This window comes from Triticum aestivum, chromosome 4A, assembly GCF_018294505.1.
Source record: "Triticum aestivum cultivar Chinese Spring chromosome 4A, IWGSC CS RefSeq v2.1, whole genome shotgun sequence".
NCBI lineage: Eukaryota > Viridiplantae > Streptophyta > Magnoliopsida > Poales > Poaceae > Triticum > Triticum aestivum.
The window spans coordinates 378,284,519-378,356,607 of record NC_057803.1 but is presented as its reverse complement, the minus strand read 5'-3'; positions in this window follow the sequence as shown (position 1 = coordinate 378,356,607).

Genomic DNA, 72,089 nt, shown 5'->3' with positions numbered 1-72,089 from the left:
TCGGCTTTTCTTTGCGAACACCGAACAGAGCATCAAGGGCTACTGTCTATGCGGTAATATTTTTCCTATATTTTAAACACTTACCTCAAAGCCTGTTAGACGGCTGGCACAGGCTTCAGTCAATCCGCTCTTGGCGGACTGAACCTTCTGGACCACCGCACTCATAATAGTACGGTGCTCCTCGTCGATGGAAGCGATGCGAAGCGCTCCCAGCAGATTGTCCGGCGCCTCTGGATGGACAGAGGTCACCGGCATAGGCGTCTTGCCCCTCTTGGAAGCAGGCCGCCTGCCCGAGTCCGGAACCACTGGAGGTTCCGGCACGGTGTTCGGTTAAGGGCCAAACTCGGAGCCCTCAGGGGCCTTGTTCCCTCTTCTCCCGGAGTCTGGAAGGTCGCCTTGAGGCGCCTCAGGGACTGTCTCCCCTCGACCCGGTGCCTCTTGAGACAATACATCGGCGTCATCCACAGGGCAAGGGGAGGTGGCGGTCGGAAGTGGATTGCTATCCATATCCGATGAGCCCAGGGAGCCATCCGACGATACATCGATACGGGCTTGTGGCGGTCTGCATAACCATATTCGCCGTTAGGGGAAACAGTGCGACAAAGGAATGCTATGAGTTACTCTGGTATCCGAATACTTACGACTTTGACAGGGGCTTGGCCCTGAGCAGCCACTCGTCTTCGCCTTCGGCGGCGGTGGTGGAACTGTCCAGAAGGAGAGTCCTTCCCTTCTTGGACCCTTCGGCCTCCCCAGTTGGGGCCGCCTTCCTTTTCTTGTCTTCCCCAACTGAAGGGGGAGCATCTTCTTCTTCCTCCTTGTCTTCGGGGGAGGAGTGTGTCGCAGAGTTATTGGACGATGAGTCTGATGACGCCTGGCATCAGGAACTCTTTCGGGTACCCTTGGCCTTCTTGGTCTTCTCTGGCACTTTGTAAGGAGCCGGAGTCAGCATCTTCGTCAGGAGAGCGTCTGCTGGGCCTTCGGGCAAAGGAGCCGAACAGTCGATCTGTCCGGCCGTCTCCTGCCAGTCCTGTCAAAGATATGGGAGCTTAGATCCTGCATAGAGTCAAACTATGAAAAACAAGTATCCTGTGAGAGGTAAAACAGCTTACCGCGCTGGCTTGGCGCTTCGTGCAGAATCCGCGATCCTCGATAGTGGGAGGGGGAACCTCGGCACCGTTGAATATCACCTTCCAGGCATCCTCGTGAGTTGTATCGAAGAGCCTGTTCAGAGTTCGGTGATGGGCCGGGTTGAACTCCCACAAGTTGAAAGCCCGTTGTTGGCACGGGAGGATCCAGCGGATGAGCATGACCTGGACTACGTTGACGAGTTTGAGCTTCTTGTTCACCATGTTTTGAATACATCTTTGGAGTTCGGTCAGCTCTCCCAAACTACCCCAGGACAGGCCCTTCTCTTGCCAGGAGGTGAGCCGAGTGGGGATGCCAGATCAGAACTTGGGGGCCGCTGCCCATTTAGGGTCATGCGGCTCGGTGATGTAGAACCACCCCGATTGCCACCCCTTTACGGTCTCCACGAAGGAGCCCTCGAGCCATGTGACGTTGGGCATCTTGCCCACCATGGCGCCTCCGCACTCTGCCTGGCGGTTGCTCACTACCTTCGGCTTGACATTGAAGGTCTTCAGCCATAAACCGAAATGGGGCTTGATGCGGAGAAGGCCTCGCACACGATGATAAATGTCGAGATGTTGAGGATGAAGTTCGGGGCTAGATCGTGGAAATCCAGGCCATAGTAGAACATGAGCCACCGAACAAATGGGTGGAGAGGGAATCCCAGTCCGCGGAGGAAATGGGTAAGGAACACTACCCTCTCATGGGGCCTGGGGGTGGGGATGAGCTGCCCCTCATCTGGGAGTTGGTGTGCGATGTCGTCGGGCAGGTATCTGGCTCTCCTCAGCTTCTTGATGTGTCCCTTCGTGACGGAGGAGACCATCCACCAGCCTCCCGCTCTGGACATGGTTGGAGAACATTGAGGTGGGAAGTGCGAACTTGGGCGCTGGAGCTCGAGTGCGCAAAAATGGATGAGCAAAGCAGGAAGAAGGCGTGGATGAAAAGGTGAATCCTTATCCCTTTATATGGGTGGACGAAACTATGCGTCCCCACTAGCCTGGTAAAACTCGCTTATCCCCCAAGCGCTGTAATCAATGGCGTGGTTGGGTTACCCACGCCCGTATTGATGAGAATCCCGTAATAAGGGGGACACGATCTCTGCTTTGACAAGACGTGTCAAAAAACTGCCTCGCGTTATGTGCAGGGCTAGTTAAAGGAAATGGTTCGAATAATCACCGGGCCATGGCATAATGTCGTGTTGCCAAAACAAGTCAGCAAATTGGATTTGTGGAAATATTATTCTCTCTACGGTGGTATGTGGAACTTATTTTGCAGGGTCGGACACTATCCTTGTATTCAAATTCTTCCGTGGTGTATTTGGAGGAGGAACCCGCCTTGCAATGCCGAAGACAATGCTGCGCGCGGACTCATCGTCATTGAAGCCTGGTTCAGGGGCTACTGAGGGAGTCCTGGATTAGGGGGTCTCCGGACAGCCGGACTATATCCTTTAGCCGGACTGTTGGACTATGAAGATACAAGATTGAAGACTTCGTCTCGTGTCTGGATGGGACTCTCTTTGGCGTGGAAGGCAAGCTAGGCAATACGGATATGTACATCTCCTCCTTTGTAACCAACCTTGTGTAACCCTAGCCCCCTCCGGTGTCTATATAAACCGGAGGGTTTTAGTCCGTAGGACAACATACAATCATACAATAGGCTAGCTTCTTTGGTTTAGCCTCTCTGATCTCGTGGTAGATCTACTCTTGTACTACCCATATCATCAATATTAATCAAGCAGGACGTAGGGTTTTACCTCCATCAAGAGGGCCCGAACCTGGGTAAAACATCGTGTTCCCTGCCTCCTGTTACCATCCGCCTTAGACGCACAGTTCGGGACCACCTACCCAAGATCCGCCGGTTTTGACACCGACAAAGATTGCTCACCGACTCCCGACAAATGGGAAAATCGTCCCTACCCCCGAGCCCCATGAGAAGGTTGTGTTTCTCACACACTTCGTCCGTGAGCTGGGATTCCCTCTTCATCCATTTGTCCATGGATTGATGTTTTACTATGGGTTGGACTTCCACGATCTGGCCCCCAACTTTATCCTCAATATCTCCGCATTCCTAGTTGTGTGTGAAGCCTTTCTCCGCATCCCACCTCACTTTGGCCTATGGCTGAAGACTTTTAATGTAAAGCCAAAGGTGGTGCGCGGCCAACAGACCGAGTGCGGAGGTTTCCTGGTGGGCAAGATGCCCAATACCACCTGGCTCGAAGGCTCCTTTGTAGAGAAGGTGAAGGGATGTCAATCGGGGTGGTTCTATATCAGCGAGCTGCGCGACGCCAACTCGGCGGCGGCTCCCAAATTTTGATCTGGAGTCCCGATGCGGCTTACCTCCTGGCAAGAGAAGGGCCTGGCCTAGGGATCTTTGGAAGAGATCACGGGGCTCCAAACGTGCCTCCAGAATATGAGAACCTGGAAGATCAAGCTCGTTGATGTGATCCAGGTCGTGCTGGTACGCCGGATCCTTCCATGTCAGTGCCGGACCGGTTATTTGTGGGAGTTCGATTCGGCCGAGCACCAGATGCTGCTAAGGATTTTCGGCACTATGCACGAAGATATCTGGAAGGTTCTCTTCAAGGGCAGCGAGACGCCGCCACCCTTGACCAAAGATCGCGGGCTCAACTTTAAGCGTCAGGCCAATTTGGTAAGACATCAAGGTATAGTCTTTAAGGACACACTTCGAGGAAGGATACTAAGCCTTCTTATCAATTTATTTTTCAGGCCTGGGTCGACCTAGCGGGACGGATTAATAGTCTGGCTTCGCTGCCCGAAGACGAAGAAACCCCACTCCATACGGAGATGCTATTTCCGGTGCCTTACGATGTGCCGAAGAAGAAGGTCAAAATCATGGCCAAGGGGACCAAGAGTGGGCTTCGCCGAAGGATCACCTTGGTCATCTCATCTGACGATGAGACAGCCCCTCAGCCGCCAACGATGATGACGAGGACGGAGGCGACTCCCCTCCTACAGGAGGAAGGGAGAAAAGGGAGGCCTCCACGAGTTTCGAGGTGGAGGCGCCCAAGAGGGGGAGAGGCTCCCTCATGGATAACTCCGCGTGGGATGTTGATAGCAGTCCAGAGCGACCTCGCCGAGCCTCAGGCCGCCTCATGAGTACCAGAATCAAGAACATCTGGCCTTCTCTGTTTGTAATATTGATACATCTTAAACCTTGTCATTGCAGTCCGGCACGCGATGGCTCCACGCGATCCTCGATAGAGGATTCGCTGGACTTGAAGGAGATGGCTAGCATGTCTCCGCCACCTGCTCATTCCATCTCACCCAAGGGTGATGACGAGGTGGTGTCCAAAAAGACTTTCCCTGGCCGGGGGGAGATTCCGGAGACCATCGGGGTGACGTCCCAGGATGACTCTTCGGCCGCCGGACATACGGGGGAAAAAGTCCCCACGGGGAGTGGTGACAGGGCCCGAGTTCCCTTCGGGCCTCAGCCGGATACCATTCCAGAGATCTACATGGCTCCGGGGTCCAGCGAACGACATTCCCCTCAAGGAGGGAATGTGCCTGTTCCACCGGTGACCTCTATCCAACCAGAGGCGCCGGATAATCTGCTCGAGGCGCTACGAGGAACCTCTATCGTGGATGAGCATCCTGTCCTTATGGACACGATAATAGAGAAGGTTCAGTTTGTCAAAAGGGGACTGACCGAAGCCTACACCAGCCTTCTAACGGGCTTTAAGGTAAGTAATGTGATTGTAGGAAAAATATCACCGTATAGACAGTAGCCCATGATGCTCTATTTGGTGTTCGGGAGGAAAAGCCAAACAGAGGATCGAGAATAAATATCGCATGAGTCTAACATGAGTTGTCTATGCGAATAAGCAGGTATCGCCGCATGCTGCACTGCTCATGCTGCGGAATTTTCTAGACTGAATTGAAAACTGGAGCGGGCCGAGGAGGAGCTCGGCTTCATGAAGAAGCAGCTGGAAGATAGCCAAGGTATGCAGTAACCTGTGGGTACATTTCGAAAAAATGAGTAGTCTAGCCGGACTAAAGTGTCATAAACTTTATTAGTGGCCACGACCGAGGTGGCGTCCCTTAAGAAGGCGCTAGCCGAGGCCGAGAACAAAGCGGCCAAGGAACACGCCTCGCGCGAGGAGCACGAGGCCCGGGTTGGCGAGGCGCAGAAACATCTCCAGGGTGCGATAGAGAGGTTTGAGTCCTTGGAGCACAATTGTATGGTGCAAGAGTCCGAATTGGCGAAGGCCCGCCAGAGCATGCAGGGTGCACAAGCCGAAGCCTAGAGCGCCCTCCAGGAAATTCAGGCGGTCAAGAAGATTACGGTGGGTAAATCTTTCACCATGCATAGCAAGTGTGTAGAAGAAACGTTCCTTGTACTTATCCTGAATAGGGGCATTTATAGATCTGCCGCACCATGTGTCAAATGTTGCCGAGCATCACAGAGCCGAAGAAGGGATGTCTACGGAGAAGCTATTCTGGTCCCAAGATCTGGGATCCGAACATACGGTGCCCTTCAGCGACCAGCCAAAGCAGTTGGTCGAGCTGCATAGGTTGGCAGAGCTAGCCATGAAGGACCTGATAGTCCGACTGTGGCCTACCGATCATATACCTAGAAGCTAATTTGGGCTTGTGCAGCGGCTTGTGAGTGCCTGTCCGTGGCTCGAAGCCGTGAAGCGGTCGGTCTGTATTAAAGGTGCGCGTATGGCCTTTGCCCGCGTTAAGACGCATTGGGCGAAGCTGGATGCCAAGAAGCTAATGACCAAGGGGCCGCCAGAGGGCAAGGAGCATCGTCGGCCCGAGAAATATTTTGATGGTGTCCTTGAGGGGTCCCGCCTTGTGGCAGAGCAATGTTTGAAGGATATCATATTCCCATGAGAACATGTGTATTATCTTGCCCTGTAATTTGGAACAATGGTGTTATGTAGTATAATGCTTATGATTTAAATTTACCTCATGTGCGGCCGTTTATTAACTCTAAGGGTTGACCAGTCGTCGGCTTCTGCCCCCATGTAGATAGTACGGGGTGTTCGGGATAAATCTAAACACTCTTTACTCCATATTCTGGTCCTTAAAGGAGGTGTTTAGCGCAACGAACAAGGCAATCAGACTATGCGGCCTTTACCACCCTCACTTAGCCATAGGAGTTTGACAATTAAGAAAGTTGGCGAAGCCCCTGGTATTTGGAAGACTGAACTAGGGGCGCTATGCACGCCTAATCGGGGGAACCGATTCTTTGCAAGAAGCAGAAAAGAATCCCTAACGATTTGGAACCTCTCAAACAGCTGACCGGCTCTCGCCGCACCATGACAGTCAGTTTTCGGCTTTCTCTACTGAGGTGCTCGTCCGGAAGAACTGGTACACAATCGTAGTAGTTCTCTCTTTACTACCCTAGCCGATATAGTTGAACATAAGGTAGCAAGCACAGGAGCTAGGCAACCCAACTATTGACCAAAGACATGATTCCGAGCCAATGCTTATAATTCTATAAGTTTGGGGTGCCGAACTATACTACAAAAGTGTTCGGACTTTTTATTGCCATAGTGTTGGGTGTGATGAAGCCCCTGGCATAGTAATACATACCATGGTGTATGTGTGAAGTGAGTAATTAATACCGAGGTGAGTAAATGGAAAAATGAAATAATAAGCTGAGGCTACCGTGTATTCAACATTGTGATGTAACTGGTATGTCAAGGCATACTTTGTACGAGTAATGCGATAAGCATGTAGGGCTATTTAACATGTCGCAACCAAGGGCGAGCTACGTGTGGGTATGAAAAGAAAGTATGGCATTCGTTTAGTAGAGACCACCTGGGGATTCCCTTGTAAGCCAGAGCTCCTTGCCTCCTTGGTGTGTTCTACAAGCGGGTTGTCCGCATAGACCTCCAGAAGAGAAGAAAAAGTAAAAGCGTGCGAACCCCAGGGTCGGTCAAGCCATATAGTGGATCGCGAGCGAGTTATGCCTCCATAAATTCCCATGAGGTTTTGAGTGCGTAGTTTATGTACTCGCGATATTAGTGCCATTGCCTCATCGAGGTTGGTACGGAGGTCAAATTGCTAATTCGGCTCTTGACAAGCCGAGTTGTCTTGTTGCAGTGTGGTCCGGACCCTCTTGATGATGTCCAGGGGCTCGGAAGCCGGATTATAATGTTGCTTGAGAAGGTCGCTTTGTACTTCTGCTGCTAGGGCGGCAGTGAGCTCCTCTATACGGAGGGAGCGTTCCGCATTTCCATTTACTGTAATGATGCCATGTGGCCGGGCATCTTGAGCTTGAGATAAGCATAATGTGGCACCGCATTGAATCTAGCGAATGCGGTTCGTCCGAGCAGGGCATGATAGCCGCTGTGAAATGGGACGATATCGAAGATTAGTTCTTCGCTTCGGAAGTTATCTGGGGAACCGAATACTACCTCCAGTGTTATCGAGCCTGTACAATGGGCCTCTACGCCTGGTATGACTCCTTTAAAGGTAGTCTTCATGGGCTTGACCCGTGAGCGGTCGATGCTCATTTTATGTACTGTATCCTGACAGAGCAGGTTGAGGCTGCTACCACCGTCAATTAGGACTCGTGTCAGGTGAAATCCATCCATGATTGGGTGGAGGACCAGTGTGGCTGAACCGCCGTGGCAAATGCTGGTTGGATGATCTCGGCGGTCAAAGATGATCGGAAATGGTGAGCACAGATTGAATTTCAGGGTGACTGGCTCTAACGTATAGGCGTCCCTAAGTGCGCGCTTGCGCTCCCTTTTGGGGATGTGTATAGCGTATATTATGTTCACCGTTTTGACTTGAGGGGAAAATTTATTTTGCTCCCGAGTGTTTGGCTGCCGGGGCTCCTCGTCATCGTCCTTGCTATGTGATTCTCCTTCCTTGTTTCTGCTATTGACCTTGCTGGCTTGTTTAAAGACCCAACAATCTTTGTTAGTATGGTTGGCCGGTTTGTCTGGGGTGCCATGTTTCTGGCAAGGATGATCGAGTATGCGGTCCAAGCTAGATGGTCCTCCGCTACTCCTTTTATAGGGCTTCTTTCGCTGGCCAGACTTGGAGCCACTGAATCCAGCATGAACTGTAGTGTCATCGGCATTATCGCCATTGCTTCAGCGTTTGTGTCTGTTGCACCGGAGCTTGCCGGTGCTGTTTTTGGCCTCGGAGGGGCATGTGTCGTTGGCTGTGTTTGTACTGCGAGCCAACCAACTATCCTCTCCCGCGCAAAAGTGGGTCATAAGTGTCGTGAGGGCTGCCATGGATCTCGGCTTTTCCTGGCCGAGGTGGCGGCAAGCCATTCGTCCCGGATGCTATGCTTAAAGGCCGCTAGGGGTTCAATGTCCGAACAGTCGACGATCTGGTTTTTTTGGTTAGGAACCTAGTCCAGAATTTTCTGGCTGATTCTCCCGATTGTTGAACTATGTGGCTTAAGTCATTGGCATCGGGTGGCCGGCCATATATACCCTGGATGTTGTCGAGGAAGGCCTCTTCCAAGTCCTCCCAGCTGCCGATGGAGTTCTCAGGAAGACTATTTAGCTAGTGTCGAGCTGGTCCTTTGAGCTTTAATGGGAGGTATTTGATGGCATGGAGGTCATCTCCTTGGGCCATGTGTATGTGAAGAATAAAATCTTCTATCCACACTACGGGGTCGGTTGTTCCGTCGTATGATTCAATATTGACAAGCTTCAACCCCTTGGGGAATTCATGATTCAGCACCTCATCTGTGAAGTGGAGAGGGTGTGCGGCGTCTCTATAGTGGGTCGTGTCACAGCGTATCTCCGACCATGTCCGTCTGTGGTTATCGGCCCGGGTGTGATTAAGTTTGTCACGTTCGAATAGGTAGCTCTCGTCCCAAGTATGGAAACGTCCCCGCGATCCGTATATAGATCTTGTGTGTCCTGCTCTACTGTCCAGGGTCTATCGGAAGTCGTACATATGACTCCAGACTCTTCCGTCCCTATTTTGGCGGGCTGGTGGGGCGTTCTGCTGTTCGGCCTGAGTTGCCGCTTTATCCCGACCGCAGGGTGGCCGTTCGGCCGCTCTGTCCCGACTACGTGGTGGTCGGTCCGCATTATGCGAGGGAGATATGTGCTCCGGCGCCTCCTCATCAAATTGAGGTAGCAGTCTGCGTTTCGGGTAGCTCTTGGCTGGACGATTGAGGCCGTATTCCTCGGCTGTCGGGACATCAATCCATCTGTCGACGAGGTGGTCTTGTTCCGCTTAAAGCTGTTGATGTTTCTTTTTTAGGCTCCTTGAAGTGGCTATGAGCTGAAGCTTAAAGCACTCCTGCTCGAGAGGATCCTCAGGCACGCTGAAGTCTTCGTTGCCAAGGCTTGTGTCCTCCAAGGAGGGTGGACGGTAACTATCATCCTCCGAGTCATCTTCTATGGCCTGTTCGTCAGGGTTGTCTTGCCTGCTGTCATGTTCCTATTCGGATGTAGCCCTGGCAGGGTCTTCATTGTTTTCGGCGTCACCTGGAGTACTATTTTCTCTGGTGCCAGTGTTGCTGTACTTTGAGCGGCGGGGCTTGGGGCGGCGTTTGGGCTGCCGGCGCTTGGACTGTGTCTCGGAGGTTTTATTCGCATCTGGTTCTTCTTTCTCGTCGCCAGATCCTTTAGGTGTATCAACCATGAACTCATCGTACAAAGAGGTAGCCGCCCAACGTCTAGTGAATGGCGGGTCTTTGCCTTGCTCCTTATCGGCTTCGTCGTCCATACTGTCGATGTCTTCGGAGCCATAGTCAAGCACGTCGGTTAAGTCATCGACGGTGGCTATGAAGTGGGTGGCGGGTGGGAAGCAAAATTGCTCGTCATCCGTCTCTAGCTCGAACCGGACATAGTTCGGCTGTGAGTCCTTCTCCAAGGACAAATTCTTTAAAGATTTTAGCACGTCACCCAAAGGCGAGTGCTGGAAAGCGTCAGCGGCGCTGAACTCAAAGATCGATAACCGATCTAGCTCGGTGTCCGCGGGCGTACACGGTCTGGAACTTATAGCCGAAGACGAGTCAGAAATTCTGTTAAAGCGAATATTGCAGGGTGTTGAGTCCATGTGCGGCTCCAATGCCGCGGCCTCCAATGGCTCGATCTGCTTCGGCTCTAAGGTCGTAGCAGCCGCAGGAACCATCTCCTCGGTGTGATCCGATGACAGATTTAAGTCACGTTCATCGGGATGAGGGGGAGCGATCGCCACGGGCTCAAATCCCTCGAAGATCAAGTCTCGACGGATATCCGCGACGTAGTTCAAGCTTCTGAATCCGGCCTAATGGCCAGGGGCATAGCTGTCGATCTGCTCCAGTTGGCGAAGCGAGTTGGCCCGCAGTACGAAGCCGCCAAATACGAAGATCTATTCGGGGAGGAAGGTTCCTCCTTGGACAGCGTCATTATTGACGATTGAAGGGGCCATCGAACCTTTTTTCAATGGCACAGTGGAAATCTCAATGAAAGCACCAATGTCGGTGTCAAAACCGGCGGATCTCGGGTAGGGGGTCCCGAACTATGCGTCTAGGATCGATGGTAACAGGAGACGGGGGACACGATGTTTACCCAGGTTCGGGCCCTCTCTATTTAGGTAATACCCTACTTCCTGCTTGATTGATCTTGATGAATATCAGTAATACAAGAGTTGATCTACCACGAGATCGTAATGGCTAAACCCTAGAAGCCTTGCCTATGTGAATATGGTAATGAGTATATGTGGTGTCCTTTCCGGACAATCCCCTTCGGTTTATATAGACACTAAGGGGATCTAGGGTTTACATGGAGTCGGTTATATAAGAAGGAATCTTCGGTCGCCAAGCTTACCTCCCACGCCAAGTAGAGTCCAATCCAGACACGGTGCAGTCTTTGGCCTTCATGTCTTCACAGCCCATCAGTCCGGCCCATGGATTGCAGGCCGGACGCCCGAGGACCCCTTAGTCCATCCTCATCTCTTTTACGCAGTCCACTCTCCCACACCCCGTTGTAATCCCTACTTGAACATGGTGCTTTATGCCAGATATTATGATCCAATTATGTGTGCCATCCTATGATGTTTTGAGTAGATATCCTTTCTCTTTGGGTTGATTGATGATCTAGATTGGTATCAATTGTATGTTTTACTTTGGTGTTGTCCTATAGTGCCCTCCGGGTCGCACAAGCGAGAGGGATTCTTGTTGTAGGGTGTTGCAATATGTCCATGGTTTGCTTATTGTCTGCGTTGCATGAGTGCCTGAAACATAAACAGGGATAAGCAGGACATGGCGTATGGGAATAAAGAGGACTTGATACTTTAATGCTATGGTTGGGTTTTACCTTAATGATCTTTAGTAGTTGCGGATGCTTGCTAGAGTTCCAATTATAAGTGCATATGATCCAAGAAGATAAAGTATGTTAGCATATGCCTCTCCCTCATATGAAATTGCAATAGTGATTACCGGTCTTGTTAACAATTGCCTAGGACAATTCCACACACCGATCCACCATTCTTCCACACTCGTTATTTATAATATTTAGTAATATCATAGCACCTACTTCCATATTTTTGCTCTCCGTTATCATGCAAAGTTATCCTCTTCATACCCACAATGTAGTTTTATTTCTCGTTTCTAGTTGGAAGCAAATGTTCGGTGTACGTAGAGTCGTATCAGTGGCAGATAGGACTTGAGAGAATATTGATCTTACCTTTAGCTCCTTATGGGTTCGACAATCCATACTTATCACTTCCACCTTTGGGAATTGCTATGATGATTCCCTGCACTTGGGGATTATCAGAGCTCGATCACTTAGGTTTATCAACGCTTCAGAGATGTACCCGGGCACAGGTGTCGTCCCAATAGCCCCCGCTCATGGTACATTCAAGAAGAGGGCTGCTAGCGCATGGGGCCCCAAGGGGTGGTGCGATGCGGCACCACCCCTCATGGGACATTCAGGAGGTGTGATGCGGCACCAAGCTCGATGTTTATGCTAGAAGAGTAAACTCACAAAAATGGAGATGAGTTTAGTAAATGCTCAAATGGCAAGGTAGCTGCAGGGTTTGACCCTAAAATAACCGAAGGATAATCCAGCCCGAGGGGAGCCTGCAATTGAACAAACCAAAAAGTCACCTGGCAACGATGCGACTGCTGAAGTCTGCGAAGCGCATCTTGAATGTCTGCCCCTCCGGGGCCGGCAGGCTCCTGAGGCCCTGGAGGCTCACGAGGAGTCAGGGCCTCATGAGACGCCAGCCGGGGACACCCCAGCTTCGGCCGACGCACAACGGCTACAATAGGTCCTGGCAGCTACCTCAGTTTAGGCCCAGGACATTAACGCACACCCCCAACTCGCCACCCGCATCAGAAGCGGCAGCTGAGTCGACGGGCAATGCGGGGTAATGCTCGCCGCGCATGGCCAGAGCCTCCCACAACTTGTGGATCTCTTGGGCGATGAACTCCTGTGCTCCTGGCGCTTGGCACCGTGCTCCTTTCTTGCAGGGGCGCGCATCTAAGCATGCCTCCAAGTAGTGCCCGAGAACCTCCCTCGTCACGCTAGTCAGGTCAGACGCTCTCCAGGTGGATTCCCGCAAGCCTGCCCAGAGAGAGGTGCTAGACGTGCCTTCCTATGGAGGAGGTAGCCAAGCCCCGGCAGCAAGCATGGCGGTGGTGGTGTCGCCAACCGATGCCTTCTCCGCCTCAGGACGACTCTTGGGGAGGAGCTGCTTCTTCTTCGTGGGGGCAGTTTCAGGATCCGCCATAGTGTTCTCGCCAATAGAATTTTCAGCCGTAGTGGCCCTGTAGGCATGCTCAAGGGAGCATACTTCATCCTTTTCATGGTAGGTGATAGTGATGATGTCACTGCACCCTCGCATCTTGAGGACATTGTAGCCATGGTGGGTTGCCGCCATGAACTTCGCGAGACTGGGGTACCCCATGATGGTGTTGTACGAGAGGCCAATGTGGGCCACATCGAAGTTGATGAGCTTGGTGTGGTATTTGTCACGAGTGTCAAAGGTAACAGGGAGGCGCAGTTGCCCCAGAGGGGTGGTGGAGCCATTGGTCACCCCCAAAAAGGGCCTGGTGGGCATCAGCTGGTCATAGAGCACTTGAAGCGTCTCGAAGGTTGTGATGGAGATCACGTTAAGGCCGGCACCCCTGTCAATGAGGTCTTGGTAATGAAGACGTTGCTGATAGTGGGAGTGCACAACATGGGGAGTGCACCGGCAGTGGCTGAGCACATTAGGTGGTCCTTGGAGTCGAAGGTGATATCATATTGTGACCACTTGAGGGGCCGCACAACCTCAAGCCTTAGGAGTGCAGCATTCACCTTCATAGATTACTCGGGCAGGTTCTTGAGCCAAGAGCGCGTGCCATCCTTGGGGGGCATGGGAAACCTGTTCCCCATGATCTTGTCATCGCCGTTCGCCTCCTCAATGCTTAGCACGTAAAGCTAGAGGAACTCCCTGGGGTGGGGAAGCCGTCGAAGCACAGAGGTAGTTCTAGCTTGACTTGGCTGGCCAAACAACTTGGGGCGGCTCGCGAGTGAAGGCCCGGTAGCTAGCGGCACTCATGGGTGCGCCCCGCTGTGGGACAGTGTGGTCTTGGCGCCATGCAACCGCGACTTCTTGGGCGACCAGATCCAGGTGTTGGCGCTGCCGTTCGAGGGATGCCCGTGCATCAAGCGGCGCGCGGTGCATGATTTGGCAGCTAGCCTCATCCCGGGACAGTGCACGCACTGCGCTCGGTTGGGCGCATGACCGCGCGCCATTGCGGGGTTCGTCGTCGTCACCACATAGAGGAGGCGGCGGAGGCGTGCCATTCGCCATGTCGCTAGCTTGAGACAGCGGACGACAGAGTGTGTGGAATGCACTAGGGCCTCGCCCGTAGTGTTGACAAGCTCAGTGATGCGACCAAGCTAGGCATCATAGTCCTCATTGGTTGGGCGGTGGCGCAGCAGCTCATGTGCCATGAGTAGTGCATCCTGCGCGTTCGCCGGCCCACAATGAGTGTGAGAGGATGAAGCCGTGGCCGGGGTGAGGGAAGGCACAGTGGTGCGTGATACGTCTCCAACGTATCTATAATTTTTTTATTGTTCCATGCTATTATATTATCCATCTAGGATATCTTATTTGCATTTATATGCTATTTTATATGATTTTTGGGACTAACCTATTAACCTAGAGCCCAATGCCAGTTTCTGTTTTTTCCATGTTTTTGAGTATCGTAGAAAAGGAATATCCATGGGAGTCCAATTGACCCAAAAATTTACGGAGAACATTTTTGGACCAGAAGAAGCCCACGGAGCATCGGAGATGGACCAGAAGAGTCACGAGGCCACCACGAGGGTGAGGGTGCGGACTACCCCCCTGGGCGCACCCCCTGCCTCGTGGCCACCTCATGGACCCCCCTTACTTGTTCCCGATGCCAACGCCTCTTATATATCCCCAAACTTTCAGAAAATAACCTAGATCAGGAGATCCGCCGCCGCAAGCCTCTGCAGCCACCAAAAACCAATCGGGACCCTGTTCTGGCACCCTGCCGGAGGGGGATCCCTCACCGGTGGCCATCTTCATCATCCCGGCGCTCTCCATGATGAGGAGGCAGTAGTTCACCCCTCGGGGCTGAGGGTATGTTCTAGTATAGTTGGATCTTATGATGTTTCTCCCTAATGATCTTGATGTATCGCGAGCTTTGCTATTATAGTTGGATCTTATGATGTTTCTCCCCCTCTACTCTCTTGTAATGGATTGAGTTTTCCTTTTGAAGTTATGTTATTGGATTGAGAATTTAAGGATTTGAGAACACTTGATGTATGTCTTGCATGTGCTTATCTATGGTGACAATGGGATATTCACGTGATCCACTTGATGTATGTTTTGGTGATCAACTTGCGAGTTTCGTGACCTTGTGAACTTATGCATTGGGGTTGGCACATGTTTTCGTCTTGACTCTCCGGTAGGAACTTTGGGGCACTCTTTGAAGTTCTTTGTGTTGGTTGAATATATGAATCTGAGATTGTGTGATGCATATCGTATATTCATACCCACGAATACTTCAGGTGACATTGCAGTATCTAGGTGACATTAGGGTTTTGATTGATTTGCGTCTTAAGATGTTATTCTAGTACGAACTCTAGGATAGATTGAACAGAAAGAAGAGCTTCGTGTTATTTTACTACGGACTCTTGAATAGTTATCAGAAAGGATAACTTTGAGGTGGTTTCGTACCCTACAATAATCTCTTCGTTTGTTCTCTGCTATTAGTGACTTTGGAGTGACTCTTTGTTGCATGTTGAGGGACAGTTATATGATCCAATTATGTTATTATTGTTGAGAGAACTTGCACTAGTGAAAGTATGAACCCTAGGCCTTGTTTCAATGCATTGCAATACCGATTTCGCTCACTTTATCATTAGTTACCTTGCTGTTTTTAAATTTCAGATTACAAAAACCTATATCTACCAATCATATTGCACTTGTATCACCATCTCTTTGCCGAACTAGTGCACCTATACAATTTACCATTGTATTGGGTGTGTTGTGGACACAAGAGACTCTTTGTTATTTGGTTGCAGGGTTGTTTGAGAGGGACCATCTTCATCCTACACCCCCCACGTATTGATAAACCTTAGGTCATCTGCTTGAGGGAAATTTGCTATTGTCCTACAAACCACTACACTTGGAGGCTCAACAACGTCTACAAGAAGAAGGTTGTGTGGTAGACATTAGTGCGGCTGTCGGGTTGCCCAGAAGGGTGCATGGAGGAATCCTACTGGTCGTGAGCAGCGGGGTCGGTGGCGGCGTTGGCAGCGGGCGAAGTAGAGTGGCGACGGTCGGCATGACCCGCAGGCTTCGTCTGGGCGAGACGAGCCACCCGGTGCTTGGCGCGAACACGGTGAGCGTCGACCATGTTGATGGTGGAGCAGGACTCAGAGTGGAGTGGAGGAGCTTCGACACACCCCTGCCTGGTGGGCCAAATTTCGGGATCGGGGATCCACGGACCCATGAAAGGTTTGGAATCTGGGGTGTGCTCGAAGACCCACGCCAAACTCTGGTTAACTGCCCACTTCCTCACAATGAAGCTCCAGCATGCTTGAGCGGAAAGGAAGACCAACAACAAACACAACAATTTAACCAGGTTCGGGCCAACTTGCGGTGTAAAACCCTACTCCTGCTTTGTGGTGGATTGCCTCACAAGGGAGGATGAATATGAGTGTGTCCAAGGATGATGAGCTGCATCGAGAGGCTCGGTTGGCTCGAGGGATCTCAAGGATTCGACTCAGTCTGGATCCCATTTTCTCCCCTCTCTATGGTGGAGACTAGTCTACACTTATGCTAGCCTTGGTCCTCTTCCCCCGAAAGCTCTAGGTGGGAAGGGTTTCCACAATGGCCAATGTTGAATGGGGACAAGAGTACATCCTATCCTGACTAAAAGTGGTCTTTGCCTACCAAAACTTACTCACATGATGCGGTGGTGGGCTCCGTGACGACCTCCGTCCTGGCAAGCCCGTTGTCTTCGTCTTCTTGCAAAAAAGTGGAAACCTTTGGGATTGCTTCGGGAACCCACGTGGTGTCCTTGCCTCCTTAGCACAAAATAGGAAAGCATCATTATCCACTAACGCTAGCATGGCTCCTAGCACCGCTCCTCATGGCTCGCGTCACCCATGTGCAGTGTGGGGCGGGCTTGGCGAGCCTAGAGATATCCGCCACGCGAGGGGCGTCGGGAGGCCGCCCTACGTGAGGCCCTCGGGAGCTCTTGACGACCTGATACGTCTCCAACGTATCTATAATTTATGAAGTATTCATGTTGTTTTATTATCATTCTTGGATGTCATACAATCATTTTATAGCAACTTTATATCATTTTTGGGACTAACCTATTGACCCATTGCCCAGTGTTAGTTGCTGTTTTTCGCTTCTTTTTTTACATTGCAGGCAATCAATATCAAACAATGTCCAAACACCATGAAAAGTTTTGTCGATTTTTCATGGACCAGAAGACCACCAGTGAGCCAGAGCAGCACCTGGGGTGTGCCCCGAGGGGGGCACAACTCACCAGGGCACGCTTGGAGGCCCAGGCGCTCCCAGGTGGGTTGCGCCCATCTCGGTGGCCTCCTGCACCCCCTCTTCGCCCTATAAATTCCCAAATATTCCAAAAACCCTACGGGTTAACCTAGATCAGACGTTTTGCCGCCACAAGGCTATCTGTAGCCACCGAAAACCAATCTAGACCCCGTTCCAGCACCCTGCTGGTGGGGGGATCATCTCCGGTGGCCATCTTCATCATCCCGGCGGCCACCACACTGAGGAGGGAGTAGTCCACCCTCGGGGCTGAGGGTTTATACCAGCAGCTATGTGTTTAATCTCTCTCTCTCTCTCTAGTGTTCTTGAGATGTCACGGTCTTGATGTATCATGGACTTTGTTAATATAGTCGGATCATATGGTGTTTTCCCCTCTCCATCTTGTTGTGAATTGAGTATTCCCTTTGAGAATTCGTTTTATCAGATTGAATACTTTTATGGATTTGAGAACACTTGATATATGTCTTGCATATGAATACTCTTGGTGACAATGGGGTATCATATTGATTCACTTGATATATGTTTTGGCACTCAACTTGCAGATCCCCAAGGTGACATTGGGGTAATCTACGCATAGGGGTTGATGCGCGTTCTTGTCTTCGTTTCTTCATTAGAAATCTTGGGGCACTCTTTGAGATTCTTTATGTTGGATTGAATATTATGAATCTGAATTTGCTTTGGTGTTATTTTAGTACAAACTCTTGGTTAGATCAATTGGAAAGAATAGCTTAGTGTTATTTGAGTACAAACTCTAGGATAGATTGATCGGAAAGAATATCTTTGAGGTGGTTTTGTACCCTACAAACAATTTTGTCTTATGTTCTCTACTAGATAGGAACTTTGGACCGATTCTTCATCGCACATTGAGGGATGGTTATATGATCCAATTATATTAGCATTGTTGAGAGAATGCACTAGCAAAAGTACGGACCCTAGGCCTCATTTTCAAGCATTGCAATACCGTTTTTTGTGCCCGTTTACTATTTACTATCTTGCTATTTTTATTTACTCAGATTATAAAAATATGTTTCTACCATCAATATTACACTTCTATCACCATCTCTTCGCCAAACTAGTGCACCTACACAATTTTCCATTGTATTGGGTGTGTTGGGGACACAAGAGACTTTTTATTATCTGGTTGCAGGGTTGTTTGAGAGAGACCATCTTCGTCCTACGCCTCCCACGGATTGATAAACATTAGGTCACCCACTCTAGGGAAAATTGCTACTATCCTACAAAACTCTGTGCTTGGAGGCCCAACACGTGTGTACAAGAATAAATTTGTGTAGTAGACATCATGACCCTTGCTGATGCTCGCCTCACGAGCCAGGGGCCCTCGTGAGGGTCTTACTCATGAAGCCTTGAAGTTGGACCATGCCAGGCCTTCTACTGGTGGCACATGATGGGCCGCAGGAAGACGGGCCTGGGTACCCACATTTCCAAAGGCCCCGCATTCTCCTCTATCTTCAGACCCGCCCTAGGCGACGATATGAATGTTGATTTTGATGTCGCAGGGTTCGCTAAGGACGCCGTTGATGAGGCCGACAAGATTGCTGCTATCGAGGCCGCTAAAGTTGCACAAGAAGAGGCTGCCAAGAAAACTGCATAGGAGGCCGGTAATGAATCCACATAGGGCACTGACAGCATTCCTGTTGTAGGAGCGATTGGCCTAACACATCCATGAGCGCTTCAATTGCTGGCAAAGTCATTGCCAAGGACAAACCTTCTACATCCGAAGATCCTCCAGCAAGCAGACACCTCAAAGTCGGCGACAACCTATACGTGAGCATCCTAGGTACGACAAGCATTGGGGTGCCAAATGAAGGAGAGATCCTTGATGAAGGTATTATCGCTACTGTTAGGCTCAAAATTGTTGATGAACCACACGCCAGCAGCAACGAGATGAAAGAAGAACTACTGCTCCAGGCCATGAGCAGCAACTTTCGACAGCTCCAGGCACTTTTCCGCATCTGAATAGAGAGCTTTGATTCCAGGGAAGTGGTCATAGGTGTAGAAGAAATCATTTTTCAGAAGCATGTCGAGAAAACGCTAATCTAGTATGTTGAACATGTTCAAGAAGTGACCAACTACCCCGGGACTAGCTGACCAAGGACTAGGAAAAGTTTGTGCTGGAGAAGTCTCACACTAGGATTGCACAAGAGGAGTCCAAGCAGAGGATGGCAGCATTGAATAAGCGCAAGATTGGTCTTGATGCCCATGAAGAGGACTGTATGTGCATCTAGTGCCACCCCTAGTTGGTTTTGGAGTATTGACGACAAACCTGGTTGAGGGACTAATGTGTTTGTGAGAATTGCAGGATAACACAGGTAGAAGTCCCTCATTGATTCGGTTTTCCTACTAGAGATGACCCCTAAAAATGAATGAAGACATTGAAGTCAAAGGTGGTATGTGAAGACATTCACATTGAAGACTATGACAAGAGAAGACATCGCATGAAGACTATGGAGCGTGAAGACTTAGTTGTTTCGTTGTTCTTTTTCTTCTTTGTTGAGTCATACGAACCACCGTACTGTTAAGTGGGGTCCAAGTGAACCAGTCAGAATGACTGAAGTGATGCTTAACCAAATCCTATGTCTTTGAGTGAAGACTATGAGAGCAAATCTTGTCCAGAGTTGGATAAGTCAGCTTTGCTCGTAGCCCAAGTAAAGTTGCCGTGTGTGTTTGAAATCTGACTGTTGGAACACGTGTCAGTTCCTTAGTGACCAAGGGTCATTTCGGACAAATCAGGTCGGGTTGCCTAGTGGCTATAAATAGCCCACCCCCTACAATCATAAACGGTTGGCTACTCAGAGTTAGTGCACGGCTTTTATCGTTTGAGAGCAACCCACCTCGAAGCCTTTGAGAGAGAATTCCTTGCGAAGATAAAGCCCTAAACACCCAGAGCCAAAGAGTGTTAGGCATCACTTAAGTCTTCCTGTCTGTGTGATCTGAAGACTTATTACACTTGAGGACTGTGAATCCTCCAGCCGGTTAGGCGTCGCGTTCTGAGCATCCAAGAGTCTTTGTGGATCGCTGGTGAACGAAGTCTGTGAAGGTTTGGAAGTCTACCTTGAAGACTTACCAAAGTGATTGGGCGAGGACTAGGTGTCCTTAGCTCAAGGGGAATAAGGTGAAGACGAGGTCTTCTGAGTTGAATCTCAGCCTCCCTAAACAGACGTATAGTTGTCACAACAACTTGAACTGGTCCAACAAATCATTGTCTTCAACGAGTCACTGGTTTCATCCTTCCCTTCCCTTTACTTACTATTGGTCCTTGTGAAGTCATTGTATGATTGCTTTATCTTTTGTCTTCACTGAGTGACTGTTTGTTCTGATTGGCTTCACAATATCTTCCTACCTGATCTTTACTGCCTAGCTGCTATTAGTCATTGTGCTTTCACTCCATTGAATACTTGACTATGGTTTGCCTAGTGTAGTCTACCTTTCGCTGCATGGTAATAGGTTTATTTCTATCGTTTGCCTTCGAAACTTCCATGTTTTGAAGACTTTCATAAAAATCACCTATTCACCCCCCTCTAGTCGATCACTAGCACTTTCAATTGGTATCAGAGAAAGGTACTCCCTTGTTCTGTGTGATTCGGTTTAACCACCTGGAGTTTTAGCTATGTCGACTGCAGGGATAATTAATGTCTCCGCTGCGTGCCCCTTCTTCGATGGAACTGAATATCGCTACTGGAAGAATAAGATGCGCATGCATCTTGAAGCCATTGATGTCGACTTATCGTATGTCGTCAAGAATGGCGTTCCCAAGGCTGGTGAAGGTGTCACCGCTTCTGATGTCAAGAAGTTCGTTCAACTGGACTCCACTGCCAAGAACATCATCTGTGGTCATCTGACCAAAGGACAATATGGCCGCATGGGTGCTTTGGAAACATCTAAGCTAGTCTGGGACTGGCTCTCCAAGGTCAACGAAGTCGTCAAGACACTCCTGAGATCACTTGGCAGCTCGTTTGACACCCTATCCCTGATGATTCAAGAACGTCCTGACTTCAAGGCACTCGATCCGTCTGACATACTTGAGAGGCTCAACACACACGAGTTTTAGCTTTCTAAGAAAAGAGACATCTACGGTCCCAACTATGGGCGAACTCGTGCCTTCAAGGCAAAAGCTATCTCCTCATCTGAAGAAGAATCTGACAGCAGTTTTGATGATCCTGAAGACATTGGAAAGGAGCTTTCTATGCTTGTGAAGAAGTTCCAAAAATTCACCAAGAAGAAAGGCTTCAGAAAGTCTTCACGATCAAGCTCAAGGAATGATGAAGCTTCTGCTCATGACTACAAGAAGAGAACATGCCACAAGTGCAAGAAACCTGGCCACTACATCTCTGAGTGTCCACAGTGGGACAATGAGAACAAGAAGAAGAAGAGCAAGGAGTACGACTCTGACGACAAGAAGAAGAAGAAATACTCAAAGTCTTCTTCCAAGCCTTCCTCAAAGTCTTCATCACATAAGAAGAGCTCATCTAGCAAGGCACGTGCGTTTGTTGGCAAGGAAATGGATTCAGAGGAGGAGTCCTCTTCTGAGGAGGCGGAGGTGGAGTCTGAGGAGGAGTCCGATTCTGGCGTTGCGAGTCTAGCTACAGCATACGTTGCCAAGTCCATCTTGAACACTGAAGACAATGACTTCATCACCGACACCGATGCAAATGACAAGGACTACTCTGCTCCTACCTACTGCTTCATGGCACGCAGTGCCAAGGTAAACACACGCACTACTCACTATCAAACATCTAGTGAAGATGACTCTGATTGTGGTTCCAAACCCAGCTACAAAACACTTGCTAAAATTGCAACTGAACAACAGAAAGCTATGGAACATATTCAAAAACTGTTAGACAAAAGCGATGACATGTTAGACGCTGAAATGACTCGATCTCAGTCCTTGATTGAACACATAAAAAATCATCATGTTAAGTATGAGGAACTTGAAAGTCATCATGAAACGCTCTCAACAACTCATGAAAAGCTTTCCTATGATTATCTTCAAAGGAAACAAGATCTTGAGAAATTGAGAGCAGCTCATGAAGATCTTCAAAAGGAAAACGAGTCACTTCGCGCCAAATAGATCAGTTCCGCTCAGGAAGGATTTGAACCACCATGTCTTAAATGTATTGAGCGTGACAACGCTACTTCTGTTGCTGGTTGTTCTACTGCTGCTACTATTGCAATATCTTCAACTGCGGATGTGCCAACTAACCCCTCTGCTGAGGATGGCACTGCTATTGCTGATGAGAATGCTAGGTTGAAGACATTGCTTGAAACAGGGATGTTCAAAAGTCTCAAAGGGCATCAGACACTATGTGATGTCCTCAAAAGGCAGATCCTGAACCGAAACCCTAGGAAAGAGGGTGTTGGGTTCGAAAGGAAAATGAATGCTGATGGCTCTTACTGGAAACCTGAGCAGTACCCCAAAACCACATGGGTTGCTGGAAAGGGACCTTCAGTGAATCCATCCACCCTATCTGGCTTCACTTGTGCTAATCCCATTGTTATTGATGAATCCTTTGATGCAAACTATAAACTATTTAAGAATCAGAATGGTGAAGTGTTTGCCAGGTATATTGGTACTAACTGCAGGAATGGGCCGCCTATGAAGAAGGTCTGGGTGCCAAAAAGGTGTTTGGAGAATCTTCCTGTGAATGTCATCATGACACCACAAGTGAAGAAGACAAACCCCAGACCACAGGCTTCATATGGTCCAAAGGCTTCATACAGACAAAGGACTCACCAGACTCGCACTAACGCAAATGTTTTGCAGGGAAACCTTACTCAGGCCTATGAATATGAGCGTGTTTCATCAAACCGCCATGTTCATAAGACCAAAAACTATTCTGCTTATTCTTATGAGTACTATTATTCACCTTCCAGACTTTTTGCAAGGGCTCCAAAGCCAAAGTTCTTAGATGATGCACTTAGACTCATTGCTTCGAAGCCACCCTTGAAGATGTGGGTGGCTAAGAAAGCTTAACTCTCTTTTGCAGGGAAAGGTCTCTGGCCGAAAACCAAAATCATCTGAAGCTATTGCTGGGGACCTTAAACATCTTGCAGGGCGCAAGATCAAATGCCCAAATGGTCTTATTATGTATTTTGTTCCTGAGTCGCTTGCTACTTGCCCTATCAGTCCTAACCTCGATCTAAGCTTTCATAATCCACTTGCCCATCAAATGTTTTTGCTTCACAATTCTCTTCATGAAGCCTATCCCCCTAACTGCACTATAGGGTACGACACCAGCTGCTTCAGAATGGATTATTGATAGTGGGTGTACTAATCACATGACTAGCAAGCGAAGCCTTCTTATGGACTCAACCTTACGTCCATTTGACAAAAGTCACATCACATTTGCTGACACTGGTAAAAGTAAGGTATTGGGTCTAGGTAGAGTTGCAATCTCAAAGGATCAACACATGGATAAAGTCATGCTTGTTGAATCCCTTGGTTTCAACTTAATGTCTGTCTCAATGCTTTGCGATTTAAACATGATTGTGATGTTTGGAAAATATCGTTGCCTTGTTCTAATGGAATCTGACAAGTATCTAGTGTTTGAAGGGTATCCGAAAGATGATTTGTACATGGTAGATTTCTCAGCAGGACCACAACTTGCCGTATGTCTTCTAGCAAAAGCTTCAAAATGCTGGCTCTGGCATCGGAGGCTAGGGCATGCTGGCATGAGGAACTTGCACAGTCTTGCAAGAAAGAAGCATGTCATAGGCATCGAGGGCGTCAAGTTCAAGAAGGATCACTTATGCGGTGCCTGTGAAGCAGGAAAGATGACGAGGGCCAAGCATCCCTCGAAGACAATCATGACAACGACTCAACCCTTCGAACTGCTCCACATGGACCTTTTCGGTCTCACTCATTACTCAACTCTTACTACTACTGCTTGTCTCTATGGCTTTGTCATTGTTGATGATTATTCAAGATATACTTGGGTGCATATAATCCTATACAAGACTGAAGTGCAGGATGTCTTCAGACGCTTCGCCAATCGAGCAATGAACAACTATGGCGTCAAGATAAAGCACATTAGAAGTGACAATGGCACTAAATTAAAGAACACTGGCCTAGATATGTATCTTGATACTTTGGGCATCACACATGAATTCTCATCTCCGTACACGCCACAGCAGAATGGCGTCATCAAACGCAAGAACAGAACACTTATTGAGATGGCCCGGACGATGCTTGATGAATACAAGACTCCAAGAAAATTCTGGCCTGAAGCCATAGATACTGCATGCCATATCATCAACCATGTTTATCTTCACAAGCTTCTGAACAAGACATCCTATGAGCTCCTTACCGGCAAGAAGCCGAATGTCAGTTACTTCAGAGTATTTGGTGCCAGGTGCTGGATCAAGGATCCACATCACACTTCAAAATTTGCACCAAATGCACATGAAGGTTTTATGCTTGGATATGGAAAGGATTCGCACTCCTACAGAGTCTTCAACCTCTTTCACTATAAAGTGGTTGAAATTGTGGATGTGCGGTTCGATGAGCCTAACGGCTCGCAAAGAGAGCACCTGCCAAATGTGCTAGATGAAGTTCCATCCAGTGAATCAATCAAACTTATGGGAACTGGAGAAATCATACCATCTGAAGCTCAGCCTGAAGAGGAACTTATCATCTCCGCACCTGATCAACCTGAAGACAATGCTCAGCCTGAAGAAATCCTTCTAACAATGACAATGATCAGCAAGAACAAAATCTTCGTCTTGTACATCCTCGTGTTGCAAATGAAGTACAGATTGAGAGAATAATTGATAGCATCTATGCACCAGGTCCACTCACTCATTCAAGGGCAACACAGCTAGCAAATTTCTATGGGCACTTCACATTTGTCTCAATATCTGAACCCAAGAAAGTTGATGAAGTCTTCATGGAACCTAAATGGATTCAAGCTATGCAAGAAGAGCTTCAACAGTTTGAGCTGAATAATGTATGGGAACTGGTTAAGCGTCCTGATCCTCGCAAGCACAATATAATAGGCACCAAATGGATATACCGCAACAAGCAAGATGAGCATGGTCAAGTTGTCAGAAACAAAGCTCGTCTCATTGCTCAAGGATACACTCAAGTTGAAGGAATTGACTTCGATGAGACATTTGCTCCTGTGGCTAGACTTGAAGCCATACGCATAGTGTTGGCCTATGCAAATCATCATAACATTCTTCTGCATCAAATGGATGTGAAGAGCGCTTTTCTCAATGGCAAGATTGATGAAGAAGTGTATGTTGCACAACCGCCTGGCTTTGAAGATCCAAAACATCCTGACATGGTGTACAAGCTCAACAAGGCACTGTATGGCCTCAAACAAGCCCCTAGGGCTTGGTATCACACACTCAAAGGCTTCCGGACGAGCAAAGGCCTCAAACTTGGTTCCCTTGACCCCACTCTCTTCACGAAGACATATGATGGTGAACTATTTGTGTGCCAAATATATGTGGATGACATTATCTTCGGCTGCACCAATCAGAAATACACTCATGAGTTTGGATGTATGATGCAAGAGCAATATCAGATGTCCATGATGGGTGAGCTGAAGTTCTTCCTTGGTCTTCAAATACGTCAGCAACGCAACGACATCTTTATATCTCAAGAGAAATACCTCAAAGATTGCCTGAAGAAATTTCGAATGCAAGACTGCAAAGGCTTCACAATGCCAATGCCAGCCAAACATCATCTGGGTCCCGACGACAATGGTAAAGAGTTCGATCAAAAGGTATATCGCTCCATGATTGGTTCCTTGCTTTATTTATGTGCATTTAGGCCAGATATCATGCTTATTGTTTGCATGTGTGCCCGGTTCCAAGCGGCACCAAAGGAATCGCATCACTTAGCTGTGAAGCGAATTCTCAGATATTTGGCTCACACCCCAACACTAGGATTATGGTATCCAAAGGGCGCAGAGTTTGATCGAGTTGGATTCTCGAATGCTGATTATGCTGGTGACAAGGTGGATCGCAAGTCTACATCATGCACATGTCATTTTCTGGGACGATCACCTGTATGTTGGTCTTCAAAGAAGCAGAACTATGTATCTCTCTCCACTGCTGAATCTGAATACATTGCTGCTGGATCTTGCTGCGCTCAGCTTCTCTGGATGAAGCAAACACTCAAAGACTATGGAATTCATCTGAAGCAAGTGCCACTCTACTGCGACAATGAAAGTGCCATCAAGATTGCCAACAACCCAGTTCAACACTCGAAGACAAAGCACATTGAAATTCGTCATCACTTTCTCAGAGATCATGTTGTGAAGGAAGACATTGATCATACACGTCAACACTGAAGGGCAATTGGCAGATATCTTCACCAAGCCCTTGGATGAGAAGAGGTTTTGCAAGTTACGGTGTGAGCAAAATATCTTGGAATCCTCAAATGTCATGTGATCAGACACACATCCTAACACGTATGCATGTTGATGACTTAGATGTGCAACACATGAAGTAAAGTATATCTTCAATCAATGAAGACTTACATTCTGAGTGTGAATACATTAACGTGGAATTTGACTTCGGAGCACCACAATAATTGTGCGCCATGTCTGGGTCTAATACTTCCTATACGGTGGGTAACGCCACCACCAAATTCTTCTGTTTGAAGTGTTTTACCCACGGCATTACATTTGCTATGTCTTCACATTTGGTTTGTCTTCAATTTCAACTTGTCTTCATGATTATCTTCACTATGTTGACTTCATTGTCTTCTGATATATACATACTAGTGTTTTGTCCTCTGCAGCATTCACTTATAGCTACGTATTCCTTGTTGAATCTTTTAAACTAAGTGAATGTGATCGGACCCTAATCTCTCTATGCTTTCGATCTCAAACTCTATCTGTCCAAATCATATGCATTCTATTGAAACTGTCGAATGTCTTCTTTGCGTCGTTGTCAGCAGAAGATACAGAGACAAACATTAAGTCTGTTTTCAATGCTAATTCCTTCACCTGAAACCCGGAGAAGTGGGAACGACCACCCGACAATCCAGGCGTGCGTGGGAACGTGGAACAACCTCCGATATATTGCATGATAGCCACGTGTCCTTCAGATGTGAATCGCCAGGGGCACCTGTGTAATAACACTATGCCATCCCTATCCCTATAAATACACGCCTCACCACAGTCATTATCCCTTCTTCCACTCTCGTACAAACCCTAGCGCCACTGCTAGCCCTCGACGACGCTGGCGATGAAGCGCTTAGCTGCCGCGACCTCACCGACGCCGTCTTCACGCCGGCCGCGGACATCGTCTTCTCCGCCGTCGCCGTAGGTGTCCTCCGTCGCCAAGTTAGGGCACGGACGATCGAACTACTCGGCCTCCTCTCCCACTCCGTCTAGTAGTTCTTCGTGTGGTAAATAAAACTTCCTTTTTACGGCCTCTTTGATCCTGCAGATTCATCACTTTCTACCACAAGCTGAATCTAATCTTGTTGGGCCCTTCTACAACCTGTAAGGTCTCATCACTCATATCATGGTTCAAGGGACAGCCATGGATGAGCCTGCAGATGACGTTGAATCTGATGAAGCGCCTGCACCACCAAAGCCAAAGAAACTGAAAAATCCTAAAGCTTCAAATCCTGCTCCTGCACCAAAGGTCCTACAGGCGAAGCCTCTGGCCACTGCACCTCCTGAACACAGTGTGCAGTCTGAAGATATGTCACGCATCTCCAAGCCCTCCAGAGTGAAGATGCCCTTGCAACCCACTAACCAAGAACTGACTACTGCTGCTATTCTGCGCAATGACGCCATTGATCTGTCCAGCGATGAAGATCTTGCAGATGACGCTCTTGAGCAACTGACTAAGAGCAAGGAAGAAGCAGAAATCTTCAATGATTTGCCTCTCTTTGATGTGGCAATCATCCACAACTTCATTGATGAGTGGTTTGAAACCCCCAATCTCAGCTTTGACGATCTGCAACTTCCAATTGGCCTCAGCGTCTCTTTCACTAGCGCCATTTCTTCTGAGCTAGCTCTAGCTCAGCGCATCGTTGAACTAAAGCAAAAGATCGACTATGAGAAAGCTTAGTTCAAGTAGCACATGGCAAAGCTCAGCGTGCAAGATGTCAAGAACTTCAAGATTATGCTGCACGAGCTCAAGGAAGCCTTTCTCAAGAAACGCGAAGAAGCTAAAGGTTCTCATGAGCGCATGAAGAGTTTGGCTGACAAGTGCGTGCAAGCCTACAATGGAGCTGAAAAGCGCAAGTCTCTTGGGCATCCTGGCATCGATCCCAGGATTGCTGCAGAGAAGAAGAAGAAGCCAGCTGTGGCCGAACCAGAAGCAACCAGGCAGGAAGCACATCCCATTGTCTTCCTAGCCAGTATGACAGGCTCGAAGCCTAAGGTCCCCACAGTGGCTTCAAAATTAAAGAAGACAGGGGCTGCCGAGGCTGAAGCCAGAAAGAGGAAACATCCTGAAGCTTCTGATGTCGCTCTCTCCAAGAAGAAGCACAAACCCAAGAAAGATCGGGCTGCTCCCACAGAGCCCCTTATTGTTGCGCCCATCTCGGTTTCTCATCCTGCCTCTTCGCATCAAGAACGACGGATGGTAATTCATGAGCCTGCTTCCACAGAGGCTCCTAAAGCTGGAGACATTCCAGTAGTTGACCTCACTGCTGCTGAAGACATTGGTCACCATGCCAATGTTGAAGATGATGAAGTCCTTCCTCAGATCGTGCACCAATTGGTATCATCGCCTGTACTTACGCACATCAAACTCATCAGCATTGGTCGTCCTCTGACGCCAACTGCTCAAGATGCATCGTGGGCTGATCACCCACAGAGACAAGACACTCCAAGCTCTCCCCAACCACAAGCTACCCCATCAGTGCAAGATGCTGATGACTTTGAGGCCCAGCACACTCCATCTCCACAAGCGCCGCCAGCATTACACAGGCTTCGCAAAGGACCAAGGCCCCAAGTCACTCCCACAATGCACATATCTGAATCTGAAGCCAAAATGGCTGAAGATATTCCGGCTGCATCAGCCGATGAAGAAGAAGATGAAGAAGAAGACCCAAGAGTTACAAGAGTTGCTACACCCCCATCTCACCAAGATGTTGTTCTCGAGGAGAACGTGACCGACCCTCCAGCTTCTGAAGTGGAGGTCAACAACCCTGAGGCGGCCACCAATATTGCCGCTGACGCCAATGACGTTGTCATGGCTGAAGCCAGTATGGCGCCAGAAGCCAATGTGGCACCAGAAGTCAATGCAGCACCTGAAGTCCAAGCACCTGAAGCACATGTGGCCCCTGAAGCCCATGAAAACAATGCCAATGCCCCGGTTCCCCCTCCAAGACCTCACACAATGGAGCTGGCATTTGATCGTGGTCAGCCAGTTATGGTTCGCTGGCCCATTCTGACCCCTCCGCCTGCTGCTGGTCCACAATTTGAGTACCATGTTGAGCACAGGCCTCAAGTCCAAAAGCCCAAGCCAAGACTTCCACAATTCCCAGGCACTGCCACTTCACCTGGGGTCTTCAATGCGAATGGCTTCGTGGCACATAATACCTTCTTCAACAGCTCCAAGAACCCTTATACTAGACCACACATTTCCTCAGATCGGTTCTGGAGCTATCAGTAGCGCAGCTACTATTCCTGTATCCTATACAATCAAGGGCACATATTTCCACATATGCGCCTCGACTCTGAAGCTATAGATGGACTGCCCTGCCTTGAAGAAGCATGTGATTGTTTCAGAGATGCTGGTCTGTTGTAGTTCGTCACTGACAAGGAGCACTGGAACGAAGAATTGCTGCTTCAATTCTATGCCACTCTTCATATTCGAGGCTACAACAGGGATCCGAAGACTTGGGTCCTTGAGTGGATGACAGGCAATGTCCATCATGAAGCTAAAGCTCTTGATATCATTGAGCTAACAGGCCTGCACACTCCTAGTGAATACTATGAACCAGGTTGTCAACAACATCAAAATGCCTTGGAAAGCATCTTTCAGAAGTCAGAACCCAACATGAGTCAAATATTGAGCATGATGAAGCCTCTGCCTCACGATGTTGAATACCCATCTGGGTTCTTTGTTGAAGACCTAGAGTACCTGCCTCACACCATTTACCACATCATCAAGACTCTATGGCCTGTCAAAGGACACTCATCTACAGCGAAGCTTGAAGGAGAAATGAAGACTTTTGTTTTCTATATCTTCAATGGCATCAGCTTCAATGCTCAAGACTTCTTCATCAGGCAGTTGGCTGCGTCTGGCTCCGACATCTTTGGGTTGAAATTCTATGCTCCATGGGTCATGCGTCTGATCAAGCGTCACTCAGCCTTCAACTATCAGCCGTCTGCGCGCAATCATCTTATATTCTTGCCCGAGGTTGATCCGTCAGTTGAAGCCATTTACCTAGAGCCTGCAAAGGATCCCATTTATCTTCACAATGCTGATCACCAAAGCTTCACCCAGCCCATTGAAGGAATTCCAGCAGTGTCTTGTGTTTATCCCCTTGCTGGAAACACACGTGTCCGTCGTGCTCAAACTGATGCCACTGGTAGAACCAGTGCGCAAAGGCCTCGATGACGATCTCGTGTACTAAATGACTGAGAGCTTCTAGTCACGCTGCATCAGAAACATGACAAACATTACGACTGGCTTAAGCGTCAGATGCAAAGCCTCTTGGTAGATGTTAACCGCATTCACAATCTTGCCACCAAGAATGCCTTTGTCACTCATGAAACCTATCGGAGGTCATGGAAGAGTTTGACCCTACTCAGTGCTGAAGCTGATCTCCATGATGATGGCTTCACCGAATGCTTCAAGTTTGACTCAACTCCTCCCAGAAATGCTCTCTTGTGTCGGACTCCCTCACTTGAAGACTCTGAATACTTGTCCTCAGCTGCAACCGTAAATGCCAGAGTCATCGATGACCAAGATGATGCAACTTCACCTCCTCCAACTTCAGCGCGTGTCGACACTGCACCAAATTCCTCTGCACCACCGGATCTCAACGACGACCCTGCTGCCTCGCCTGCACCTCATGGGAACGAGTAGGCGCTCTATGTCTTCAAACCTTTTTGGTCCTCACTGACAAAAGGGGGAGAAGCATATGGGTTGATAGTCTTCAAGCGGGTCCATATGGGTGGTTAATTTACTTTTTGCTACTTTTGCCAAGTGCTTACAACTCTCATTTTTGATACATTTGGTTCTTTGAGTTGTAACACTTAAACTCGATGGTCGTCTGCTACTTATTTGCTATTCTGTGATGCGATGATAAATTCAGCATGTGCGATGATAAATTCCGCACTTAGATCATTTTGCAGACGTCCATTTGTCATTATGCATGTCATTATCTTCGTTACATCATATCTTGCATAATGACTTGTCATCATAAGTTGAAGAGGATCTCCACAAGTACAACCTGCCATGTGCATTTGCATTCCAAAAGCAAATTACTTATATGCACATCTTGAGGGGGAGCCCTTGCAACTTATGAAAACAATACCCTATCCTTTACAATTTCACATATTTTATTCCCCGTTGAAAACTTCAACCAGTTTGTCATCAATCACCAAAAAGGGGGAGATTGTAAGTGCATCTAGTGCCACCCCTAGTTGGATTTGGAGTATTGACGACAAACCTGTTTGAGGGACTAATGTGTTTGTGAGAATTGCAGGATAACATAGGTAGAAGTCCCTCATTGATTCATTTTCCTACCAGAGATGACCCCTAAAAATGAATGAAGACATTGAAGTCAAAGGTGGTATGTGAAGACATTCACATTGAAGACTATGACAAGAGAAGACATCGCATGAAGACTATGGAGCGCGAAGACTTAGTTGTTTCGTCATTCTTTTTCTTCTTTGTTGAGTCATAGGAACCACCGTACTGTTAAGTGGGGTCCAAGTGAACCAGTCAGAATGACTGAAGTGATGCTTACCCAAATCCTATGTCTTTGAGTGAAGACTATGAGAGCAAATCTTGTCCAGAGTTGGATAAGTTAGCTTTGCTTGTAGCCCAAGTAAAGTTGCCGTGTGTGTTTGAAATCTGACCGTTGGAACACGTGTCAGTTCCTTAGTGACCAAGGGTCATTTCAGACAAATCAGGTCGGGTTGCCTAGTGTCTATAAATAGCCTACCCCCTACAATCATAAACGGTTGGCTACTCAGAGTTAGTGCACGGCTTTTGTCGTTTGAGAGCAACCCACCTCAAAGCCTTTGAGAGAGAATTCCTTGTGAGGATAAAGCCCTAAACACCCAGAGCCAAAGAGTGTTAGGCATCACTTAAGTCTTCCTGTCTGTGTGATCTGAAGACTTATTACACTTGAGGACTGTGAATCCTCCAGCCGGTTAGGCGTCGCGTTCTGAGCATCCAAGAGTCTTTGTGGATCGCCGGTGAACGAAGTCTGTGAAGGTTTGGAAGTCTACCTTGAAGACTTACCAGAGTGATTGGGCGAGGACTGGGTGTCCTTAGCTCAAGGGGAATAATGTGAAGACGAGGTCTTCTGAGTTGAATCTCAGCCTCCCTAACCAGACGTACAGTTGTCACAGCAACTGGAACTGGTCCAACAAATCATTGTCTTCAACGAGTCACTGGTTTCATCCTTCCCTTCCCTTTACTTACTGTTGGTCGTTGTGAAGTCATTGTATGATTGCTTTATCTTTTGTCTTGACTGAGTGACTGCTTGTTCTGATTGGCTTCACAATATCTTCCTACCTGATCTTTACTGCCTAGCTTCTATTAGTCATTGTGCTTTCACTCCATTGAATACTTGACTATGGTTTGCCTAGTGTAGTCTACCTTCTGCTGCATGGTAATAGGTTTATTTCTATCGTTTGTCTTCAAAACTTCCATGTTTTGAAGACTTCCATAAAAATCGCCTATTCACCCCACCTCTAGTCGATCACTAGCACTTTTAAGGACCTTGCCGCAAACGAGGAAGCACTTGCGCCAAGTAGATGCCCTCGTGAAAGGACTTAGGTGCATGGCCATGGATACGGTTATTAGCTTAAAGGGGTTGAGCGGGATGACAAATAAGAGTTTACCCAGGTTCAGCCCCTCACCAACGAGGTAAAACCCTACTTCCTGCTTTGTGTTGAATGGATTGAGTATCGATTAAAAGGGAGGGTAATTTCTTAACCTAGCTCTCGATTGATTGCAACTTGAGTTTACCCACTGAAGGGTCTCGCCTTTAAATGGAGAAGTCGGATCATATAACGTGACCGACCTGGTTTCTAAGTCGCCTTGCCTTGCTAGGCAAGGCGCCATCGGGCGGCTCACACCTCCAGATTATGACACCATCTTCCAGTTCTTAGGCCCTGAACAAGCCCGCCTTGTAAGCAGCCTCCAGTCTTCCTATCTTATCTTCTTGGGCCTATTTAAGCTTTCATTTATGAATTGCCAACAGTGTAACCCAAACCCTCCTAGGCGGGTCACACCAAGGGGTTATATCCCCAACATTAGGACCTAGATTGATTTGAACTTGTTGATGTCAATCTTTATCCTCCGGTTGGTGAGTTGAAACACCCTCGATGCGGCTATATCTCCCACGTGTCGAAGCACGACTTAGAGGCATAACCGCATTGAAAGCAATGTCGCAAGTGAGGTAATCTTCACACAACCCATGTAATACATAAGGGAAAAGAGATACATAGATGGCTTACAATCGCCACTTCACACAATTACATGAATAAAGCATTACAACATCCAGATACAATCAAGGTCCGACTACGAAACCAAAATAAAAGAAGACTACCCCAAATGCTACACAGATCCCCGATCGACCCCAACTAGGCTCCACTACTGATCAACTAGAACGAAACAACACAAAGGACAAGATCTTCATCGAGCTCCTCCTTGAGCTTGGTTGCATCATCTGCACGATATCATCGGCACCTGCAAACTGGTTTCGGAAGTATCTGTGAGTCACGGGGACTCAGCAATCTCGCACCCTCGCGATCAAGACTATTTAAGCTTACGGGTAAGTTAAAGGTATGAGGTGGAGCTGCAGCAAGCGACTAGCATATTTGGTGGCTTACAACGCAAATGAGAGCGAGAAGAGAAGGCAAAAGCACGGTCGAACAACTATGATCAAGAAGTGATCCTAGAACAACCTATGACAAACATAACTCCAACACCGTGTTCACTTCCCGGACTCCGCCGAGAAGAGACCATCACGGTTACACACGCGGTTGATGCATTTTAATTAAGGTCAACTTCAGGTTTTCTACAACCGGACATTAACAAATTCCCATCTGTCCATAACCAGGGGCACGACTTTCAAAAGTTCAAATCCCTGCAGGGGTGTCCCAACTTAGCCCATCACAATCTCTCATGGTCAACGAAGGATATTCCTTCTCCCAAGACAATCCGATCAGGCTCGGCATCCAGTTTACAAGACATCCTCGACAATGGTAAAACAAGTCCAGCAACACCGCCCGAATGTGCCGACAAATCCCGATAGGAGCTGCACATATCTCATTCTCAGAACACACTCAGATGAGCCAGACGTCGGGTAGGCCAGCCCAAAGTTGCCCCTGGTAGCTCCGGACATCGATCAGTTGGACCAACACTTAGAGAAGCACTGGCCCGGGGGGGTTTAAATAAAGATGACCCTTGAGTCTGCAGAACCCAAGGGAAAGAAAAAAGGCTAGGTGGCGAATGGTAAAACCAATGTTGGGCATTGCTGGAGGAGTTTTATTCAAGGCGAACTGTCAAGGGGTTCCCATTATAACCCAACCGCGTAAGGAACGCAAAATCCGGGAACATAACACCGATATGACGGAAACTAGGGCGGCAAGAGTGGAACAAAACACCAGGCATAAGGCCGAGCCGTCCACCCTTTACCAAGTATATAGATGCATTAATTAAATAAGAGATATTGTGATATCCCAACAAGTAAACATGTTCCAACAAGGAACAACATCTCCATGTTCCAACAAGGAACAAACTTCAATCTTCACCTGCAACTAACAATGCTATAAGAGGGGCTGAGCAAAGCGGTAACATAGCCAAACAACAGTTTGCTAGGACAAGGTGGGTTAGAGGCTTGGCTCAACAACATGGGAGGCATGATAAGCAAGTGGTAGGTATCGCAGCATAGGCATAGCAAAAGAGCGAGCATCTAGCAAGCAAAGATAAAAGTGATTTCGAGGGTATGGTCATCTTGCCTGAAATCCCGCAAGGAAGAAGAACGAGTTCATGAAGAAGACAAATGTACGTAGTCGAAGGGGTCCTCAAAAACGCGACATTATCAGAACCTACCCGAAGAAGCAACATCGGAAAGAAGCACACAACATAGTAAACAACCAACACATGAACATGGTATGATATGCGGGATGTGGTATGCGATGCATATGCATGATTTGCAAAGGAATGATTGGACCTGGCCTCAACATGGAAATTCAAGAGTGCCACTGGAAAGGTGAGGTGATTTCGGTTGAAATCGATATAAAGATCGCCGGAATCGGATGCACGGTTTGGAAATGGCATGCAAAACAAATATGGCACCGGACTGCGATAATCAGCAAGTAGCCCTCTAAATACATCAAGATAAATATTCTATAGCACACAAACATGGCAAAAAAATAAATGGCAGGGATCCACTCATGATGCTTGACAAAAGATGAACACTGAGCTAAGGCTAATTCATCCATTAACAGGTTCAAACAAGCATGGCAAAAGTGCAAATGATAACAGGCTACAGACTTAGTGAAATTAACACAAGTCTGGAATTTAACATCAGGAAGCACACTTTAGAGCATGAAAAATACATGCTACAGGAAAATATCATGGCAAAGCAAGGCCTGGAATGAAGATACTCTAAGCACTTAACAAAAGTCCCTTAGTGACCTTGAGCCAAAAGGGATCAGAAAATACAATTGCAAGCATGTGAACATAGCAAAAACATAAACAGATTCAAACTTGGTGAAAAACTAGAGCATGCAAATCAGTTAAGGAGTAGGCATGTTTACGAGCTCGATGCACTCACTACAGAGCATGGCATGAAAAACTAAGCATACACCCATCAAGAAGACATGGCATAAAAGCGAGACATGGCAAGAACAACATCATAGCATGCACGGATCAATAGCAACAAGCCCGGCAAAATCGCTAAACATGTCAACAATCTGCCAGGATCATCTTATAGCAAAAGTAGAGCTCGATTGACTCAAGCTAGGGTGCTCCATAAATGCAAACAAAGACATGGATGGATAGAGCACCACAATATCAACAAAACATCCTTACTTATCATCCTTAAAAGAGGCACGGATCACTAGGAAACAACATGAACATATGGCATAACAACAAAATCAGGACAAGGACTATGAAATTTTAAGTCAATGAAATCAGCATTACCGATTACGCTACTTTGCAAGCTTGTGCTAGTCACCACAAAGATCAAAAAATACATGTAATACACCCCTGTAAAGATGGCATGGCATTTAACAAAACACATGTAGAGCTCAGGATCATAGCATGCACACATCAAACATGGCAAAAATGACAAAATGCCATTTGCTCAAACAGATCTGACAAATTCCTCACATAGCCCTCTTCCAACAGCATTTCGGGCATCAAGATGAGCTCAAATGAAAATGATGCAATGAGATTAAATGATGTACTTGTCGAGACGAACATTTTGATACACTACACGCACAAATCGGAGCAACGGATGCGGAGTTATGACATGATGAAAAGAGGCATATGAATCTGAAAATTTCAGGACTTAGACGAAATTTTAGCGAGCATCAAATAGTAAAACGGCGCACAGGCGGGATAGAGCGGGCGCTCACCATGGGCTTTGGCCCAGAAGGACGGTGAGGCAGGCCGAGGTGGGCCGGCCGGTGCGGGGCCTGGAAGGCCGGGCCCATGCGAGAAATCAACGGGGTGCTCGTCCAGATCGAGCTCCTCCCGATCCGGAGCGGGAGCGATGGCTCCGGCGAGATCCGAGCACGCCGGCGTGGATCCGGCGGTGGTCGAGGTTGGCCGAACCGGGGCGCGCGAAGCAGCGAGCTGGTGGCGGGCGACTCGTGCTCCGGTGAGGTTTGCAGGCGGCGGCGAAGGCGAATCGGCGGCGGCGCTGCGGTTCAGTGACGAACGGCGACGAGCGCGGCGACGAGGAGAGGCAGGCGGGGCGCGGAAGGGCGCTCGGGCGGTGGTGCCGCATTCGGGCCCGGGCGGGTCGGATCTGGGTGCCACGGGCCCGCGCGATGGAGGGAGCGACGGTGGCGACGTGGCCGTCTGTGGTTGGCTGCGGCGGGCGGCGCTGCTGACGTGGCGACGTCTGATTCGTCGGAGTGAGGTGGAGGGCGCGGTGGACATGTCCGGCGGCGCGGGACGAGATGTCCGACGGCGCACGGTGGAGGAGGTTAGGGTTTCATCTGTGCGAATTTCAGAGGGGATCACATATTTATAGGTAGAGGGAGCTAGGAGAGTCCAAATGAGGTGCGGTTTTCGGCCACGCGATCATGATCGAATGCTCTAGATGATAGAAGAGGTTTAGGTGGGTTTTGGGCCAAATTGGAAGGGTGTTGGGCTGCAACATTCACGAGGCCTTTTCGGTCCCTCGGTTAACCGTTAGAGTATCAAACGAAGTCCAAATGGTATGAAACTTGACAAACGGTCTACCTGTAGTAAAACAAGGCCGCATGACAAGTCTCGGTCCAATCCGAAAATGTTTAACACCCGCACATGAAAAGAGATAGAAAGGGACACCGGGTGACATAGGAGCGCCGGATTGCAAAACGGACAACGGGGAAAATGCTCGGATGCATGAGACGAACATGTATGCAAATGAAATGCACATGATGACATGATATGCAATGCATGACACGCAAGCAATGACAACGCAACAACAGCGAATAACTGGAAGACACTTGGCACATCGTTCTCGGGGCATTACAACACTCCACCACGACGAGAGGATCTCATCCCGAGATCTAGAATGGCACCGGAGGGAAAACGGACGTGAAAGAGAAGAGGTAAAACTAAGTTGCTTCTTTCACCAATGTGTGAAACCAAAGAACCTTGAAAAAGTTAAGTCATTTTGAGAAAAGAAAACAATGAAGATGAATGAAGTTGAAAAACACTCCGTTAGAAAAGAGGAAACAAGGAACAACAACTTCGGGGAGCACCCCGATTGAAAAGAGATGCAAGACTTGATAAGATGAAAAAGAACTTGAGAAAAAGGAACAACACTCTGGATAAATCGGATAAGCAAGGGAAAGAATATGAACTTTGATAACGAGATGATGGTTGAAGAAAGCAATATCACAATGCCTCCGGAACAGAAGTGAGAATGGAATGGAATGAACGACAAGAAACAAGATCCTGAGGGAGCATGCTTACAACAAATGGTAGAACGGAGTTGTTGGAAAGAATATGCTTGATATGGTCTTATGGAATACATCTCAAATTATGAGGTGACAACCTACCACTCATGGAAAAAGAATTGGATTGATAAGACAAGGAGACGAGAAACTTATTTCACCGGGAGGATAAACAAAGAACTTGGGTCATTTATGAGCACCATAATAGTAACAAACCTTAGGGAAGGCTTTAGGTGAAATATATCCCAAGACAATTCCAACGAAGAGGTTGATGGATTTAATATATCTCATTCTTAACAACATGTGAATCATGAAACATGAACTCAAATTATCAAGAATGACATAATACCACCTCCAATGATAAGGAAGGGAGAATTGCACTCCGGATTGCAAGATGAAGAAACTTAAGCTCCTTAGAAAAGAAAGTAGATGAACACTTCGAAAAGGAATTACTCCTTGATGAACCATCATGTAGAACCTTCATGAAGAACTCCGGTGAACAAAGGAATGTTCAAACGAAAAGAAAGATGAAGAGTAAGGTTGAAGCCTTGCAAAGATTAGATGAAGCTTTGCGATGAGATAAAGAGAAAACTTGGAACTCCAGAAAAGAAAGATGAACAAATGGAAACACGAATTTGATGAGCCTCCAGAATAGGGAATTGAATTCACTCAATGAAACAAGAATAAGAAATGCATTATGCTTATCCTTCACCAATTTAATTGATGACAAACAATGGATTTAGCACACTACTTATTCTCGTGGAAATGATTAAGATAGATATAGAGTCAACTTGGAAAGGCCTTCAACGAACCACCGGTAGGATTGGAACAATGAATGAATTGATATGATCACCATGGAAGAGAATGTAGAACGAACCACCGTAAGAATTTGAAATGGAGGTAGAAAAGCACAATTCACCGAGAAGAATTAGAAGATGAGACGAAGATACTTGAGTGAATTTAGATCCATGAGAACGAAGAGATCACAAGCTGATTAGAGAAAAAACTTGAATGGTGCACCGGTAAGATTGGAGAATGATAACTGACAGCTGAGAATGGATAAACCTGAATTTATGGACTCCGGATAACCAACTGATAAGACTCTTGAATTGCTCCGGATAGGTGAAAAGAATTCTCACAATCCAAAAACAACTATGAGAGGATGGCGGCAAGCTAGCATCACGAACCTTGAAAAGAATGGAGCAAGATTTAAGAGAAACCCTTCTTCGGTCTTCAAAATCTGAAAATTACGACGAGAAACACCACCATGAATTATTTAGACACTCCGGAATGAAGAATGGAAAGGTTGAGCCAATATTGAAAAGAATTTGAAAGATCTTGGAGAAATACATATGACTGATGATGAATCATTCTTACGTCAAGCTTTAGAAGATTTGAGAATAACTCCGGGAGAATAAGAAGAGTCAGGTAAGATCCTGGGAAAAGACCTGTGGGTTAGGGCCCACTCAAAAGAAACACCGTTGAAATGATTTAAAAGAGAGGTTGCACCGGTTGAATTAAATGACTTGAATGAGATAACATCCTCGAAAGAGCTTGAACGAATGCAGAGTGGAAACACGAATCTTCGAGATATCTTCAGCACTCTGGAATAATAAATAGCGAGAAGTGGAATGATAAACAGGTGCACCGGCATGAGAAAGCATTGAAACGAGGAAAAAGGTATGATCAACAAAACTTGACTTGAATCCACCGGAGAAGAAAAAGAACGAAGAACGATGAACTTGAAGCTCCCTTTGAATCTTTCTGAGAATCACCGGATAAGAGCATTGACGGAAAAAAAATGGAGAGACTTCACATGAATCAAAGGATACTTGATTAAGAAATCTGACTCCTTGAAGAAAAAGGGTGGGTGGGTGGGAAAAACAAAGACAACTTGGGATGGATGAAACGAACAACATTGAGAAAGCTGAGATTGAATCTTGCGGATGTTAAAAAGTGAACGGATCCGCTTGAAGAGAAAACACACCGGTTGAACAGGATTTACATGACAATCTCGATTATCAAGAAGGATTAGTATTCACATAGGAATATGAGAACACCACTAAGACAAGGGATGGAATCAACATTTGACTTTGAAGCAACTCGAATAGCACAACTCAAAACAAAACAAAGGATTTGCTTGCAGAATAAGCCGGAACAAACATATGATAGAGATTTCGTCCGAAGTTTTTGTGGTGGGGCCTACACGGGCTCGATCATACAGCACCATCATGTACAAGGCAGTGCACATGACATACGAAGCGTCCCCGAGTCGGCATAGCCAAGGACTCTTTAAGACACAATGAGACCACTTTAAACCAACCGTGAATAGGCGGACCACTAGACGTCGAACCCCAAATTCATATCATACATCTGTCAGCAAGATATCCTAAGATCTACTTGAATTCCCACTTATAAACTCCCAAAATTTTCCGGTTATGCAATCAGGTGTTGGGGATATAGGGGAAGCATAATATCTCACCCAAAACTAACAAATCCTACATCCAGCTGTATCCATCCTTCAACACATAACCAAGAAACCTTTGGAAATCGTTTACCTCAACCTTCGAGAAGCATCCGTTATACAAGTTATGGCAGTACTCTCGAACTCCCGCCCCAGTACTGGGTGGCGTCAAGGTTATCTCACCAAAAACTGCATAAAAGAGATTTTCGATGTCGGCGAAACTAAACTCAGGTATTCCAGAACTGCAACGATAAAATTGTGACGAAAACACCTCGGAGCTCAACTCCCCGGGACACTGCCACAACCCCTAAATGTCAGGAGGCACCAAGAAGAATGTTCTCGTCACAAAACCATCGAAATGATTCGAAGATACCCGCGTGATCCTAATTTTTTTTAGTGAAATTTGAGAAGAGAAGAGTCAAAACTCTACGTCAGGATGCCTCACCAGAGCAATGAAGGGACTGGGGAGTAAAAAGAATTTCTAAATCTCCGATATATATAATCCTAAATGACTCAAAACATTTTTCTAGACTCAATAACGCCAGCGATTCGATCAAGCAGAGGGCTCCTAAGGTCGGGGAAGGCTCTGATACCAACTTGAAACACCCACGATGCGGCTATATCTCCCACGTGTCAAAGCACGACTTAGAGGCATAACCGCATTGAAAGCAATGTCGCAAGTGAGGTAATCTTCACACAACCCATGTAATACATAAGGGAAAATAGATACATAGTTGGATTACAATCGCCACTTCACACAATTACATGAATAAAGCATTACAACATCTAGATACAATCAAGGTCTCACTACGAAACCAAAATAAAAGAAGACTACCCCAAATGCTACATAGATCCCCGATCGACCCCAACAGGGCTCCACTACTGATCAACTAGAACGAAACAACACAAAGGACAAGATCTTCATCGAGCTCCTCCTTGAGCTTGGTTGCATCATCTGCATGATATCGTCGGCACCTGCAAACTGGTTTTGGAAGTATCTGTGAGTCACGGGGACTCAGCAATCTCGCACCCTCGCGATCAAGACTATTTAAGCTTACGGGTAAGGTAAAGGTATGAGGTGGAGCTGCAGCAAGCGACTAGCATATTTGGTGGCTAACAACGCAAATGAGAGCGAGAAGAGAAGGCAAAAGCACGGTCGAACAACTATGATCAAGAAGTGATCCTAGAAAAACCTACGTCAAACATAACTCCAACACCGTGTTCACTTCCCGGACTCCGCCGAGAAGAGACCATCATGGTTACACACGCGGTTGATGCATTTTAATTAAGGTCAACTTCAGGTTTTCTACAACCGGACATTAACAAATTCCCATCTACCCATAGCCAGGGGCACGTCTTTCGAAAGTTCAAATCCCTGCAGGGGTGTCCCAACTTAGCCCATCACAAGCTCTCACGATCAATGAAGGATATTCCTTCTCCCAAGACAATCCGATCAGGCTCGACATCAAGTTTACAAGACATCCTCGACAATGGTAAAACAAGTCCAGCAACACCGCCCGAATGTGCCGACAAATCTTGATAGGAGCTGCACATATCTCGTTCTCAAGGCACACTCAGATGAGCCCGATGTCGGGTAGGCCAGCCCAGAGTTGCCCTTGGTAGCTCCGGACATCGATCAATGGGACCAACACTTAAAGAAGCACTAGACCGGGGGGTGTTTAAATAAAGATGACCATTGATTCTGCAGAACCCAAGGGAAAGAAAAAAGGCTAGGTGGCGAATGGTAAAACCAATGTTGGGCATTGCTGGAGGAGTTTTATTCAAGGCGAACTGTCAAGGGGTTCCCATTATAACCCAACCACGTAAGGAACGCAAAATCCTGGAACATAACACCGATATGTTGGAAACTAGGGTGGCAAGAGTGGAACAAAACACCAAGCATAAGGCCAAGCCTTCCACCCTTTACCAAGTATATAGATGCATTTATTAAATAAGGGATATTGTGATATCCCAACAAGTAAACATGTTCCAACAAGGAACGACATCTTCATGTTCCAACAAGGAACAAACTTCAATCTTCACCTGCAACTAACAACGCTATAAGAGGGGCTAAGCAAAGCGGTAACATAGCCAAATAACAGTTTGCTAGGACAAGGTGGGTTAGAGGCTTGGCTCAACAACATGGGAGGCATGATAAGCAAGTGGTAGGTATCGCAGCATAGGCATAGCAAAAGAGCGAGCATCTAGCAAGCAAAGATAAAAGTGATTTCGAGGGTATGGTCATCTTGCCTGAAATCCCGCAAGGAAGAAGAACGAGTCCATGAAGAAGACAAACGGACATAGTTGAATGGGTCCTCACAAACGCGACGTTATTGGAACCAACCCGAAGAAGCAGCACCGGAAAGAAGCACACAACATAGTAAACAACCAACACATGAACATGGTATGATATGCGGGATGCGGTATGCGATGCATATGCATGATTTGCAAAGGAATGATTGGACCTGGCCTCAACATGGAAATCCAAGAGTGCCACTGGAAAGGTGAGGTGATTTAGGTTGAAATCGATATAAAGATTGCCGGAATCGGATGCACGGTTTGGAAATGGCATGCAAAACAAATATGGCACCGGTCTGCGATAATCAGCAAGTAGCCCTCTAAATGCATCAAGATAAATATTCTACAGCACTCAAACATGGCAACAAAATACATGGAACGGATCCACTCATGATGCTTGACAAAATATGAACACTGAGCTACGGCTAATTCATCCATTACCAGGTTCAAGCAAGCATGGCAAAAGAGCAAATGGTAACAGGTTACAGACTTAGTGAAATTAACACAAGTCTGGTATTTAACCTGAGGAAGCACACTTTAGAGCATGAAAACTACATGCTACTGGAAAATATCATGGAAAATCAAGGCATGGCATGAAGCTACTCTAAGCACTTAACAAAAGTCCCTTAGTGACCTTGAGCCAAAAGGGATCATAAAATACAATTGCAAGCATGTGAACATAGCAAAAACATAAACAAATTCAGACTTAGTGAAAAACTACAGCATGCAAATCAGTTAACGAGTAGGCATGTTTACGAGCCTGATGCACTCACTACAGAGCATGGCATGACAAATTAAGCATACACCCATCAAGAAGACATGTCATATAAGCTAGACATGGCAAGAAGAACATCATAGCATGCACGGATGAATAGCAACAAGCCCGGCAAGATTGCTAAACATGTCAATAATCTGCCAGGATCATCTTATAGCAAAAGTAGAGCTCGATTGACTCAAGCTAGGGTGCTCCATAAATGCAAACAAAGACATGGATGGATAGATCACCACAATATCATCAAAACATCCTTACTGATCATCCTCAAAAGAGGCACGGGTCACTAGGAAACAACATGAACATATGGCATAACAACAAAATCAGGAGAAGGACTGTGAAATTTTATGTCCTTGAAATCAGCATTACCAATTACGCTACTTTGCAAGCTTGTGCTAGTCACCACAAAGATCAAAAAAATACATGGCATACCCCCCTGTAAAGATGGCATGGCATTTAACAAAACACATGTAGAGCTCAGGATCATAGCATGCACACATTAAACATGGCAAAAATGACAAAATGCCATTTGCTCAAAAAGCTGACAAATTCCTCACATAGCCCTCTTCCAATAGCATTTCTGGCATCAAGATGAGCTCAAATGAAAATGATGCAATGAGATGAAATGATGTACTTGTCGAGGCGAACATTTTGATATGCTACACGCACAAATCGGAGCAACGGATGCGGAGTTATGACATGATGAAAAGAGGCATATGAATGTGAAAATTTCAAGACTTAGACGAAATTTTAGCGAGCGTCAAATAGTAAAATGGCGCACAAGTGGGATATAGCGGGCGCTCACCATGGGCTTCGGCCCAGAAGGACGGTGAGTCAGGCAGAGGTGGGTCGGCCGGTGCTGGGCCTGGGAGGCCGGGCCCATGCGAGAAATCAACGGGGCGCTCGTCCAGATCGAGCTCCTCCTGATCCGGAGCAGGAGTGATGGCTCCGGCGAGATGCGAGCACGCCGGCGCGGATCCGGCGGTGGTCGAGGTTGGCCGAGCTGGGCGGCGAGCTGCTGCTGCCAGAGGTTGAAGGGCGGCGAGGTCCGGTGGTGCAGGCGACGGGGCACGGCGCACGGGGCGCGCGAAGCAGGGAGCTGGCGGCGGGCGGCTCGTGCTCCGGCGAGGTTTGCAGGCGGCGGCGGAGGCGAATCGACGGCGGCGCTGCGGTTCGGTGATGAACGGCAACGAGGAGAGGCAGGCGGGGCGCGGAAGGGCGCTCGGGCGGCGTTGCTGCGGTTTGGGCCCGGGCGTGCCGGATCTGGGCGCCACGGGCCCGCGCGGTGGAGGGAGCGACGGTGGCGACGTGGCCGGCTGTGGTTGGCTGCGGCGGGCGGTGCTGCTGACGTTGCGACGTCTGATTCGTCGGAGTGAGGTGGAGGGCACGGTGGACATGTCCGGCGGCGAGGGACGAGATGTCCGGCGGCGCGCGGAGGAGGAGGTTAGGGTTTCATCTGCGCGAATTTCGGAGGGGATCACATATTTATAGGTAGAGGGAGCTAAGAGAGTCCAAATGAGGTGCGCTTTTTGGCCACGTGATCATGATCGAACGCTATAGATGATAGAAAAGGTTTAGGTGGTTTTTGGGCCAAATTGGAAGGGTGTTGGGCTGCAACACGCACGAGGCCTTTTCGGTCCCTTGGTTAAACGTTAGAGTATCAAACGAAGTCCAAATGGTACGAAACTTGACAGACGGTCTACCGGTAGTAAACCAACGCCGGATGACAAGTCTCGGTCCAATCCGAAGATGTTTAACACCCGCACATGAAAAGAGGTAGAAAGGGACACCGGGTGACATAGGAGCGCCGGATTGCAAAACGGACAACGGGGAAAATGCTCGGATGCATGAGACGAACATGTATGCCAATGAAATGCACATGATGACTTGATATGCAATGCATGACACGCAAGCAATGACAACGCAACAATAGCGAATAACTGGAAGACACCTGGCACATCGGTCTCGGGGCGTTACATGAGTCTTCTTGAATTCTTCTTCAACTTAATCTTGAGCATATCTTCATGACCCTCCATAAGAAAAGATGATGTCATATTATTAAATTAAAAAGAACCTTCATGAGTTCACAACGTATCCTTGCATTAACCAGCCATTCAGAAAATCGAGGCACCTCTTTTGGTGAGATAATTATCACACCTCCTCGATCTCCGTGCACGCAATTTCACTGTTTCACCTTTTCCTTATAAATATGGACATGGGGCCTGCCAGTTTACTTTTTACCCCCATCTCCTCCTCTTCTTATACTTACTCACGCTGTTGCCATGACCGGAGCTCCGCCGCCCCAGCTGAGCTTCTCCAACAACTCCATCCAGGCCGCTGCATCAACCTGTTGGAAACAAAATACTGTGGCGTTCATTTGCTCTTCATCAGCACCGTCACGTACCCTTGTTTCCCCTTTCTTCGATCCACATTAGGGCATTCAAGTTCATAGAGTTCTTCATCGTTCGTTCAAGTTCATTCTAGTGTATCCGTCCCCTGTCTGGAAGTCCTATTTCAATCCGAAAACAAAGTAGGACTAGAGCGATAGCAGTTTTAACCCTCATTTCGCATCTTTGATAGATCTCCATGTTCCTTAGAATGAATATGTAGTCTGCTAGTTGTTCTACTGTAGCCTATTAGGTTTAGCATTTTGTCAGATTGAGGGTTCCACAGACCCTTGAGAGGGTCGAACACTGGGGTGCGTGCGAAGAACTCGTCCTCCCCCGTCGGCCTACCCACCGATCCCACGGCCTAGCTCGACGAACCGAATGGACAAGTGACATAGCAGTTTACCCTGATTCGGGCCACCTTTCGGTGTAAAACCCTACTTATGCTTTGTGGTAGATTGGCCTCGAGGGGCTTTGGATGTACTAGTACAATGGTCGAACAGCCTTAGGAGGTGATGTGTTCTTATGCTCGATGAGCTGGTGAGCTTGTCGGAGTGGAGTGGATCTGATCCTCCACTCTCTCCCCCCCTCTCTTTTTTCCTCTCTCTAGTGGCGGCTAAGTCCTATTTATAGTGGCCTTGGTCCTCTTACCAAATGAAAGGCGGGAAAGGATCCCACAACGGCCAAATTCAAAGGGAGACAACTAGTATGTGCTATCCTGACAAAAGTATTCTTCGCCTGCATAAGCTCCTGGTCGTGACGCCGCGGTGGGCTCCGCGATGACCTCCGTCCTGCCGTCTTGGCGGTCTTGGTCTTGTTGCACTTGAATGGAAACCTTTAGCTGATCCCTCAGGAGTCCGCGCCTGCGCTTGCCTCTTTAGCACAAAAGAGGGAACTGGTAAACTGCGCCCGCTGGTGCCCGCCTGGCCTTGGTGGTCATGGCTCACGTCATACGAACCTCACAAGGTGCATCTTGCATTAATATCTCCACTCCTCGGGAGCCAGCCTAGGGAGACCATCCCCCAGTAAGGGCTTGGTGTTGTCCGCCTCGCGAGGCTTGGCCCGTCGCGAGGGTCTAGAGTTGTCGATGTTGAAGCTGGGCCATACCGGGCCGTCGATGGGGCAACGTCATGGGCCGTAGGCAGGAAATTCTGGTCACCCCCTTCCCAGAACACCGACAGTAGCCGCCAGGCCCAAGTTGCGCTCGAACTTGGCTTCGAGGCGAGGCCAAAGTGCAAGTGCGGAGCGCCACGGGCTGTAACCACCTGCGGCATTAGTCGACGCGTGGCGATTGATGGGATGAGGGCGCCTCCGCTTCCCCACGCCGTCTCAACAACCGTTCGACTTGACGAGACTCCCCTGCATGCAGAGAAAACCATCATTGTGTGGGATCATGGAGGCTGGGGGCTGGCCTCCCTCGGCTATGAATGAAGAGAGGGGCGGAGCCCCCTTTGCTCATCTCCATCTTCTCGTCGGCTTCTTCTTCCTCCTCCTGTCTGCCTCGCGCCTCACTGTAGTACTCATGGCGCCGGCGAGGAAGTTCTCCGCCGCCGAGACGGGGAAGGTCCCCAAGGAGGGATCTGGCTCGCCACCTCCCAAGAGAGGGCGAGGCTGCCCCCACAAGCACGTCGTGACTCCTACGGTGGCTCCTTGGGGGCGCAGGCACACCTTGGTCGGTCGTGGTGGCGTTTCTTCTCCTGGCGGGAGCCGCCAAGGGTGACGCAGCCCCTACGACGAGGAGAGGCGTGGCATGGTTGCCCGGCCTCCTCGGTGTGCTTCCACTCGGCCGAGGTGCTCCCAGAGTTCGTCGTGTGGTCGGACAGGCCAGCCAGCACCTGGCTCACACACCCCTGCTTCTTCGCGGGTGAGTTGCCGGGCGAAGGGCCTGACGGCCTCTGGCTGCAGGCTGATGGATGTTGCAGCAAGGCTTCGTAGGTCGGGGTCAAAGTTTCAGCCGTCGGGAACGTGTCAAGATCGCAACGGGGGCAAAACCCATCGGGTTTTGCCTTCCCAATCCCATCCCCACGAGAAAATCGTAAACCCGTCCCCGTCCCCATCACCGTGTGCGGGGCTAGTTTTCTGCCCGTCCCCTAGAACCATCGGGTTTCGAGGAACCCACGGGGAACCCACGATAAAATCAAAATATTTAAACAAACATAGTGGCGACAAAGAATGACATTTCAACAGCAAAACAAGCACATTTCAGCAGCATAACTTGAGTAAATTTCAACAAAAAACAATAGTTGATGGTTCAACAGCTATATAAGTTCTGAAATAGAACTAATAGTTCACAAATCACTTTAAAGTTGGAATCATCATGGCATCTTTCACATCTCCAATCCTCCAAACGACCATCTTCAAATCTTCCAATGCCAAATCAAAGTGCAAGTACTAGGAAAGATCAAAACTCGCTCAAGCTAAAGTTAAACATGACAAAAATATGTAGATTATTATATGAAATTTGCAAGTGCCTGCACTTCAACTACATTCCCTCTTGCATGTCTTGAAGACAAGTCCAAAAGCTTTGTCCTTATTCATTGTCAGCATCTATGAGAATCAAATAAGTAGTAACGAACATCTTATGAAACATTGCAGCAAGATAATCATAAACTTTTATGATGATATGTAAAGAAAGACACACCTTTATATTTGTTTCTTATCCAATCTTGTGAATACATCAAGGCCTCTAAGATTTCGGGGGTAAGATGACTATGCTGATAAAAAATAATGTAATTTCATGGGTATTGCCGGGTTTCGGGTTCGGGGACTACCAAAACGGGTGTAAACCCATGAAACATGTCGGGTTGTATAATGTGCCCAACAACAGCCCCGCGGGGATGAAAAGATGCCCATCCCTATCCCCTAATAGGGTAAAAACCCATGGGGACACGGGTTTTGGGGGCCCATTGCCATCTTGAGGAATGTGTCCTTGGCCCGCGGCTGGCTGGCGTTTGCCCTTGCGTGCAACCTAAGCGGGAGTTGCAACCTCCACTTCAAGTATGCTGGCGTCAAGACCCTCTATGTGAGGGTGTTTGGGGAAGATGGCCATCGCGGAGGGTTCTGCCCTGAAGACGATGGCGGCGACAATGAGCTTGACCTTGTCGACAGCCGCGACAACACCGAGGGAGAGGTCTCCCTTGGTGATGGTCGCGGCTCGTTCAACAACGGCGGCTCCTCCAGCGAGAGCACAAGCAGCGGCGGCTACGACCACCCGCCATGTCGCCGGGCTCGCTTTCAGGAAGGCGGAAGATCATCTCGTCGTGATACTCTGGTGAAGCGGGAGGTGGGTTTGGGTTGAGCACGAGGTCCTCCGGAGCCCGGCGATGGGAGCTGTTGTGGTTGTGCGGGCCACTTTTGTTTAGCCTTTCCTTTCTCCTGCGTTTTGAAAAAAGTAGAGGGCCCTTCTGGGGCGTGTAATGAACCCTGGTACTTATGCCTTTGTGCTATGCTTATTGTTCTGATGTATGCCATGATGTCCATGTTTCGGGTGGGTGCGGTAGGATAACTTAGCTTGATATACTCGCGGTAGCCTTGCACCTCGCGATGGAGCGCCCTCCAGCATCACGTGAGGCCCCCTTGCTGCTGAATCAGGGGTTGCTGGCCTCAGGAGACATCGTGAAGCTGCAGAATTGTTAGAAAGTTTTGTTGGGTGTCTCGTTCTTCCTTGTGCGAGCCCTCATGAGTGGGCTAGTCACGGCTTAGTGCATCACGTCACGGTACCCGGGGGGCACGGACTTAAGAAGATGCACAAATCACAAGCTTATTCAAGAGTGTCTCGCAAGGATATAAAAAGCCATGGCCCTGGGGGTTAGGGCGGTGGTGAAGTGTCTTTGTGGCACGGGGCAGGCCCGATGCGCACGCACACACCTGCCGAGCCCCCGCGCGCGAGATGCGCAAGGAAGAGCGATGGCAACTGCCGCTCCTCCTGGGCCAAGACCAAAGGGCAAGAGAGAAGACGAAGTGGAAATACAACTTGGCAATAGAAAATGTGAGAAGTCCAAATTCCATTAAAAGAAAGGGGCCAAACCAACTACGGAAAGCAAGCAAATGAACAACCGCGTCAGGCACCAAGACTAGTCTTCTCACCAGCGCGGAGCTATGTGCTGCCACTAAGACATGGGAGGGAGCCCCCGAGGCCCGAGGGCGGCTCTCTGGAGACTCCAAGGCGGGTATAGCCCCACTCATTATTTCATGAGAGTGTCACGAGCAGAGACCTTCACAGGCACTGGGCCTTGCTTCATGGGTATAATTTCTGGAGGTGCTGGATGTTCTAGGCGTTCTGGATGGGGATCTCGTCCTGCGTCTCCAGGCGCGCGACACCAGGCCTGGAGACTTGGGCAATCCTAAAAGGGCCCTCCTGCATGGGTGAGAGCTTATGCAACCCCTCCCTGGAGAGCACCCGCCTCAGGACAAGATTACCCACCTCGAGCGTCCTGGAGCAGACGTTGCAGCAGTGGTACCGCCACAGCACCTTCTGGTACCTTGCCGCCCAAAGCGAGGCTTGACAGTGGCATTCCTCCCCTAGCACGAGGTCCATCCCCCGCATGGCGTCCTGGCGTGCCTCGTCAAACGCCAAGACCCACGCGGACCGATGCTTGACCTCGTGAGGGAGAACCACTTCGGCTCTGTAGGCAAGGAAGAATGTAGTCTCGCCCGTCGGCTTGGTGGCGGTGGTGCGGATGGAACACAACACGGACTGGAGCTCATCGAGCCAGCCCCTGCCGCAGGCCTCGAGCTTCTTCTTGAAGATTCTTGTATTGAGGCCTCTCAGGACCTCCGCGTTGGCGTGCTCAGCTTGGCCGTTGCTCCTGGGGTGTGCCACTGAGGTGTAGCATATCAGCGTTCCAAAGGTTAGCACAATAAGTTTTGAAGAGGTTGCTAGTGAACTGTGAGCCGTTGTCAGGGGTGATACGATTAGGGACCCCCAAGCGGCTCACGAGGTCCTTGATTAACTTGACTGTCGAGCCGGCCGGGATGGTGCGGACAGCTTCCACCTCCGCCCACTGGGTGAACTTGTCGATGGCGACGATGAGGTAGCGGTAACCCCCGGGTGCCCATGGGAATGGTCCCAAGATGTCTAGCCCCCAGACCGCGAATGGCCATGTAAGAGAAATGGTCTGGAGGCCCTGAGCGGGCTGGTGGATCAGCTTGGCGTGGAATTGGCATGCTTCACAAGATCTCACCAGCTTTGTGGCATCATTGAGCGCCGAGGGCCAATAGAACCCACTATGGAATGCCTTGTTCATGAGTGTGCATGATGACGAGGGATGCCCGTAGTCCCCGCCGTGTATGTCGGCCAGTAGCTCATGTCCCTGCACCCTGGAGATGCATCATAGAGAAATATCATTTGGTCGTTTCCTATAGAGCTCACTGTCCTAGATGCAGTAGGCAGCGGCCTATCTAGCCACACGCTCCGCATCCTCCTCCTTCTCCAGAAGGGTCCCCTGAAGCAGATACTTTGTGAACTCTTCGGTCCAGCACCCCTCCTGAGGTTCCAGTGTAAGAAGGAGGCGGGCTCCTGAGGTCAGGCCACAAGCCAAGGCGCCCGGCGGAGATGCCTGAGGAGGTCCTCGTGAGGCGGTGTTGGTGCTGCTGCAGGCGAGGCTGCAAACGCCTTGAAGAGGCACTCGTCAAAGACACCAGGCTCTTGAGGCAGGCGCCGGGACGCCCTCTTGGCGATATCATCTGCTTCCTTGTTTGTGCCGCATGACACATGCTGCAGTTCCAGACCCAAGAATTGTTTTTCAATTTTGCGTACCTCTGCAAGGTACGCCTTCATGTGCTTGTCCTTTGGCTCGTATACTTTGTTGGAGAAGTTGACGAGGAGCTGAGAGTCGCCCTTGATGCTGAGGTTCTTCACTCCCAAGGCTGCTGCAGCCTTGAGACCGACAATCAAGCCTTCATACTCCACTTTGTTGTTGGAGACCTTCTCGCCCAGCTGGAAGCAAAGCTACACTGCGTAGCAGAGCTTGTCCTGGGTGGGTGAGATGAGCACAGCTCCAGTCCCCATGCCCTGACGCGCGAAGGCGCCGTAGAAGTACATGACCCAACCGTCTTGCACCTCCCTTCCTGGCGAGAGTGGGCGGTCCTCGCCTGCTTCAGGGTTGGGAAAGTCGGTCCATTCCGCCATGTAGTCGGCGAGCGCGGCACCCTTGATGACTCTTGTGGTGCTGAACTCCAACTGGAATGCCTACAATTCGGTGTTCCACTCGGCGACTCTCCCTACAGCATCAGGTTTCCGGAGCACTCTTTCCAGGGCATCAGCTGAGAAGACCTTGATGGGGTGGCCTTGGAAGTAGTGGTGCAACTTGCGGGAGGCGACAAGGAGCGCGAGCAAGAGCTTCTGCATCATGAGGTAGCGCGCCCGCGCCTCACATAGTATCGTGATGACAAAGTACACCGGCTGCTCAATGAGGGAGGAAGTGTTGGTGGGGTCTTGCACCTTGTCGGTGTCAAAACCGGAAGATCTAGGATAGGGGGTCCCGAACTATGCATCTAAGGTGGATGGTAACAGGAGGCAGGGGACATGATGTTTTACCTAGGTTCGGGCCCTCTTGATGGAGGTAAAACCCTACGTCCTGCTTGATTTATTCTTGATAATATGAGTAGTACAAGAGTTGATCTACCACGAGATCAGAGAGGCTAAAACCCTAGAAGCTAGCCTGAGGCTGGGGGTCCTGAGGAGCTCGGTCGCTTGTTGGGGCAGCCGCGGCCTCAGGAGCATAGTCCTGAGGGGCCTGGTTATCTACTGGTGCCACCTAGGCCTCAGGCGCACCGTCCTGAAGCTGCGTTGCCTTGCCCTGTCGTGGGGTGTTGCCCGGCAGGCCCTTGGCTTGGTGCTCCTCCCGGACCGCCACTAGCGCTGCACTAGCGGAGTGTGGCATGGTGGCCATGTAAAGCACCAGGGGCTCAAGAGGGCATGGCGCCACCATCACCGGTGGGCTAGTGATGTTTCTCTTGAGGTCTTGAAATGCTGCGTCAACCTTCGGAGTCCACTCGAACGGGCCCTTACTTTACATCAGCTTGAAGAAGGCGAGGGCGCGCTCCCCCGGCTTGGAGATGAAATGCCCCAGCGAGGTTACACAACCTGCCAGTTTTTGCATATCCTTGAGAGTTTTTTGTGGGATCATCTCTTCTATCGCCTAGACCTTCTCTGGATTTTCCTCAATTCTCCTGTGTGACACCAGAAAACCTAGCAACTTTCCTGATGGAATGCAAAACATGCATTTCCCTGGGTTGAGCCACAGGTCCACCACGCGCAGGCTGGCGAATGTTTCCTCGAGGTCCTTGACAAGGGTCCTTGCCTCACGAGACTTCACTACAATGTCATCGACATATGCCTCAATGTTCATCCCGAGCTATTGGCTCAGGGCGATGTGCATTAGCCACTGGAAGGTTGCCCCAGCGTTGTGCAAGCCAAATGGCATGCAGGTGTAGCCGTACACCCTGCATGGGGTCAGGAAGGCCGTCTTCTCAACATCTTGTATCGCCATCTTGATTTTATGATAGCCTGAGAAGGCGTCCAGGAAGCACAGCAAGTCACACTTGACGGTGGAGTCGATGCTCTGATCGTTGCACGGGAGAAGAAAGGGGTCTTGAGGGAAAGCCTTATTGAGGTTGGTGAAGTCGACGCAGATGCGTTCCTTCCCTCCTTTCTTGGGGAGGACGACCGGGTTCGCCAGCCATTCTGGGTACCGCACCTCCTGAATGACACCAGCTTCTTGTAGTTTGCAAGTTTCCTAGATGATGAAAGACTGCTTCTCCGTGGATTGCCGCCACGCCTTCTGCTTCACTGGGCGCATGTTGGGCAACACCCTCAGGTGCTGCTTGATAATCCCCATCGGGATGCTGACTAGATTCTTGGGTTCCCAGGCGAACACCTCCTTGTTCGTGAACAAGAAGTCGACCAACGCCCTTTCTTGATCCGGAGGAAGGTTGGCGCCTATGGTGAAGGTGGCGCCGGATGCCCCGTCTTCGTCAACCAGCACCTCCTTCGTCTCCGCACGATCTTGAGAGAACAGCTGCTTCTTCTTTGTTGGCGCAGCTCCTGGGGCCTCTGGGGCCCCTTCCTCGGCCGGCCGTCCCGCTACTGCGGCCATGAAGGCGAGCTTGAGGGCCGTCATGGCTTCTTTAGTGTCACGGGCCATAGTAAGGACGTTGTTGCTCCCCGACATCTTTATTAGGTTGTAGGCAGGGTGAGTTGCCGCCATGAACTTGGCCAGGGCTGGGTACCCAAGGATGGCATTGTACGGGAGGCTGATGTGGGTGATGTCGAAGTCGATGAGCTCGGTGCAGTGGTTGTCGCGGGTGCCGAAGGTGAAGGGGGAGGTGGATCTGCCCTAGGGGGCAGGTGGAACCGTCAATGGCTCTAGATAAGGGGTTGGTGGGGCGGAGCCGGCCATGTGGCACATGAAGCAAGTCGAAAGCTTCCCTAGAGAGTATGTTGAGGCCATCCCCGTCATCGACGAGGGTCTTGGTGACCGCCATGTTGGAGATGGTGGGGATGTAGAGCATCAGGAGCGTGCCGGCGCCCGTGGTGGTCACGGGGTGATCTCTTGAGTCGAAGGTTAGGTCAGCCTTGGGTGCCGCCCATCCCAGAGGAGCTCCGTGATGCACATGGGTGGCGCCCATCTGGCGGAAGAGTTGCTTGACATGCCGGCCTAAGGGCGGCACGTGCGAGCCACCAAGGAGAGCTGCAACGGCGTGGGGTGCTGGTGCCGCGAAGAGCGCAACGAAGAGGTCGCAGCTCCTTCCAAGAGGCAACAGAAGATCCCGATAGGCTAAGCAGCCAGCCATGCGGTGCGCCTGCGAGGGCCATGGGAAACCAATTGGCCATGAACTTGTCGTCGCTACCAGTCTCCCAAACGGCTTCCTCGTACGCCTGAAGAAAGGCGGCCGGGTCCGCCGTGCCGTCGTATCAGGGCGGCAAGTCTATTGCACCGGCCGGAGGGCGGTGGTGAAGGCTCAGAGGCCCTCGGCTCCCCCGAGGGCACGCGTCAGTCCAGTCAATGGAGAAGCATCCGAAGGGCGGGGGAGAACGCCCGGAGGCCCATTACACCCGCTGGAGGGCGGGGGTGAAGGCTCGAAGAGCCGAACATTAGAGCGCGGCGGATGGTGTGATGGATCTCCGATGCACCCCTACTTGGAGTTCCAAATGTCAGATTGAGGGTTCCGCAAACCCTTGAGAGGTTCGAACATTGTGGTGCGTGCAACGAACTCTTCCTCCCCCATCTGCCTACCCACCGATCCCACGGCCTAGATCGACGAACCAAATAGACAAGTGACATAGCATTTTACCTAGGTTTGGGCCACCTTGCAGTGTAAAACCTTACTCCTGCTTTGTGGTTGATTGGCCTCGAGGGGTTGTGGATGAACTAGTACAATGGTCTAACAACCTCGGGAGGTGAGGTGTTCTTGTGCTCGATGAGCTGGTGAGCTGGTCGGGTGGAGTGGATCCGACCCTCCACTCTCTCTCTCCCTCTCTTTTTTCCTCTCTCTAGTGGTGGCTAAGTCCTATTTATAGTGACCTTGGTCCTCTTTCCCAAATGAAAGGCGGGAAGGGATCCCACAATGGCCAAATTCAAAGGGAGACAACTAGTACATCCTATCCTAACAAAAGTATTCTTCGCTTGCAAAAGCTCCTGGTCGTGACGTCGTGGTGCGCTCCGCGATGACCTAAGTCCTGTCGTCATGGAGGTCTTGGTCTTGTTGTACCATAATGGAAACCTTTAGCTGATCCCTCAGGACTCCGCGCCTGCGCTTGTCTCCTTAGCACTAAAGAGGAAACTAGTACACTGCGCCCGCCTGGCCTTGGTCGTCACGGCTCATGTCATACAAACCTAATGAGGTGCACCTTGCATTGATATCTCCGCTCCTCGCGAGTCAGCCTAGGAAGGTCATTGTCGGTGTCAAAACCGGCAGATCTCAGGTAGGGGGTCCCAAACTATGCGTCTAAGGATCGATGGTAACAGGAGACAAGGAACACGATGTTTACCCAGTTCCGGTCCCTCTTGATGGAGGCAATACCTTACGTCCTGCTTGATTGACTTTGATGAATATATGGGTTACAAGAGTTGATCTGCCACGAGATCATAATGGCCAAACCTTAATTGTCTAGCCTGTATGATTATGATTGTGATTGCCTACGGACTAAACCCTCCAGTTTATATAGACACCGGAAGGAACTAGGGTTTGTACAGAGTCGGTTTACAAAGAAAGGGATCTTCATATCCGCAGGCTAAGCTTGCCTTCCACGCAATGGAGAGCCCCATCCGGACACTGGGGGAAGTCTTCCATCTTGTATTTCCACAACCCATTAGTCTGGCCCATATCACATAGCCCGGATGCCCGAGGACCCCATAATCCTGGACTCCCTCAGTCGTCCCCTTAGGGAGGGCTTGGTGTCGTCTACCTCGCGAGGGTCTTGAGTTGTTGATGTTGAAGCTGGGATGTACCGGGCCATCGATGGAGCCACGTCATGGGCCACAGGCAGGCAAGAGTGGGTACCCCCGTTCCCAGAATGCTGACACATTTATCCTCATTTTTTAACTGTCGTAGATCCAAAAAGATAGCTTTAAATTATGAGATTTGTTTGTTCCACACTTAGCAAAAATCTAGCAACCTTAGATCCACAAACCATTGACCCGCCATTCACCCTGCAGGAGGCTTAACACTGTATTTATAACTCGCAAATGAATCTTAGAAATTGCTCCTTTCAATTAACCCACCAACATGCTGTCGGCTCATACTTTCGCAACTTAACCCGCAATGCTTTCATAGCTTGATAATTACTTCACTCAATGGCTAGGGCGGCTCATAATCTTTTAATCATTTATTTTAATGCATATCCTTTAGTCATAATTTGATTATTCTCGCTAAAACACCATATAACCACTCGAGCGGCTTACAACTGTATTCTTGACCCGCCACACTCCTACTCCTTGGCTGCAGTCTTTTCTCTAAATCAGTTATGACTAAGATTCCCACTTCATGCGATTGGGTTGCTTCTAGAGTCTCTGAGCTCTCACTGAATGAGTATGTGGACATGGCGGTCTTACTAGCCAAAGATGTCATCCACTGGCGGGTTCTAAGTGCTGAAACCTACTCCTGAACTCAAAGAGGGTGAAGTTGTCATCTTTGCGGATCAGCTTCTCCGTGGCTTTTCACCGCCCAAGTCAAAATTCTTACGAAATGGTCTGCACTTTTACAACCTTCACCCCCAAGAAATCGGACCCAATTCTGTCTCAAATCTATGTCACTTTCAAGTGTTCTGCGAAGTGTACCTTCAACAGGAGCGCACTATTGTCCTCTTTCGATATTACTTTTACATCAACTACTAGACTGAGATGTCAGATGGGCCCAGGCTAGGCTTGGAGGTGTTTCTATTCAGAGGCGGAGAGACATAACCTTTCCTTCCGCAGCAATGCCCAGCCATCCCAAGGACTGGAACTATACTTGGTTCTACTGCAGAGACACATCCCCAACTGGAGAGAATCCTGATAACCCACAACCATAGGGGATCGCAACAGTTTTTGAGGGTAGAGTATTCAACAGAAATTTATTGATTCGACACAAGGTGAGCCAAAGAATATTCTCAAGTATTAGCTGCTGAGTTGTCAATTCAACCACAACAGAAAGACTTAATATCTGCAGCAAAGTATTTAATAGCAAAGTAGTATGGAAGTAATGGTAATAGTGTCAAAAGTAACAATAGCAGTTTGGTAACAATTATAAAAGTGGCAATGGCAAAGTAACTTAGCAAAGATCAATATGTGAAAAGCTCGTAGGCAATGGATCAGTGATGGATAATTATGTCGGATGGCATTCATCATGCAGCAGTTAAAACCTAGGGTGACACAGAACTTGCTCCAATTCATCAACATAATGTAGGCATGTATTCCGTATATAGTCATACGTGCTTATCGAAAAGAACTTGCATGACATCTTTTGTCCTACCCTCCCATGGCAGCGGGGTCCTAATGGAAATTAAGGGATATTAAGGCCTCCTTTTAATAGAGAACCGAAAAAAGCATTAGCACTTAGTGAATAAATGAACTCCTCAAACTACGGTAATCACCCGAAAGAATCCAATTATTGTCACCTTGGAGTATGCGGATCATTACTCGTAATAGGTGTCTACAATTTGCAAGATAGGATCAAGAACACAAATATATTCATGAAAACATAATTGGTTCAGAACTGAAATCATGGCACTCGGGGCCTAGTGGCAAGCATTAAGCATAGAAAATTCATAGCATCATCAATCTTAGAAAATAGTGGATACTCGGGAACAAACCCTAAAGAAACTAACTCGATTACATGATAAATATGATCCAACCCATCACCGTCTAGCAAGACTATGATGGAATTAGTCACACACGGCAGTGAACATAATGAAACTGGTGATGGATGGAGGTTGTGATGATGATGGTAACGAATCCCCCTTGCGGGAGCCCCAAACGGACTCCAGATCGGCCCACCTGATGAAGAACAGGAGGCGGCGGCTCCGTATCGTAAAACATGACGAATCATTCTCCTTGATTTTTTTCTCCACGTATGTGAGTATATAGAGTTGGAGTTAGCATCGGAGGAGGTCCACTAGACCCACAAGCCAGGGGGCGTGCCCACGGCGGTAGGGCGTACCCCCACCCTTGTTGTCACCTGGTGAGTCCCCTCTGTTTGATTATTTTGCCAATATTTTTTATATATTCCAAAAATATTCTTCATAAATTTTCAGGTCAATCCGAGAACTTTTATGTCTACACAAAAATAACACCAAGGCAAATCTGCTGAAAATAACGACAGTATGGGTTACTTCTGTTGAAATCATGCAAATTAGAGTCCAAAACAAGCGCAAAAGATTTCGGAAAAGTAGATAAGATGGAGATGTATTGTAACACCCCGGATGTAACTTTCCCAATTTGTATTCCAACTCTTGCCGTTTCCGGTGTTAAGTTATATTTATTTCCTCGGGTTCGGGTTTTGTCTCCGTGTGTTGTTGTCGTTGTCATGCATCTCATATCATGTCATCATGTGCATTGCATTTGCATACGTGTTCGTCTCATGCATTCGAGCATTTTCCCCGTTGTCCGTTTTGCATTCTGGCGCTTCGTTCTCCTCCGGTGGTCATTTCTAGCTTTCTTTCGTGTGTGGGGATTAAAAATTTTCGGATTGGACCGAGACTTGCCAAGCAGCCTTGGTTTACTACCGGTAGACCGCCTGTCAAGTTTCGTATCATTTGGACTTCGTTTGATACTCCAACGGTTAACCGAGGGACCGAAAAGGCCTCATGTGTGTTGCAGCCCAACACCCCTCCAATTTGGCCCAAAACCCACCAAACTCTGCTCCATCATCTAGATCGTTCAGTCACGATCGCGTGGCCGAAAACCACACCTCATTTGGACTCTCCTAGGTCCCTCTATGCCTATTTAAACACCCGCCGATTTTCGGATCTCCTCCTACCTCCGAAACCCTAAAAATCCCCTCGCGCGCCACCGGACAAGATCTGCACCGACGGACACGTCCGAATTCAGCTCCGCCGCCACGTGTCGCCTCGTCATTGGTCGGTCCCCACGCCCACATCGCCTCAGCCGCCGCGGCCCGGGCGAGCCCGAACCGGGCCCCCGCGCGGCCCGTTCCCTGCGCAGCCCGACCGCCTCGCTGCGCCGCGCGCCTCCTCTCTCCGTGGCCGAGCCGCCTCCCCACTGACGAGCCGCCGCCGCCTCTCCACGCCGGCGCCGCGCGCCGCAGCTCCTCCGACCGCCACCACCATCGCCGCGCCCTCCGCCGCCGCCAGCCCGCGGGTGCCGCCCCGCGCCGTGGCTGCCGTCTCGCCGCCGCCCCGGCCTCCGGCGCCCCATGCCGTGGAGGCCGCCCCGGCCATCTCCCCCTCCGGCCGCCGCCCTGCCCATCGCGGGCGAACCTCGGTTCGTGTGCCCGTCGAAACCCTAGATCTGGAGGGTAAAATTTCGTCTAAGTCCCTGATAATTTTAGTTCAAGTGCTCATGTTCACGGCTCCGTAACTTTGCATCCGTAGCTCCGATTCATCCATATAGCATATCAAAATGTTCATCTCAGAGAGTAAATCATTTAATTCCATTGCATCATTTTCATTTGAGCTCATGTTGATGCCCGAAATGCTGCTAGAAGAGGCCTACTTGAGATAATTGTCAGATCTGCTACTCCGTTTAGCACTTTTGTCATTTTTGCCATGATTAATGTGTGCATGCTATGCCCTGATGCTCTACTTGTGTTTTGTTAAGGGTTTTGTCATCTTTCCAGAGGTGTAACCCATGTATTTTTAGGATGTGTGTGGTGTCTAGTGCAAGCTTGCAAAGTGGTGCACATAGTAACTCTGTTTTCAGGGACTTAGTGATTTCGCTAAGCCCTGGAGCTGTTTATCTCATGATGCCATATGTTCATGTTGTTTCCTAGTTATCCGTGCCTCTTTTGAGGATGATCAGTAAGGATGTTTTTTTAATCTTGTAGTGCTCTATCCATCCATGTATTTGTTTGCAATTATGGAGCACCCTAGCTTGAGTCAATCGAGCTCTACTTTGCTACTTTGTGAATCTGGGCAGATTGTCAACTTGTTTGCAATTTTGCCGGTGATGTTGTAGTTGATCCGTGCATGCTATGCTATTGTTCTTGCCATGTCTAGCTTGAATTTTGTTCCTTCTTGTTAGTTGTATGCTTGTCTTGCTCTAACTTGCACCATAGTGAGTGCATCGAGCTCGTAAACATGCCTACTTGAGTTATATTTCAGCATGTGCCAGTTTTCACTAAGTCTGAAAACTGATTATGTTTTTGCTATGTTCACATGCTTGCAATTGTATTTTCTGGTCCTTTTTGGCTCAAGGTCACTAAGGGACTTCTGTTAAGCTCTTTGAGTAGCTCCATGCCATGCTTTACTTTGCCATGTTCAGATCCTGTAGCATGTAGTTTTGTTGCTCCGAAGAGGGCTACCTGATCTGAAATTCCAAACAAGTGTTAATTTCACTAAGTCTGAGATCTGTTTGTCATTTGCATTTTGCCATGCTTGTTTGAACCTGTTAATGGATGAATTGGCCGTAGATCAGTGCTAGACTTTTGTTAAGAATCTTGTAAGCATCCCTGCCATGTATTTTGTTGTCATGTTTGGGTGCTGTAGTATGTTCATCTCATTGCATTTAGATGCCTACTTGCTGAAAATCGCAGACCGGTGTCATTTTTGAATCGCTTGCCATTTCCAAACCGTAACTCCGTTTCCGGCGTTCTTTATATCGTTTTCAAGCGATTTCATCTCATCTTTCCAGCGGCACACTTGGAATTCCAAGTTGAGGCCAGGTTCATGCATTTTCTGTCATATCTTGCATTTTGCATCCCGCATCGCATCCCGCATAGCATACCATCTTTGCATTGTGTTGTTTTAGTTTGCACGTGGTTGATTGTGTCCTTGTTGCTTGTTTGTCTTGTTTGGGTAGAGCCGGGAGACGATTTTTCTAACGAGGAGCCCATTGAGCTTGCTTTCGAGGATCCAGTCAACTCTGACAACTGTGCAGGCAAGATGATCATACCCTCGAAATCACTACTATCTTTGCTATGCTAGTTTGCTCGCTCTTTTGCTATGCCATTGCTACGATGCCTACCATTTGCTTGCAAGCCTCCCAAATTGCCATGTCAAACCTCTAACCCACCATTGTCCTAGCAAACCGTTGATTGGCTATGTTACCGCTTTGCTCAGCCCCTCTTATAGCGTTGCTAGTTGCAGGTGAAGATTGGAGGTCGTTCCTCGTTGGAACATTTATTTACTTATTGGGATATCATTATATCATCTTGTTATCTTAATGCATCTATATACTTGGTAAAGGGTGGAAGGCTCAGCCTCTCGCCTAGTGTTTTGTTCCACTCTTGCCGCCCCTAGTTTCCGTCATATCGGTGTTATGTTCCCGGATTTTGCGTTCCTTACGCGGTTGGGTTATAATGGGAACCCCTTGACAGTCCGCCTTGAATAAAACTCCTCCAGCAATGCCCAACCTTGGTTTTACTATTTGCCACCTAGCCTTTTCCCTTGGGTTTCGCGGACTCAAGGGTCATCATTATTTTAACCCCCCCCCCCCGGGACCAGTGCTCCTTTGAGTGTTGGTCCAACCTAGAGCACCGTGCGGGGCCGTCCCTTGGCAACTTGGGTTACGTTGGCTCCCGTATGCTTAGCTTATCCGGTGCCCTGAGAACAAGATATGTGCAGCTCCTATTGGGATTTGTCGGCACAGCGGGCGGTGTTGCTGGACTTGTTTTACCATTGTCGGAGTTGTCTTGAATTACCGAGATACCGAGTCTGATCGGAACGTCTTGGGAGGAGGTCTATTCCTTCGTTGACCGTGAGAGCTTGTCATGGGCTAAGTTGGGACTCCCCTACAGGGATTGAACTTTCGAAAGCCGTGCCCGCGGTTATGGGCAGATGGGAATTTGTTAATGTTCGGTTGTAGATAACTTGAACCTTACTTAATTAAAATGAATCAACTGAGTGTGTAACGGTGATGGCCTCTTCTCGGCGGAGTCCGGGAAGTGGACACGGTGTTGGAGTAATGTTTGCGCAGGTTGCTCTCTAGTTTCACGCTCGCGCTTTGCCTCCTCTTATCGCTCTCTTTTGCTAATAAGTTAGCCACCATACTTGCTAGTCGCTTGCTGCAGTTCCACTTATTTTTACCTTGCCATACCTATAAGCTTAAATAGTCTTGATCGCGAGGGTGCGAGATTGCTGAGTCCCTGTGGCTCACAGATTACTATTACACCAGATGCAAGGCCTGATGATTCCGCTCCAGGAGACGCGTATGAGCTCAAGTGGGAGTTCGACGAAGACTCTCAACGTTACTATGTTTCCTTTCCCGATGATCATTAGTGGTGCCCAGTTGGGGGTGATTGGGACCGTGTCGCATGTTGGGTTCTCTTTTATTTTGGCGCCGTAGTCGGTCCATGAGTGTTTGGATGATGTAATGTTATTTATGTACTTGATTGATGTGGCGAGTGTAAGCCAACTATGTTATCTCCCCTTTATTATTATCATGGGATGTTGTGAAGATTGCCTAACTTGCGACATATGCCTTCAATGTGATTATGCCTCTAAGTCATGCCTCGACACGTGGGAGCTATAGTCGCATCGAGGGTGTGACATGTATCAACTCCCCCAAGCTTAATCCATTGCCTATCCTCAAGCAATTCAGTTGACAAACTGAAAGTGATAAAGAAAAACTTTTACAAACTCTATTTGATCTTGTTGTTGCAAATATTTATAACCATCATTCAGGTTTTTGGCAAAGATTATGATCTAACCATATTCAAAATAACATTTAGGTCTCACATTTACTCATATCAATGGCATAATCAACTAGTGAGTAATAATAACGAATTTCAGATGACAGCACTTTTTTAAAACAATCATGATATGATATGACATAATGGTATCTCGCTAGCCCTTTCTGAGACCACAAAACATAAATGCAGAGCACCCCTGAAGATCAAGGACTGACTTGACTTTGTAATTCACGGTAAAAGAAATCCAGTCATACTCAATATAAATTAATAACAAAGCATAGAAATGACAGTGGTGCTCTCTAACTAGTGCTTTTTATAAGGGGATGATGACTCAATAATAAAAGTAAATAGATACGCCCTTCATAGAGGGAATCAAGGATTTGCAGAGGTGCCAGAGCTCAAGCTTTTAAAATAGAGATAAATGTAATTTTGAGTGGTATGCTTTCATTGTCAACATAACAACCAAGAGATCTCAGTATCTTCCATGCTAGATACATTATAGGCGGTTCCCAAACATAATGGTAAAGTTTTTACTCCCCGTCCACCAACAATCACACTCCACGGCTGATCCAAAACAACGGGTACCGTCCATACCAACAACATGCCTAGGGGAGTTTTGTTTGAAATTATATTTTGATTTGATTTGAGCATGGAACTAGAGTCGTGGGAAACCACAACCACCTATGGGGCCATGATCCCCTTTTGGTTCGGCGGAGGGATGGGCACGTTGACAAAGAGCGGAGACACGTGACATAGCATGACAGAGATCACACGGGAATTTTTACCTAGGTTCGGGCCGCTGTGAGGCGTAAAACCCAACTCCTGCTTTGGTGGATTGATGGTGGATAACGCAGTGCTTGCCTCTGGGCGAGAGTAGCTACGCGCGTATGAATATGCGAGGGTCTGAATCCCCTCTACTGTTGCCATGGGCCTCCTTTTATAGGTCAAGGGGTCACCATAGTGGAAAATCAGTATTTTACACACAGATTAGATAGCAAACAGTGCTATCATACCTAACTTTCTAGGCGGATGGAGCACATTAAATGCGTCACTCAGTGTGATATCACAGCATTCCCGGCAAGCCTTATCGGGCTGTTTTTGCCAGCTTCATGCCTGCTTTCTTGACATGTCTTAGGATGTGTGCCATTTGGAGGTGTTTTCCTTAGGAAGTGGCTGCCATGTGGCAGGAAGCAGCCACTTAGTCACTTACGGGCTTGAGACCACACTGATCGATGACTTGTGTCGCTGTGAGGTGATGCGGTGGAGCAGTTCGCCTCCGCAAGCCCCACTAGGCCTACTGGGACGATCTAAAGGCTTGCTTTGGGGTAAACCCTCCTCGCCAGGCTCGCCTACCCGCCAGGGGAGGTTTTTCCCTTGGTAGTATCTTGTCTCTCTGGCTTGACTTGGTCTTTTTGATCTGCGCTTTGATTCTTCAAAGAACTGATCCTTAGTACTTGGGTGCTGCAACCTTGTCCTTTGATCGGTGGCTTGCTGTCGCTGCACGAGTCAGGGGAAAACATACACCCCTCTCTGTGTACCCCGGCAACTGGGCATCCTGATTACTAGCCACTTTATTGTGAATGACAAGTGAAAAAACACTCATCGTGAGAATAACCCACCTAGCATGGAAGATACTGACAACCCTAGTTGCTACATGAGCGATTCGGGCATACAAAATAGATTATTATTTGAAGGTTTAGAGTTTGGCACATGCAAATTTACTTGGAACGGCAGGTAGATACCGCATATAGCTAGGTATAGTGGACTTATATGGAACAACATTGGGTTTACGGAAGTGGATGAGCAAGCAGTATTCCCGCTTAGTACAAGTGAAGGCTAACCAAAGATTGAGGAGCAACCAACTAGAGAGCAACAACGGTCATAAACAAGCATTGAGATTAACCAACATTGAGTGCAAGCATGAGTAGGATATAAATCACCATGAACATAAATATCGTGAAGGCTATGTTGTTTTTGTTTCAACTACAGGTGTGAACATGTGCCAAGTCAAGCCACTTGAAACATTCAAAGGAGGATACCATCCTATCATACTACATCACAACCATTTTAAAAGCATGTTGGCACGCAAGGTAAACCATGATAAACTCCTAGCTAATTAAGCATGGCATGAGTAACTATAATCTCTAATTGTCATTGAAAACATGTTTCATTCATAATGGGTTTAATCAAGAATGGTGAACTAATCATATTTACAAAAGCAAAATATGTCTAGTTCATACCAGCTTCTCCTCTTCTCAATCATTTCATCATATATCGTCATTATTTCCTTTCACTTGCACGGCCCAATGGTGTGAATAATAATAATAATAGTGCATGTGTGTCGGACTAAGATGGATTCTGAAAACATTTATTCAAATGAGAAAACAAACTAATATGGGCTCTCTTGTTAGATCAAAAATAACGAATATGAGAGCCACTCAACATTTTCATCATGGTCTTCTCCTTATGTCCCAAAGAAAGGAAAAATAATTTCAAAGAAACACACTGAATTATTTTTTTGAGTTTTTTGTTTTTCTGAAGAAAGTAAAACAAGAACGAGAAAAACTATTTACACAGGAAAACTCCCAACAAGAAAAAGAAGAACGAGATATCTTTTCGGGTTTTCTTTGAATACTAGTACTAAATAAACTAGAAAGAAAACTAAAAAGAAGCGGGAACTAATTTTTTGGATTTTCTCAAAGTTTTTCAACACAAGAAGAAAGCGAGAAAAAGAAACTAACATGGATAATACAATGAGAAAGTATGAACACCGACAACTAGAATGAGTGTGTGAACATGAATGTAATGTCGGTGAGAAATATGTACTCCCCGAAGATTAAGCTTCTGTCCTAAGTAGGTCTAGGGCCATGACTGGCGTGGCGGATATTCTTAGTTGTAGTCGGGGTTATACTAGGACGCGACAGCCATTGCTTGGAGAGCTGGCTCATGGAGGCGAGCGGCCTCCCCTGCTCTCTCATACTCATATGCCTCCTATTTGGTTATGAAGTACCTCCATTTCACTTGAAAGACAAAGAAGGCACGAGTGGCATGCGTAACATAGAAAATGTGCACCCTGTCAAAGATTAGTCGGTATAGGAGGGACTATTTGTTCCTCTCAAGAAACTAGAAGCATACCATAGTATTATAATCAAGAAAAGTAGGTGGAAACTCAATGTCATTCTCCCTTATGGGCACCCCAAGATAAGATGCTAAATGGGTGGCATAAATTCCACCAAAGAAATCTCCATCTTGGGAATTAAGATGTAACCTCCTCGCAATAATAGCCCTCGCATTATATCGTTTATCGCCCATTAACACACACTTGAGGACACTAAGATCTAATGCACAAAGGTGGCTATGATCATGCTTACCATTAATGCATCTACCTATGAAAAGAGCAAAATAATGTATAGTGGGAAAGTGAATGCTCCCCATGGTAGCTTCAATGGAGTAGCAAGGAAATCATTATACTCAGTTTTACGAGGTTCACTATGAGTGCCCCACTATGGGATTTTGTATGCATCATTAAAGTCTTCTAGATCCATGGTATATGATTTATCATAAAGATCAAAGATGAAAGAACGAGTATTTCGCTTATATGTAAATTCAAATCTCTGCACAACTGAATCAATGAGGTGATAGTACTGCCGGCACTTATCTGACACGAAGTACTCAAGTCCAACATCCTGTACATATGCACCAAATTCCTCTCTGAAACATGCATGAACCATGAATTGATCCAATGGCCATTCACAAGGCCGTACTAAAGCATCCCTCCATGGTTCAAGGTTCAGTTCACTTATCACAAGCCTTGGGGTTTGCTTCCTCAAGGGACCACCTTGGTATATTTTCCTAAACATTTTTCTCCTTCTGAAAAATTTCTAAAAAATTTAGTGACTCAAAATAAAAGTGAACAAAACTCAACAAAATTGATAGCAACTACTCCCACAAGTGCCTAGAGGCTATATCCTGAATCAAAACTACTTTGGACCATATAAATTTGACATGCAAGCTTAAGAACAAGGTCAACACAATAGCACAAATTTTCAATATAAAAAGCACTAGGACAAAGACTAATTGGACCATTGGAGAAGTCACATATCGATGAACAATCCCCCAAAACAGTTTTGCAAATGGAGCTTTGCACAAGCAGATCGAAAATGGCAGCAAGAAGAGCAAGAACACGGGTTCGAGCAATGGGATGATTTTTTTTGGAGGAAGACGAAGTGGATGGGTGCTGGAATAAGTGAGGGGGACCCACGTGGGAACCACAAGCCACCAGGGCGCACCCAGGGGGTGGGCGCGCCCCCAGGGCTTGTGGTGCACTAGTTCAGCCCCCTGGTGTGTTCCCAGTGCCAAAAATTCTCAAATATTCTATAAAAAATCATACTAAATTTTCAGGGCATTTGGAGAACTTTTATTTTCAGGACATTTTTTTATTGCATGGATAATTGAAAACACAAACGAATAATACTATTTTTCTTTATTTAATCTAAATAATAGAAAGTAAAAAGTGGGTACAGAAAGTTGTTCTTTTCTAAATCCATCCATCTCATGCCCATCAAAAGGAATCCATTAAAAAGGTTTATTATGTCTTATTAACAAACTTCTTCTGAATGACATGACATGAAATTTTTCGAATAACACTAGGTTACCTCAACGAGGGTATGCATGTCCACAACAATAAGAATATCTTATTTCTTGTTGATAGTAGGAAGAGGGAATTCGAAACCTCCAATAGCAATAGTTGAAAATTTTCCAATAGAATTGATGCTATTCACTTGAGGTTGTTTCTTCGGAAAGTGTACCCTATGTTCATTACCATTAACATGAAAAGTGACATTGCCCTTATTGCAATCAATTACAGCACCTGCAATATTCAAAATGGGTCAACCAAGGATGATCAACATACCGTCATCCTTGGGAATATGAAGAATAACAACGTCCGTTAAGATAGTAACGTTTGCAACTACGACAGGCACATCCTCACAAATACCGATGGGTATAGCAGTTGATTTATCAGCCATTTGCAAAGAGATTTCAGTAGGTGTCAACTTATTCAATTCAAGTTTACGATACAAAGATAAATGCATAACACTAACACCAGCTCCTAAAACACATAAAGTTGTTTTAACATAGTTTCTTTTAATGGAGTATGGTATAGTCGGTATTCCTAGATCTCCAAGTTTCTTTGCTATTCCACCCTTAAAAGTATAACTAGCAAGCATGGTGGAAATTTCTGCTTCTGGTATCTTTCTTTTATTAGTAACTATTTCTTTCATATACTTAGCATAAGGAGACATTTTCAAAATATCAGACAAACGCATACGCAAAACAACAGGTCTATGCATTTTAGCAAAGCGCTCAAAATCCTCATCATCCTTTTTCTTGGATGGTTTAGGAGGAAAGGGCATGGGTTTATCAACCCATGGTTATCCGTCTTTACCATGCTTCCTAGCAACGAAGTCTCTCTTATCATAACATTTATTCTTAGGTTGTGGGTTATCAAGATCAATAGCAGATTCAATTTCCACATCATTATCATTACTAGGTTGAGCATCAGCATGAACATCATCATTAACATTATCACTAGGTTCATGCTCATTACCAGATTGTGTCTCAACATCAGAGACAGAAAAATCATTTGGGTTGTCAGGTGTGTTTATAACAGGTTCGGTAGAAGCATGCAGAGTCCTATCAATTTTCCTTTTATTTTTATTAGAAGGACTAGGTGCATCAGTATTAACTCTCAAACAATCTTGCTCAATTCTCTTAGAATGGCCATCAGGATACAAAGAATCCTGAGTCATTTTACCACCTCTAGTCATAACTCTAACAACATGATCATTGTTCTTACTATTCATCTCACTTAGCAAATCATCTTGTGCCCTAAGTAGTTGTTTTACTTGAATTTTTACCATAGAAGCATGTGTACTGATAAGCTTAAGATCATTAACAGTTCTACACATATAATCACCCAAGCGTTCAAGCATATAAGCATTACGTTTCAATTGTCTACTAACATAAGCATTGAAGTTTCCTTGTTTAACAATAAATTTATCAAATGCATCCAAGCATTGACTAGCATACATATTATAAGGAATATCACCTTCATCAAATCTATATAGAGAATTTACCTCTACTAGCTGTGTCGGGGCAATAAGACCATGTATTTCTCCAATAGATGGTAAATTCTTAACATCTTCAGCTTTAATACCTTTTTGTTTCAAAGATTTCTTTTCCTCTTGCATATCTTCAGGACTTAGGAATAGAATACCTCTTTTCTTAAAAGTTAGGAGGTGGTTCTGGAAAAGTCCAATCATTATCATTGCTCAATATATTATTCAATAGTTTTTCAGCTTGCTCAACAGTCTATTCACTGAAAACACAACTAGCACAACTATCTAGGTGGTCCTTAGAAACATTAGTTAGTCCATTATAAAAGATATCAAGTATTTCATTTGTCTTGAGAGGATGATCAGGCAAAGCATTAAGTAATTGGATAAGCCTCCCCCAAGCTTGTGGGATACTCTCTTCTTCGGTTTGCACAAAGTTAAATATTTCCTCTAAAGCATCTTGTTTCTTATGAGCAGGAAAATATTTTTCAGAGAACTAATATATCATATCCTGGGGACTACGCACACAACCAGGAGCAAGAGAATTAAACCATATCTTAGCATCACCCTTTAATGAGAAAGAAAACAACTTAAGAATATAGTAGCATCGATTTTTTTCCTCATGAGCAAATAGGGTGGATATATCATTCAATTTAGTACGATGTGCCACAACAGTTTCAAATTCATAACCATGGAAAGGATCAGATTCAACCAAAGTAATTAACTTAAGATCGATAGAGAATTCATTGCATTTTAGCATTCCAAGATTTTTCTTTCAACTTAACTAAGTGTTTCTTAAGATCATCCCTATCATTGCAAGCAAAAAAGTCTCTAGCAGTTTCTTCATCCATAATATAACCTTCACGTACCTTAGGCAATTCATATCTAGGGGAGTATCGTAATCTTCAGTTTCAATAATTTCATTAGTTTTCAGTAATTCCATTCTCTCTAGCCCTAGCAAGTTGTTCATCAAGAAATTCACCTAGTGGCACAATATTATCAAGCAAAGAAGTAGTATCATCGTAAGCATCATGCATAGAAGAAGCGGCATCATCAATAACATGCGACATATCAGAATCAATAGTACTTGTAGGTGTCGCAAGCTTACTCAAAACATAAGGTGAATTAAGTGCAGAGCTAGATGGTAGTTCCTAACCTCCCCTCATAGTAGAGGGATAGATCTTGGTTCGGTTATCTTTCAAATTCTTCATTGTTATCAACAGATATAAATCCCTGGTGACTCAGAGAATAGAGCTATGCTCCCCGACAACGGAGACAGAAAAGGTCTTGATAACCCACAAGTGTAGGGGATTACAACAATTTTTGAGGGTAGAGTACTCAACCCAAATTTACTGATTCGACACAAGGGGAGCCAAAGAATATTCTCAAGTATTAACAGCTGAGTTGTCAATTCAACCACACCTGAAAGACTTAATATCTGCAGCAAAGTATTTTAGTAGCAAAGTAGTATGGATGTAATGGTAACGGTGGCAAAAGTAATAGTAGAAGTTTTGTTTCAATTGTAAAAGTGGCAACGGCAAAGTAACTTAGCTAAGATCAATATGTGAAAAGCTCGTAGATAATGGATCAGTGATGGATAATTATGTTAGATGGCATTCATCATGCAACAATTATAACCTACGATGACACAGAACTAGCTCCAATTCATCAATATAATGTAGGCATGTATTTCGTAGATAGTCACACGTGCTTATGGAAAAGAACTTGCATGACATCTTTTGTCCTACCCTACTGTGACAGCCGAGTCCTAATGGAAACTAAGGGATATTAAGGCCTCCTTTTAATAGAGAACCAGAACAAAGCATTAGCACTTAGGGAATAGATGAACTCCTCAAACTACGGTAATCACTCGAAAGAATCCCAATTATTGTCACCTTGGGGTATGTGGATCATAACTCGTAATAGGTGTCTACAACATGCAAGACATGATCACGAACACAAATATATTCATGAAGACATGATAGGTTAAAATCTGAAATCATGGCACTCGGGCCCTAGTGACAAGCATTAACCATAGGAAAGTCATAGCAACATCAATCTTAGAACATAGTGGATACTATCACTACTACAAAAAACACTTTCGTGATGATACGTGTTTGTCACAGTTGGTCATGTTTTCTATCATGCATGTACATCCATGACAATTTTATGATAGAATCAAGATAGTCATACCTGTTATGTCGTAGAGGTGTTCGACGACATTACCAAAATTATCATCATGGAAGTGTCCACTTCCATGATGATAAATCATGCGTCATAGATTTGCTTTCGTCAAGGGTAACCGACATGTGGCATCCACCGTAATGGGTCGCCA